We start from the raw sequence: 60,928 nt of genomic DNA on the forward strand, positions 1-60,928 counted from the left end.
GCCAAAGAGGTAGGACTGGGAACCTGGGTTGGGCCGTAGTGTCTGAGCATGAGGCCTGAGTGGAAAGTACGAGTGTGGCTGTCTTTCAAGGAGCCTGTATGGTGATCAGGAGTGTGAGACTGCGCATGTGCTTTTGGGCTTCTCTGCTCCCTGAGACAGTTCAGTGCCTGGGGCAGAGCCCACAGCCTGAGGAGCAGCGTGCTTGAGTGCTGGGAGGCAGCATGTGCACCAGGCCTGCATTACTCTTCTAGATCTTCTCCATGTTTCTCCCTCTGCTGTGTACATGTGATTTTTGTCTAGTTTTGCTGAAGTGTGCGTGAATTGGGGTGGTTGCTTGAGACTGAGTATGTGTTGGAAGCTTCAGGAAGGGATTTGTCAGTGGGACTGTGAGTCTGCGAGGCAATATCTCACATCCTCAGATGCACTTTTCAGAAAACAGAAAACGTTATTATAAGCTCATTTTTTACTTACATAAAAGGAGCAAACATAGGTCATAAAGTTTGCTTATAACCCAGAATCCCCTCTTCTCATGACTATTGTCATGATATAGTAATCATGATGTTACTTCTCATGTCGCTACTAACTATAGTAAAATGATCAGGAACAGGAGGGTAACATTGGAGATCTTATCGAAAATTCACCAGTTTTCATTATTGTCTTTTTTCTGATGCAGGTTTCACATTTATGTCTAGAATGATGGCTCCTCAGTTGCCTCCAGTCTTTAATATTTCCTCAATCTTGCCTTGTCTTTCATGACCATGATGCACTTTTCATTTTTCCGTCACTCTTAACAAGAAAATATTTTCCCCAACTAAACTATGAAAAAATTATTTGTTATGAAGGAAATAATTTTCCTTATACATTTATGTGTATACATATTATATATATTAACATATTTTTAAATTATTGGACAGAGTATCATTTAATCCTTTGCTTACATGCTTTCTGTATATAAAATAACGTTTTTGCTATAGCACAAAATCATACTGCTATATGATTTACATATAACGAAATGCTTCCATCACTACCCTTACTTTTTAATTCATGATGTCCAGTTGTTTCATCTGTATAATGACAGTTTTCATTTATATTCTTGAGTGATATCAGATTTTAGTTCGGCTGCTAGTTATTTCCTACAAACACTTTATCTTTTGGCTCCTACACTTTTAATTGAGGAGACTCCTCATTGCTCTTTTGAAAGACGCCCCTTTTTTTTCTCTGCAAGCTTCTACAGTTTTGTCTTTGGCCCTCATCCAGTTATCTCTTATGGTTCTGGTTCTCTTTTTGCTGTCCTTGAGTTTCTAAGGACTTATTTATTTGTTTGTTTATTTATTAAAGTGCTAAATGCTTCTTAAAAGCTGGGGTCATCTCATTTTGGAATCTCCAAATATTGCCTCTAAAACTGTCACCATCTCTCATCGTTCTAGGATCCCAATTCCACTTTATGTTAGATTTCATTACTGTATACCTTGTGCTGTATTTTTTCTTCACTATTTTCTATCACTTTTCTTCTCATACTTTATTCTGGACTTTGTGTCCTATACGAGGGGTCCTCAGAAAGTTCATTGAAAATGCATATTATGAGAAAACTATGCAAAGATTTTCAAAATTTTTTGCATCAAAATAACCTCATACTAACTTGTTATAACATGTCTGAACACGATCTAGTTTGAGGTGCGAAGAAGGATGAAACATCAATTTGAAAAAAAGCCCCTATCAGAGCAACATGAATTCTGCTAAAATTGAAGCAAGAACAAACATCAAGTTTATGGTGAAGTTTGTGAGGAAGAATGGTGAAATCATTAATGCTTTACAAAAAGTTTATGGGGACAATGCCACAAAGAAATCAGCAGTTTACAAACTTTTTTTAAGAAGGGACAAGGCCACCTCCACTTGGAAACAGGCAAGAGAGCATGCCTGTGTCCTAGGCAAGGAGCTGAGGGCAGTACCCCACGTCCAAAAGCAGGCAAGTGAGCATGCCAAAAATGACACTTCCTCGCAGACGGCCCACCACAGCCACTGCCACTGCCACGGCTGACAAAAAGGTGCTCAATGCCACAGCAGCAGCCATAGCCACCATGAAGGTGGCCCACCAGACACTCTGGTGCATTGACACAAGGAGAGTCACCAGCAGAGACCAGAAAAAGAAAGGTATGTTTCTCTACTCAAAGCCCACTCCAGAGTAATAGAAGAAGCAACTGCTCTACCAGATGACCAAACATCAACATAAAGATACTAGAAATAAGAAAACCCAAGAAGATATGACACCACCAAAAGAATACAGTGATTCTCAAATACCAGATCCTATAGAGCAGGAAACCCTTGAAATGACTAAAAAGGAATTCCAAGCAACAATCTTAAGGAAACTCACTGAGATACAAGAAGACTCAGACAACACAATGAAACAAGAAAAAAAAAAATCCAGGCTATAAAGGAAGAAATTTATGAAGAGATTAATACCTTTAAAAAGAGTGTAGCAGAACTCATGAAACTCAAAGATTCACTTAATAAAATAAAAAACACAACTGCGAGCTTAAGCAGCAGGCTAGAACAAGCAGAAGAAAGAATTCCCGATCTTGAAGATAGTCTTTTTGAAATAACCAGGAGGACAAACAAAAAAGGAAAAATGAATTTTAAAAAATGAAGAAAATCTAAGAGAAGTAGCAGACAACCTTAAGCACACAAACATTCAAATCATGGGTGTTCCAGAAGGGGAAGAGAAAGGAAAAGGCATGGAAAACCTATTCAACAATAATAACAGAGAACTTCCCAGGTATAGGGAGAGACGCAGACCATCAGATCCAGGAGGCTCAAAGATCCCCAAACAGATTCAACCCAAAAAGATCCTCTCCAAGACACATTATAGTCAAATGGCAAAGGTCGAAGACAGAGAATCTTAAAAGAAGCAAGAGAAAAGCATCAAGTCACCTATAAGGGAGCCCCTTTCAGACTAATAGCAGACTTCTGAACAGTAACACTACAGGCCAGAAGAAAATGGGATGATACACTCAAAATACTAAAAGAAACTGCCAGCCAAGAATACTGTACCCAGCAAGGTTATCCTTCCAAAATTAGGTAAAAATAGTGTATTTTCCAGACAAACGAAAACTGCAGGAGTTCACTACCACACAATCATCCCCAAAAGAAATCCTCAAGGAAGTCCTGCATCTGAAATCCATAAAAACAATAATCACTACCACAAATACATGAGAAAGAAAAAACCCACTGGTAGAACAAAAATGCAAACATGAAAAAGAAACTAAATATTACCATCACAAAAAAAAATAATGACAATGTAATAATGCCCCTGCTTTATTTCTGATTTCAGTAATTTTGGTTTTCTCTTTTTTTTCTTGGTCAACCAAGATAAAGGTTTGAAAAATTTTGTTGATCTTTTTAAAGAGTCAACTTTTGGTTTTACACCTCCAGTTTTTGTGAAAATTTGAAGCCCTACTTTCTACAGAGTGTTTTGTGATTCATCGGATATTCAGTTTATGTATTCGTTATTTGAACAATAAATATGCATATTCTTGTTTTTTTAAAAAAGTAACTTGTAAAAAAAAAAAGAAGGGATGAGATGATGTTGAAGATGAAGCCCACAGCAGACCATTCACATCAATTTGTGAGACAAAGTTAATCTTGTCTGTGCCCTAATTGAATTGAAGAGGACCAACGATTAACAGCAGAAACAATAGCTGACACCATAGACATCTCAATTGGTTCAGCTTACATAATTCTGACTGAAAAATTACAGTTGAGCAAACTTTTTGCTCTATGAGTAACAAAACTGTTGCACCCAGATTAGTTGAAGAGCAGAAATTTCAATGAAAATTTTAAACAAGTGGGATCAAGATCCTTAAGCACTTCTTCAAAGAATTGTTATAGGAGGTGAAACATGGCTTTACCAATACAGTCTAGAAGACAAAGCACAAACAAAGCCATGGCTACCAAGAGGTGGAAGTGGTCCAGTCAAAGCAAAAGCACACCAGTCAAGAGCAAAGGTCATGGCAACAGGTTTTTGACATGCTCAAGGCATTTTGTTGTTGATTCTCAGCAAGGCCAAAGAATGAAAATATTTGCTTATCATGAGAGTGTTTTGAGAAAGCCAAGGTTGTAACAGAAAACCGCTCAAGAAAGCTTTCCCAGAGAGTCCATCACCACAATGCTCCTGCTCATTTCTCTCATCAAACAGGGCAACTGTGTGAGACTTTAAATGGGGAATCATTGGGCATCCACTTTATAGTCCTGATTTGGCTCCTTCTGACTTCTTTTTGTCTCCTAACCTTAAAAAAAAATCTTTATAGGGCACCCATTTTTCTTAAGTTTAATAATGTCAAAAAGGGGCTGCCAGTTAGCTCAGTTGGTTAGAGCATGGTTTTTACAACGCCAAGGTCAAGGGTTCGGATCCTCATACCAGTCAGCCACCAAAAATAATAAATAATGTAAAAAAGATTGCATTGACATGATTAAATTCCCAGGAATTTAACCCTTAGTTCTTTAGGAGTTCATTACCACACACCACACTTAGGAATGGACTAAATGGCTGATATCATCGCTTACAAGAGTGTCTCGAACTTGATGGAGCTTATGCTGAGAAATAAAATTTATACTTTATCTTTTAATTTCATTTTTCTATAAAATTTTTGAAGTCCCTTCATATTCTAATTGGTTAACTTATTCTTCACCTGTGTCTAATATGTTCCAAAACATGTCTAATAAGTTCTTTCATTTACTTTAATTCATTGTGTATACTCTTTGTAGCTTTTTACTTTTATGAACTCCCATTCTCGTCTTCCAACATATGACTGTAGTTATTTCTGTACCCATCTTATATCTTTAAATTAACTTTATTGTGGTATATGTCAAATGAAATGCATCATTTTCATGTTCGAAGTTTGGTGTGTTTTGACAGCGGGACCTGGAAGTAGGCTGCGTTCACAACTGCAGCCTCAACTGTGGAAGCAGGCAGAACCTGGAAATCCTCTGAGAAAAAATGTTAGTGAAAACAAGAAGAGTCTGACAGAAACTGTGTCCTCTTTGTTATGTTAATTTATTTAATGACTAAAACCATTTGCTTATAATCACCATTACAAAGATGACAAAACTACAGCAACAGATAATTTAAACCAACAGTCTAAGCTCTCAAAGGTGGTAAATGTGTGAGGACTCTGGGGCTAGCTGGTGAGCCCAGTTGGTTAGAGCACAGCCTTACAACACCAGTGGGTTCTGATCACAGGTTTTTCAGGCCAGCCAAAAAAAAAAATGTGAGGACTCAGAGCCAGGTTGAATCAAACTTCAGAGTTCAGGCTCTTAAACACCAAGATATACTGTCTCCCATAATCCACCTGTGGGTTTATGAAAAACAAACTCATGCAGTCAGACCTTAAAATACAGTACTTACTACAACCTTTGAGTCATATCTTCTCTAAGTCAACTCCTGCCCCCTTGACCCAAACCCTCTGACTCCAACACAGTCAATTGCAGCGTGTTACCTTCTCTCAAAGCAATCTCCTTCTCACTTAATGACTGAAACAAACAGCTCCCGTCTTGCCTTGTTTTCAAAATCAGGTCTGTGGAGAAGATCAAATCTACCTGCTACCTGATAGTTTTCTACTGTATCCTCTGTACCTAAAACTATCTCTGCACAATAACTACTGGTTGAGTAAATAGCTGAGAGAAGACCCCCCTAGGAAGGCTATCTGGCTGGGCCAGCTGTGAGATCACAGAACATGGCCTCGGGCATAGGAACTGAGGTTGAGTGAGGAGGAATATTTGAGATCTGCTTGGGGAGCAACGTCAACACAATGTGCTGATGGGCTGCATGGGGATGGAGGAAGACGTTGGTATCAGGATGTCTTCCTGATCTCTGACTTGTACAACTGGATGGAATATGGCTCCAGTCATCCAGTGGGATCACCAAGAGATAATCAGGTTTGAAGGTAAGGCCATGATTTCAGTTTTGAACACTGGACACTGAATGGGAAGTATAATCTACATAAATACACAGAAGATGAACTTTCTGACTGTTCTAAGACCTTTGCGTCCAGAACACAGGGCATGAGAATTCACTGTTAGCAGATCAGTCGCACAGACAAATTATCCTCTGAACTTTGGCTGGCAGCCTCTCTACCCAATGTCAAGCAGCAGCTGCCCACAAAGGATGGGGACCGCTGACGACAGCCACTCTTCACACCCAGCAGAGCCTATTTCCTGAAGCCTGCTGTACTTAGGGTCTGCTGGCTACATGGGATGTGGGATTCTCCAAGAAGCCGATGCTGATGTGCCCTTCTGGCCATTGGCTGACCAGAAGATGCAATTATGTCCTTCAATAAAGTAAATGCTTTCTTTAAAAAAAAAAAAAAAATTAGGATCATCTAGGTCTCTGGGAACTATTTAGCTGAGGCCACAGAAGGACCTGAAGTATTGCAGTAGAGCAATTAATTATTTAACTTTCTATGCCTCAATTAACCCACTTTCACAGTGGGTGGCGCTAGTTCTTCCTTAAGGTGCTCTTCATGTACCCCCAGGTGTGGTCAAGAGCAAACAAGAGCCAAAGAGCCTCTTTGTTAAGGGCAACATCTTATGAGGCTCATAAAGTTCAAGGGGGCCGCAGTTATAAGGAGAATAAGAGGGAAATATAATTAATTTAGTCATCGAATTCCTAGGGAAGGATCATGTATGGCACAAGGGCTATGAGACTCAATTTTGGAGTAAGGAGTTCTTTAAAATTTAATATTTCAGAATAAGAACAAGATAAAAAATGATAGTTGCCAAGCATCTATCATTTACTGAAATATTTATTAAGCACCTAACATATTATATTAAGCAGTTTCCCTTATGGTGCTGACTGCTGCTGCCTGGATTCTGTATAAGCAGACAGTGGAGCAGCATACTCTATCTAGGAAGTACATTTTATTTGGGGGTCTACAGGATTACGGTGAACAGTTAAATTTCTAACGTCCTCAGGTTGAAGACCATTCCTGAAAATGTTACATAATAGAAAAATATTGTGTGGATTTTCAAAGGAAATAGTTACCATGATACTGTTTCATGGGGAAGAAATACTGATGACTTAAAACATCTGTCTTCTCCTCTCACAAGTTGAAGCATGGTTGGGTGGCCAAATTCTTATTCTACAAGTCAGTTATGAAAGTTCCTCAAGGTCTCAGACCTACCAAGTGACAATCTCCAAATCAAATTCAGATTTTCTTGATTAAAATTTATTGCTCCCTTAACCACACCATTTTCCCCCCCTTCTCAGGATGTTGTTTTAATTTTCCTCTTTCCATTCCCTTTATATATCATTTCTTTCTCCACAGAAAAGCACCAAGATGTCCACATAAGCCCCAAGCCCATGGAATCTAGCTGGGTTAATATTAATTTGTTATTTCATCATAACGACCTTCAGAATAGTGACTAATGAATCTTACTGAGCATTGGTTACTGCAGTCATGCTTGTTTTTTTCACTGACAATCTATCACCTTATCAATGGTGCTGATAAAATTAACTACTGATTTATTTCCAATTTTGAAGATTTGTACTGTTTTTTAAAAATAGAATGAGTGTAGAATTTTATCAAATGCCTTTTTGCAGATGTAGATAATTGATTTTTCTCGTTAGTACTGTGCTTTATATGACTAGATTTAAAAATACTGATCCATCATTTTCTGCTTCATATAACCATATTTGTTTTCTGATGCTAACATTTTTTAGTTTTGTTGCATCTATACATAATATATGTCTCGGTATTTTTTGTACTTATTATATTTGTCAGTTTTTGATAACATATTATGCTGACTTTAGAACAAGAACTTAAGAGATTTCTTTCCTTCCCTATGATGTGAATAGTTGTAAGTAACCTTAGCATAAATGATCAGTTCCCTAATGATTTAAAAGAATTCACTTGGGAAAATATCTAGTATTGAAGATTTTTTCTAATGGTGTGTGTGTGAGAATGAGGGAATAGTGTTTTGGAAAATTAATTTCTTATAATTGCTTAGATTTTCTTTCTTATCTGCTCTTTACTTTGAATAATTTATACTTATACTAACAAACCATTCCTAGCAAAGGTAATTGTACAAGAAAAGAAAAAGATATGAAACTCTGGATTAGATAAGGAAATTATTTTCTGTAGATGATATGATTATATATCTGGTAATCTGAAAGAAACCCTTGAAGAAAATAATATAAAAAATTGAACACTACTGTAAACTGGGTACAAAATATACAGAGAAATAAATACCCTCCCATGTGCAATCAACCAGTTAGAAACTGAAATGAAAAAAAAAAGATGTCCCTTTAAAAAAGGAAGAACAAATATAAAATACCCAGAAATTAATTAATAAATGTGTAAAATCTATGCAAAAAGATACAACATAGGGATGTAAATGCTTAAGTACATAGGAGTACTTTCACTGTACCCACGTATGAAAATTTCAATATAAAAGGGTGTTTAATCATTTCTAATTTTAGCCATTTCTGGTTTTCACTTGAAAGTAAAAAATACTCCAGCAGGAACTTTTTAGAAATCAAAAAGGCATTTTAAAATTTAATATGGAAAAGTAGATAAGCAAAAATAGCCAGGAACATTCTGCAAAATTAAGAGTAATGCAGGGGGGTGGAGCCTAGACTCACCATGTATCGAAACATTTTATAAAGCTATGATTTCAAAATAAATTTGATTATGATTAAGAAGAGATTGGCAGATCAACAGCACAAAAGAATAGTCAAGAAACACATCCAAATACATATTGGTACTTAGCCTATGATAAAAATCTTCATTTAAAATTGATAGAACAAAGATGGATTATTAAATATATGGTGCTGAGACAACTGGGTAGCCATCTATGAAAAATAACATTGTATTCCTGCCTAACTTGGTACAACATCCCAAAAGCCCAATTAATTATTTAAATTTTAAAACATAACCATAAAAGATGGAAGCATAGGGATTTAAAAATATATATTGGAGTGGAAAAGATGATTTACAAACATAACACCAAAACAGATGCTATATAGGCACAAATTGATAAGTTTACAACACAAAACCTCTAAATTGCTAAATGGCAAAAAACTAAGCAAAATAAGATAAATAACAAACCAAAATCTGGAGGAGAAAGTCACTTTCCATCATTTATAGAGGTCTTACAAGGCAATGAGAAAAATACTAATCACCCAACAGAAAAATGACATTAAAACACATTGTACAGAAAATTTAGTGTTTAAAAATAGGAAAACAAAAAAGAAAAACAAAAAAAGACAAAGAAAAAAAGGAAAACATGCTCAACTTTAAATTTAGTAGAAAAATGCAAATTAAAAGTATAATGACATTTTCTACTTTACATACTGGCAAAAGTCAAAGAATTTAAAAAACAGTTCTGGCAAAAGTATGGGAAGATGAGCACTCTACTACACTGCAGAAAAAAATGTAAATTGGTAAAACTAAACAAAGGAAGTTTAGCCTTATTAAAAATGCACATATGAATGGATCACAGACCTTTCTAAAAAGAAAAAATGCACATATGCACTGACCTAGCAAATCTACTTCAGGAATACAGCTTTGATATATATTTGTATACAGACAGTAAGTAATATATACAAGGATAGTCATATCATTTTTATTTCAAAGATAAAAAACATTTGTATACCTCAATAAGGAGCTGATTCAATTAACTGTGGTATATGTCCACAAGATAACACTACGCAGGCCGAACGAACACAAATGAGGAAGCTGTTTGTGTATTGACATAGAATGACATCCAAAATAGATGCTGATAAAAGTGTAGCTGTCAGGAAGAGGAACTGGGGTTGGAGAACAGGGATGTGATGGAGACTCACTTTTCATTGGGTACTCTTGCATGCTTTTACAAGATATGACCTTGAGCAATGTAACACATTACAGAAAAATTCTATAGAAAAATAAATTTAAAAATAGGGTAATATCTTTCAATCAATATTCCTTGATCACGTTCTGTACTGAAATGCCCTCATGGGAATCACACTTTTCAAGCATTTGTAAAATTTAATTACTTCTTAATAGTCAGATTACCCCTGTGTCTGTCAACTGTTAGTTTAACTAAAAGGTTTTGCAAAATTTTGGTTCCCACTTAATTTTTGCTTATAATCTATCATTTTCAATTTCATATTTTAAAATTTTTTCTATCATCTCGAGACAGATGATTTCATCATTGATTTCAGCTTCCTAGAAACATTTCCTACTAGTCTCTAGAAGTGCATTCCATAAATTATCAAAAGTGAAATTTTTCTATTTAAAAAATCCTGGGGCTGGTTAGTTAGCTCAGTTAGTTAGAGCATGACGTTATAACACCAAGGTCAACGGTTCAGATCTCCTTACTGGCCAGCCAAAAAAACAAAAAGAAAAAGAAACAAAAAGAAACACCCAACTCATTTCCATTGCGTTGTTTTCTTTAACCAATGGTTATTCAGAGGTGTTATTTTAAAGTATATTTCTATGCATGCATTGAAACAACACACTGTACCCCAAAAATAAGTACAATAAAATTTTTGAAAATAAAGTTTTTTAAAAAGTATATATTAAAAAAATTTTTTTTCCAAACATATAGAGACTTCTGCTATGGACTTCCATTTATATGTATGATATTTTGTATAATTTCAATCATTTGAAATTGGTCAGACTTGCTTTATGCTCCAAGATACAATAAATAATTTCTTAAATAAAAGAATGGTATTTTATAATTTCTGGGTAGTCTATAGACATCCACTACATGAGATTCTTAAACAGCATTCATTCAAATGTTCTATTCAGATTTTCTGCCTTATTGGGAGGTATGTTAAACTGTAGATTTATCTTTTTTCTTTGAAGTCCTATGAACCTCTGCATTTCATTTACGAAGGCTATGTTATTAGCTACATACAGATACGTTACTCATACTTACACCCTCCTAATGAAATGAATCTATTGACATTATGATGTTTCTACCTTTTTTAGTATATGTATTTTTTTCCTGTCTTTCAAATCTGTCCTTACTTGCCTTCTAATTTTAATTAATTACTGATCTTTTTTTAATACTTACCTTCACAAAAGGCATTAATATATCATGGACATTTTGGGATGCTATCATTGTCCATTCTTTTGAAAAAGGTAATTTAACTCTGTAGAAAGAATTGACAAATTATTTATGGTGATTATCTATTCCTTCTAAATTTCCTTGGTAAAGAGTGCCTCATGTTTTTTTAAGGTAGAAATTGACAAATTTTTCAATTTTTTTGAAGGGTATAATGGCTTTATTCAAACATTCTATAGCTTGATGAGTCAATTAGAAAAATTTACATATTCCTGTAAAATAAAGTTTACTCTATATATTTCTAATTTAATTGAAATAATACAGAACAAAATATTTAATAATATTAAAAATGTACTGCCTGTAAAATTTCCACTTTCCCACTTGCATTGTTGCATTTGTGTCATTTCTCCTTGATCACACCAGGCAAAATCAAGTCTATGTTACTGGTTGTTTCAAACAGATTTTAGATAAGTCCACTGTTTATCCATTTCATTAATTTCTCTAAGTAATTCATTCAAATTCATTGAATGAACGAATTAATTTACGTAATACATTTCTAGTGTTGGCTTTGGGTTTATTGCTTTTCTGCTTGAATATTTAAATATTTATAAAAAATGAGCCACATACCTCAGGTTTTATTATGTAAGACTCTCGTTATCTTTCAAATCTAAATAGCCTGTCACTTTAAATTGCATTTTTCTCTTAATCCAAGAATTATATATGGTGGTGTTTAGAAATTTCAGTTTTTGAAAATTCACCTTTTGTTAGTATCTTATTGCCTGAGTTATTGTCAGAGAACGTACACTGCTTTTCGAAATCTGCTACAAACATATCACTTCTTACATCACCTTTACTCTAAAAAAAATTTAATAAATCCATACAGTGTCTTTCCAGAGTGAATTCTCTGATTCACTTAAACAAGGTTAAATAAACATTTCCTCATACTCATTATATTCTAATAACTTTCGTTCCAGGATATATGTTACCACAGATTTACTGTGGGACAAGTTGAGATGGCAGATTCTATAAATATTAATAAAATTTTCATGGTTAAATCTTCTTATATGAATGTTCCAAGGGTAGTTATAAAGATGATAATGGTGATAGCCAATATTTGGTGAATAGTTTCTGTTTGCCAATAACTATTCCAAAGGTCTTTGCCTGAATTAATTCATTTAATTCTCACAATAACCATATCAGAAAGTTAAAAAACAGTAATTTGAAGTACACAGAGTTTAAATTACTTAGTAATGAAACACAGGTGGCACATGATGAAACTACAGTGATGCTGAAAAAGATTTATATTAAAGGTAAAAGATTTTCTACATTCAGAAAGTCAACATGGTTATATTCTATAGTTATGCTATAACCAAAATCTGTTTTAGTGGTAAAATTAATATTTTGTTTTTTACCAATTAATATTTTTATTAATTTTCCTGTATAAACTCTGATAATAAATTGTGAGATATGAGGCAAAATAAATTTACACAGTCACTGGATTTTCTTCTTACAAATTGTTTGCTGTTTCATAATGAATAATTGAAAACTCAAGGGTTTCCAGTATTAATCATATTATAAGTGATATCATGTTGAGTATAGTGTGAGAGTAGGTCTCTACAGATACCTGACTTTCAAAAGACTTCTTACCAGTACAAATTCTGATATGTAAATGGATACCCGAGGAACAGATAAAGTGTTTCCTACATTTCTTTTTTTTTTCGTGACTGGTAAGGGGATCGTAACCCTGGGCTTGGTGTTGCCTGCACCGTGCTCAGCCAGTGAGTGCACTGGCCATCCCTATATAAGATCCAAACCCACCACCTCGGTGCTCCCAGCACCGCACTCTACCCAGTGAGCCACAGGGTCGGCCCTCCCACATTTCTTATATTTATAAGAGTTCTCTCCAATCTGAATTTGGGGATTTGGGTAAAGACTGTTAAATACATGAAGGACAATATTCAAATACATAGGATTTCTCACCTCATGTGTATTCTCTGGTGCCTCTTTACCTGTGAAAGACAAGTAAAGACCTTCCCACATTCCTTACATTCATAGGGTCTCTCACCAGTATGAATTCTTTGATGTTGAGTAAGATGTGCCCTCTGCCTAAAGGCTTTCCTACACTCCTGACATTTAAAGGGTTTCTCGCCAGTGTGAATTCTCTCATGTTGAATAAGAGTTGAACAATCAATAAAGGACTTTCTACATTCTTTACACTCATAGGGTTTCTCACCAGTGTGAATTCTATGATGTATAAAAAAATACGATGCACTCTTAAAAGCCTTCCCACATTGCTTACATTCATATGGTTTCTCACCAGTATGAATTCTTTGATGTTGAATAAGATGTGCACTTTGCCTAAAAGCCTTTTTACATTCCTGACATTCATAAGGTTTCTCATTAGTATGAGTTCGCTGGTGTTGAGTAAGTGTTGAGCAATTATTAAATGCCTTGCCACATTCCTTACATTCAAAGGGCTTTTCACCAGTGTGAATTCTCTGATGTTGAACTAGAGTTGAGCGACTATTAAATGCCTTCCCACATTCTTTACATTCGTAAGGTCTCTCACCACTATGAATTTTCTGATGTCTATTAAAGTCAGAGACAGAAGCAAAGGCCTTCCAACATTGCTTACATTTATAGGGTTTCTCACCAGTATGAATTCTTTGATGTCGAGTAAGATGTGCACTCCGCCTAAAAGTCTTTCTACATTCCAGACATTCATAGGGTTTCTCATTAGTATGAGTTCTCTTGTGTTGAATCAATGTTGAACAACAGACAAAAGCTTTCCCACATTCTTTGCACTCATATGGTTTCTCACCAGTGTGAATTCGATTATGTTTAGTAAGGTGGGCATGCTTTCTAAAGGTCTTTCCACACGTCTGACATTCATACATTTTCTTATTAGTATGATTTATTTGATATTGAGTAAGTTGGGAGTCATAAGCAAAGTCTCTGCTATGTTCCTTAAATTCATCGCATTTCTTTCCAGGAAGACTTTGCTGATGTTTCATATGGTTTGTATAAAATATAAAGGCCTTCCCACACATTTCATCAAGTTTGTCACCGATATGAATTCTTACCTGTTGAGAAAGGTCTTCAAAGCTTTTACGTTCACAGAGTTTCTCTCCAGTATAAATTATTTTTTTTAGAATAAGGGAGGTAGGCTGGATGAATTCATTTGATATTTTTTCAAATGGGACTGTCACATGCCTGAAATATTCCTCTTTAGTTTCCTGTTGTCTCTTAAATAGTCCCTTGACTTTCCCGTCATTTCCAAAACAAGATTCTTCAAGGCAAGAACTTCTGACACTTTCCATAATTTTCCATTTTAATGATTCCTTTTCAAAAATGCCATTCGTTAGGGATAACTCCTTAGTCTCATACCTAGATAGAAAATCTGAAAGAAAATAAACATTATATTTTAATGTTTTAGAGGAAATGAAACTTCTATGTTAGAAGCAAACAGAAAATAATACTCTTAAGAGGTAAATGACTTAGATAACTTTCAAATACAGTCAGCTCTCCATATCCGTGGGTTCTGCATCCATGGATTCAACCAACCACAATCAAAAATTGTCCAAAAAAAGATTGTGTCTGTATTGAACATGTACACTTTTTTTCTAGTCATTATTCACTAAACAGACTTTTTTCCAGTCATTATTCACTAAACAATACAGTATAACAACAATTTACATAGTGTTTATTATATTAGATAATACAAGTAATCTAGAGATGATTTAAAGTATATGGGAGGATATGCACAGATTATATGCAAATACTCTGCCATCTTATATCAGTGACCTGAGTATCCATAGATTTTGGCATCTGAAGGAGGTCCTGGAATCAATCCCCCACAGATACTGAGGGCCTACGGCATTGGCATTCAATTTGGAAAAAAAAAAGGTTGAAATGGCTGTATTAATATCAGGTAAAACAGACTTCAAGGTAATCTATATTATTAAAGATAATTTTATCATAAAGATAAAACAGTCAATTCATCAGAAAGACTTAGCAATCAGAAATGTGTAGAGGCATACTACACAGCCTCAAAATAACATGAAGCAAAAATTGATAGAAATAAAGCAAGATATAGACAATTCTACTATCATAGTTGGAGATTTACAACCAGCTCTCAATAATTGACAGAACAACCAGAACTCCCCCCTCCAAAAAAAAAATCAGTAAAGAAATAGCAGATATGAATTAACAGTGTCTACTACCTTCAACTAGTTGGTATTTATAAAACACAGCATAAAAAACTGCAGGATACATTTTGTTCAAGTGAACTTAATGTTTAATGGCTGGGCTATTAAACAAGCCTTAGACACTAAACAAAAAAAACCCAGAATCATGCAGAATATGTTCTTTGACTGCAACAGAACTAAATTTGAAACCATTAAAATATCTAGAAAAACCTCCCAATATTAGGAAAGTAAACAATACAGGAAATTAGAAAATATTTAGAAAGGAACAATAATGAAAGTATACCTTATCAAAACGCATGTTACATAGCCAAGGTTGTAGTTAGAGGAAAACCTGTAGCTTTAAATGCTTATATTAGAAAAGAAAGGTTTAAAATAAACAACCTAAGGTTCCACTGCAAGACAGTAGAAAAAGAAGAGCAAAGTAAAACCACAATCAGTAGAAAGTAATTTGAAGAATAAGAGAAGAAATCAATGAATTAGGAAACTGATAAATAATAGAGAAAATTAACAGAGCCAAAAAAGCTGGTTCAATGAAAAGATCAACGTGCTTGATAAACATGTCAGCCAAACTGATAAATAAAAAAAAAAAGAAAAACACAACCATCAGGTACAAAAGAGAAGTTTTCTAATTACACATCCTATATAAATCAAATAATAAAAATAACAAATTAAATAAATAAGAAAATATTATGAACCATTTCATGCCAATAAGCACAAGTAAGATAAAATGGAAACATTCCTTGAAAGACACAAACTGTCAAAAGATTACTCAAGAAGAAACAGGTAATACAAATAGCTATATATCACAGAAATTGCAATTATAGTGAAAACATTGCCCCAAGGACATGGCCCAAATGGCTTTATTGGTAAATTCTACCAAACAATCAAGGAAGAAATAATGCCAATTCTACACAAAATCTTTTGGATTACAGAAATGGCTCCAATTCACTGCAGGAGCTCAACATTACCCTGCTACTAAAACCAGAAAAAAAGACATTAAAAAACTACAGATTTTCCTTATAAATACTAGTGCAAAAATACTTTAAAAGACTAGCAAATAGAAAACAATAATATGTATAAAATACAAGAGTACTTCAAAAAGTTTGTTGAAAAATTGAATTAAAGGATAATATAATCTTTCCATGAATTTTTTGAGGACCCCTCATATACAACACAACATGACTCAGAGGAGTTTATCCCATAAATACAAGTTGGTTTAATATTTGAATGTCAATTAACATAATTCAACATATTAAAAAATTTAAAAAGCAAAATGATATGATCATTTGGATAATGGCAGAAAATACTTCTGACCAAATTCAGCACAGAATGATCATAAAAATTCTTACCAAACTAGAATAGAAGGGAACTTACTTTCTCAAGTAAATGGCATCAGTAAAAATGTATAAGAAACATTGTATTCAATAATGAAATACTGAAGTCTTTCTCCCTCAGATCAGAAGCATTGGGAGTGATTAAAGTGCTTATTATCTTAATCATAGTGATGGTTTCACAATTATACACATATATCAAAACTTTATCAAATTGTACACTTTAAAACATACAGTTTCATTATATGTCCACAATGCCTCAACATATCTGCAAAAAAAAAATAAGGTCTTTGTAAAAAAATCTGACATTCTCCCCATTTCTCAAACTTTCTCCCAAGACCTTGGGCCTCTGAGGGAAGTTTTCCATACAATATCTCAAAGGAAAGACTCCACCACTCTGACCAGTTTGGGCTTCTCTGCATGCATTCCTAGTGCTCCACAACACTCTTACTCACCTGGGTACCATCCTGCTTTCCCAGCCATCCAAGGTTCTTTTCCCTGTTCCAATAGGGAAATCACTGACGGCTTCGAAATGGTAAGTCCTGCTCAAAGAAATAGGATGTTAAAAGTAAATATATAAACTAAAAAATATTTTGATTTAGTGCCAGTTTTACCTAAAGCAAATTCAGGTTCCTCAGAAGAATGAGGGAAACAGAAAATAACTATTTGGCAAACACCAGAGTAAATAATTATTAAACATAGGAATCATCAATGAAAACTAAAATATGTCGGGAAAGTGTCATGCAAAAGAGGATATTTGCAGAGTCTCAAAGTACTTCACTACAAGCTACTTACTGATTGCAAAGGTAAACACAGTGGCTTTACAATATAGAACCTTGGCAGATGCCTCATTAACCAACTGATTGAAGTTAGCATCACCAGTAACAAGAAATATGGACATTTATCTCCTGATGTGATGCACAGAAAAACACATAAATCACTTCTGTAGTATTCTCGCCAAAATATATAACCTTAATCTAATCATAAAAATACCAGACAAACCTGAATCCAGGAATATTGTATGTAACAACAGGCTAGCACAGTTCAAAAGTTTTAAGATTGGAGAGAACAACAGAGACATGACAACTAAATGCACTGTGTGATCCTGGATCAGTACAAGTACACGACCAGAATAATTAATGACATTTGAATATGGATACAAATAATTTAGTAATATTGTATTAAAGTTCATTTTCTGGTTTAGCTAATCATACTATGTAAATCATTAATAGGGAAAACTGGCAGAAGAGTATATGGACACTTAGCATGCTGTTTAGCTCTAACTCTTAAAATCATTTCAAACTAAAAAAGTTTTTAAATGGACCCTAGAAAAGCTTCTGAATAAAAGAATGATGAAGAGGTTGGATAGGAAGGTCTTTAAAACATTCATAGAAAGATGCATATTCTCTTTTAATTCCATATTTCCATGAACTTTTAAAATTACCATTGCATATTCCCATTAAGCTGACCTAAGGAACACAAGGAGGGAAAGGACAAATGAGGTGGGAAAGGTCTTATTAAATTTAAATATACATGGGTAAGAAAAACAAGAAGCTTCAAGACATAATCAATGTGAAATTCCTTCAACGTTAAATGTAAAATTCCTAGACTGTAACTTTCAAACATAAAAAAATGCCAGAGTATGTGTTTTTCTAAATTTTAAATCAACCATCATCTCCTAAATCCTAGAGGCTGTTCTGGAAACATCCTTCCACCATAATCTATCTCCTTAAAAATCAAGAAGGAAAGTTAATTACATAAAAAGGGTAAAGAGTGAAGGTTTATTACATAATAAAGGGAAAGTTTATTACATAAAAAGGGAAAGGTATGAAGGTCAGTGAAGAATAGGAAATATGAAGGTGCCTGAGAGAGAGACACTATTCCAAAAAAACAAAGCTCAAAACAAGTTTTTGGAACAGGGAACAGGAATTTAGACATTTAATGCATCCCTAGAATTCCTAGTGGAGAGAGCATGTTCTGAATTAGGGGGAACAGACAACCTTACCCAGTGATACAAAGCTGCCGTAGTTCTCCAGCATCACGTCTCTGTATAAGTCCCTCTGAGCAGGGCCCAGGCATTCCCATTCTTCCTTAGAGAAGTCTATGGCCACATCCACGAATGTCACCAACCCCTGAAAGGAAAATTCCATGTAACATTTGTAATACTAAAGAAAATAAATCTCAGGTGAATAAAGGTACAAAAATAGGTTTTCTTGGAAGGCATTCTATAGTAAGCAATAGGTTAGAACTGGAATCAAATAACACAGGAGAAGGCAATAAGGAAATTAATAAAATGCCGTGTTGAACATTCTTGTGCTGTGGGGTGGATACAACCTCTTGCTACTGTGGGAAACTTCTAGAACACGTTGGGAAGCAAACAATGTAAGGGGAACAATGTAAGTGACATAAATTAAAATGGAATAGCTCTATTAATATGCTAAACACCATGTGCCTCTGTGCAGTGAAAGGTTAACTAAGCAGGCTTGGAGCTTTGAGCTCAAACCCTGCACATTCCAAAGAAAGAATGGCCTTTGACTGATTCCTAGGAAATAATCTCTGAGCTCTTGAATATTTTGCCTGGTGAGAATGTTTCTGTATGCCCAAGATCTTGGGCTATATCAGTTTGACCTGTGGGGGACTGGAGACTGAGTAGCTTAGATCAACCATGTGAGCACTGCACATACCCCAATAAAAACCTTGGACACCAAGGCTTGGGTGAGTTTCCCTGGCTGGCAGTACTTCACATGTAACACATCATGGCTGGGGGATCAAGTGCATCCCCATGCCATCCCACTGGGATGGGACACTTGGAATCTTGCAACTGGTTTCTCCTGGACTTTGTTCCATGAACCTTTCCCTTTCCTGACTTGAATCTGCATCCTTTCAATGTAAAAAACCATGACTGAGTATAACAGTATAACAACTGTCAGTACTCTGAGTCCTGGGAGTCTAACCAGAGAATCACTTAGTCTGAGGATGGCCTTGGGAACACTCAACACAGTTCGCATCAGAAGTGGGATTTACTAGGAACATAGCAAAAGCATTGTTGGGAAAAAAGAAATATGAGGGAGTGGGGGTTGATGAACCTCTGATACCTGGATGGCTACGGAGTCACCGTTGGTATGAGACAGCAGCTATGCTGCAATCAGTTACTAGAGGTAAAAGGTAATTACCAATGGAACTTAGAAATGAAAAACCCAACCTCCAAGGAGTTGGTTCACTAGATGTAGGAAAATAATGTAAAATAATGAGAAACAAGGTAAAAATATAATCTCTTGGTTCTTATGTGCTATAGATAAAATTAAAGTAAAGGTATGTCTTGGGGAGGGTCCTGGTGCTGCACCAAGGTCAGATTTTGGTTGGCATGAGCTATGGCCACTAGCTTTAGAGTTGTTACCAAAGCGAAAAAGTGAGCTGAAACAAGACAGCACCTCTGTGACCTCTGTCACCAAAAAGGTATCCGAGGTGGTGGAGGCGAGGGTAAAACCAAGAAACTATTGAAGCCAGGGGATATAGCATGAAAGAGTGGTCTCATTTTATAGACTGATACCATCGGCTTCCTGAAGAACCTTTACTAAAATGGATTGAGAGAGTAGCTAACTTAGGAGCAATCTATTTGGTTTTGAATGCCGCAAAGGAAGAAGTATGTTTGGGTTGATGCAGAAACCCATGGCTAGAGGGCCAAGCCCGTGGCGTACTCGGGAGAGTGCCGCACTGGGAGCGCAGCGACGCTCCCGCCGCGGGTTCGGATCCTATATAGGACTGGCCGGTGCACTCACTGGCTGAGTGCTGGTCACGAAAAAGACAAAAAAAAAAAAAAAAAAAGAAACCCATGGCTAATTACTGAACAATCACAGATGCTGTATATGATTCAGATACAAAAGCAGATTGTTACAAGGGTAAAGTTAGCCTGGGGGACTAATCAAAAGCTGACATAAAGTCCATTTAACCTAAGATGGGGAATTGTCCTTCCCCTCCTTTAAATGCCAAGTGGAACTCCCCAGATGAAACAGCTGATATGCTACATATTCTAGATAAAATGAATTGACCTTACGATGTTATGACAAATACTATGATTAAGGAGACACCTTTTGCACGGGTACTTCATGTAACTTAACTGCTGCAAATTCAAGCAATTGTCTGAGAAACTACAGAGACATGTTGTCTCAGCTTCCCCTTGTGGGTCTTAAAGAAGCTAAGAAAATTAGAGTGGTTGACAAAATATGGGGAAAGACAAAGAGGATAGCCAAGGGACTCATCACAACAGTGTGTAAATCTTTAGTTACTAAGAAATGGGATGAACAAAGTGGACACTGATTGATAAGGTCAAAAGAAGGGTCTTAACAACACTATCAGATGTTGGGTGGACCAATGGGAATCCCTGCTGATCCCCTAACACTGAATGGCCTTAAACAAAGCTGTTCAATTTTCCTTTGTTTGAAGGAACTTAAAAGGCTGAAATGTAAAGATGACAGTAGCAAGCCCAACCTGGAATCACTGGGACAAATCAATCAGGATGAGGAACCAAGCTGAGAAAACAAGGCTATGTGCACATATGTGGGTAAAGGCCAGAGGGGAAAAGAAACTTTTCCAGGACTCCTTAGCATGGGATCCCAATGTGCTGTGAATCCATAACCTCTTGGTGATGCCTTAACAGGGGCTACAGTTAGATTGGGAAGACATGGGGATACAATGGTTGATAAGATTAAGGTGAAAGTCTGATGAAAATTGGAATGTTTGGATGGACTTTATGTGAAGTAATTGCATCTCCTTACCTGAATATATAATTGGGAAGGATATTACGTCCAACTGGAATACTTCCCCTGCTTACTACTGTAAAATTGAATGCATGTTTAGTTTGCCCTCCAGCCAATGTTAATTGGACATGCTAAACAGGAACCTATAGAATTTTCCAAGTCCACACAGGTTGTTAATTTGAAACAACATAGAATACCTTGTGGATACAAAAGACTGCCATTTTAATTAATAATGTTAAAAGCTGGAGGGCTGATATCAACAAATTTTCTGTTTAATAGCCTTTTGTGGCCTGTGAAGAAGGGATAGGTCACAGAGACTAACAATAGATTATCAAGGCTTGAATAAAGTAGCACTGTCTACAGCATCAGCAGTCCCTGACAAGGTTTCAACACTATAAATAATAAAGCAAGCTAAACGACACCAGTATCAGTGACTGTTCTCGCAAATGCTTTTTTCTTGATCTCAATCTTGGGAAAGAGCCAACCATAGCTTGCCTTCATGGAGGGAAGATCACAATTTACATCTATTGTATTGCCACAGGGATATTTGAATTTACCAGCTTGCTGTTATAATGTGGTCAGGAAAGACTGGACTTGATGCAGGTCCTGGGTGTAACAATAATTTGATGATACAATATCAGAAACTGAAGAACAAGTTAGGACTGACTCCTGGGGAGAAGTCCCCACACACAGATGTAGCATGGAGAGTACATCAGGTGGCTGGTAGTCCTGGGAGGCTATAAGTGGATCCTGACAGGAATAGACCCTTGCCCTGGACTGGACTTTTGCATACCTGGTGGTTGATGTAAATGTTCAAAATACTATGAAAGGACTTGAATAGAAGAGAATGTACCAATTTAGACTGCTGTGTTACATTTGTTCAGACCAAGGGACACACTTTACACCCTGCAGTGTCCAATAAGGTGCAAAGGGATCTCACGTAGAGTGGGCATTGATCATGCTGTACATTATCCTCAATGTAGTGGTTTGATAGAGAATTGGAACAGGAGAGTGAGACACCTTTGGACTAATGTGGGGGGAAATACAGCATGGAGGGCTGGCCTACATGCCTTCATGAGTGTGTGTGCTCACACTCAAGATGAGAAAAGCCAAGACAGAGTCCCCACTAGATAGAATCCCCAACTTTCCTGGGGTTTGGGGGAAGAGTGTGTGGGGGTGAATGCTGGTACAGCTGTGCAAATCGTCCTCACATCACCTGAACTTTCTTTTTTCCCTACATGGTGCAGTGGTCCTGGGACCAGGGCTGCGACTCCAAGTGACGTAACCAGGGGTGATCCCTAAACAAGAAACTGTAACTTTACCTTTAAACCTTTATGCAGCATTCCTAAGGTCCTGGTGAGATACATGGTCCCTGCACCCCATCTGGCAAAACTGGGGATGACAGTGAAAGCAGATCTGTTGCCTAGTGGTAGAGACAGCCCACTAGTTCTGTCCCTATGTAACCTGACCTTACAGGACTGGGAATGGAATGAAGGGGTAGGCACTTATCAGACAGATCTTACTGCCAGCAATGTGGACAAGTACAGTGGCTGAACCTAACTTCTAACGGTGGAAAAGCTTGGGTGAAAATCGATGACAGGGCCGACCCCGTGGCGCACTCGGGAGAGTGCCGCGCTGGGAGCGCAGCAGTGCTCCTGCGGCGGGTTCGGATCCTATATAAGGATGGCCGGTGCGGCTGGTCACTAAAAGACAAAAAAATAATAAAAGGGCGTATTAAAAAAAAAAAAGAAAGAAAGAAAATCGATGACAAATAGAGAAAAGGAGAAGTAAAAGCTGAGAGTAAAAGAATGAATAAGTGGGTTATATATGAGAGAAACCCAATATTACATTAGTGCCTTGAGAGAGGCTAAGAGCGAGAGAATGATATTATCTCTTAGCACAATTATGCCAGATGCCCAAAAGGATGAAGCCATATGTTTGCTGAGACCATCCCTGCTTTTGGAACCTGACACAGCCATCATCCTGGGAGACATTTCGGTCATACAATATGATGATGACCCAGACCAATCAATAATGACTGAGTGGACCTCTAATAATGTCACAGTATCTTTTGATTCTTATTTTTCAGGTAACATCTACTACAAAGGATATGATTTGGAAAGAAACTTGCAGAAATTAGTCCCTGCAGGGTAATCAACACAGCTCCCAGCAGACTGATTTACTCAGTAGCTACAAACCTGAATGATCCATTGCTTAGAAAGATGTCCAGTTATAATGGACAAAATAAAGCTGTGGCATGCTCAAACACATATTTCCTGTTTTTGTAAAGGAAAAGCATTTTTTCTTTTTTTTCTGGTAGCTGGCCGGTACAGAGATTGAGCTCTAGACATTAGTGTTATCAGCATCACGCTCTAACCAACTGAGCTAACTGGCCAGCCCAATCGAAAGCTATTAAATGGAATAGAAAAATCCAGTGAGTTTGTCATTGGAATAAAGCAGTGGGCATCACATAAATCGTCCAAATTCCCCCAAGGAATGGCCCCACCCTGAGATGAGGAAGACTATAGAAAGCCTTATGATCTATTCAAACTAAATTACATCTAGATGTGACTACCAGTCATCTAAACCTAGCATGGGGACCCCACCATTTTGGGGTACAAGATATGTATCTTAACTACACTCAGGCTATTAGTACACAAAGGCAACAGCACTCATGGTATATTAAACAACACTGGCCCATAAAACAGAAAAGGGCTTTGAGAGAGAGAAATCCAAGTCTAGGAATGGTAGGATGAGCTGAATTTGCTTCCCATGAGGGGCGGCATTCAAAGGAAAAATATTTATATTACAATAAGCAAATTAGAGAGAATTCCCTTTCAAGAGGAAGGCAAGGATGGAAGTCAGCCTGGAAAGATAATGAGGCTTTAGTGAAGAGGGTCAGTCAGAATCAACAAATAATGCTTGTTAATGCTAGGACCCCACACTCGCTTGTACCCTGATCTCACGGGATCTCTTGACTAGTTTAATTCAGATGGAGGCCCAAAGTAGTCATGGGGCATTGGCCCTCTATCCTAGAGGCTGAGGCTTAAGGGGTACACCTATGGGAATCTCATGGACCTCCAAACCTATGGAAGTTCTCTAGGGGCCCTTATAATTCACATTGTTGCACTATGACTGGCCTCACCCCAAAAGCAGATCAGAATAAGATGTATCCTATAGTACAGGTAGCAGGGGTAGAAAACTATTCTGAATAATACCTGTGTCCTCCTCACAGGAGGGACATGGGCCTTTTTACAATATGCCAAGCCATCTGAAGGAGCTGGCAATGGCTAAGGCTGCAAGAATTTGAGCAACAAAATAAAACAATACTAAATTATAATCAAAAGTATAAAATAAGGGGGCTGGCTGGTTAGCTCAGTTGGTTAGAACATAGTGCTGATAACACCAAGGTCCAGGGTTTGATTCCTGTACTGCCAGCACCAAGAAAAAAAAATATAAAATAAGTATCTATGAGTCCATACTGATATAAATAAATGATATGATAAATAAATAAATGGGAGAGAATAACCAAATCTCCCATGCAGAAAAATTCCAAATAATTTACCTTCACTCCTTAAGTGTTTGCTATGCATAGTGACTTCTTCCCCAAGAGTGCAGTAATGAAAATGAGGGGGGTTGTTGCAGGAGGGATATGATATTACAGTGAAGAAAACTGACAAACACGACCTCAGCCAGGTGCTCAACATTAACACCAACAGTGATTAAGTTTTCATAAGTTCCCTTGATACGATGTGCCGAGAGTGACACTTTACTACTGTCATCGTCCTCAACCAAAACCGTAGCTCCAGCCTAATCATGAGAAAAACACCAGACAGATCTTAAGAGACATTCTACAAAATACCTGACCAGTACTTTCAAGGTCATCAAAAACAAGGAAACTGAGAAACAGTCACAGCCAAGAGTTTAAGGATACATGATAAATGCGCTGTCCTGGATGAGATCCTGAAACAATTAAAGGTATTAGGTAAAAACTAAGAAATCTGAATAAAATATGGACGTTAGTTAATTATTATTGATATTGGCTAATTAATTGTGACCAATGTACTGTATTAACATAAGATATTAATAATAGAGTAAACTGGCTATGGAGTATACGGGATCTCTCACACTATCTTTGCAATATTTCTGTATATCTAAACTAAAAAGTTTATTTAAAAAATGCCTAACAGCCTAACATACATAAAATATATAGCTTGTATGCACTAAAGACAGTTCCAATTATGCTTCCTTTTTATGTCTTCATTAGATATGGATTTATTATGTTTTTTAACCAATCCTCTTCAATATGATACCCTCCATACAGCTGATTCGTCTCATCCTACTAGCCTCATTTGGCAAAAAACACATTCAAACAAAGACTACAGGGCATAAAGCTTATTACACAAAATCTCTTCATCTCCAGAGAGTTTCTATGAACTCGAGATGGTTTTTATCATAAAATGGCAGAGATTACAGTTATCAGAATGATGTGACCTTCGTGTGAACTCCCAAGGATGGTCATCTGTGTTTCTCTAGTGTCCTGTCAAACCTTAATCTATTTCTGTATAGATTATATCACCCTCACTAGATTGAGAGAAATTTAAGGATAGTAGTTAGGTCTTTCTAAGTACTGCATTTCCCCCAAATATTGGCACATTCTTTAATACTCTTGGCATTAATAAATGCTAGTATTTGACCTAAAAATTCTATACTTGGGAAGTTATTGATAAGGGAGACCTACAAAAGTGCAAAGATTTGTAAACATAAGAATATGTATCAGAGAACAGTTACATGAGAGAATACTGTACTACCATTAACAAATACGACCAAACGTTTTCACTGACAAGAAGAGATAGGCATGACAAATTCCTAAGTAAGAAAGCAAATTTTTTAAAAGATCATAATTTTAGGAGAGACTGTAATGTAAAAATTGAAAATTCTGTTCTGTTTATAGATGCCTGTGATGTGACTCTTGGCATATTCTGTGGATTTTTAGAAAATCACAAAATGAAGAAACAGAGAGCAGATTTGGGAAGAACTCAAGTGATGAAGCCAGACTGCCTGGGTTTGCATTCCAGACCTACTTTGTACCAGCTTGGGCAAGTGACTTACTATCACGTGACTGCAGGAGAATTCCTTAATTATTTCCATTCTGGGGGCTCCAATTTTGTCTAAACTCACACTATGGTTGTCCCAGGCATTATAGTCTTTGATTCTGCAAGAGTGAAACTAAATCTTTCTAGGCCATATGTGTACACCTTTGAAGTTACAACAAATTATATGCCTCCTCCACAGGAAAAATTTCACAAGGGATATGTAGACAGTAAATGAAGTAGATGAAATGCATATTAAAAACTCCTATATTACATGAGCATTTAGCTCTTTTTCATATTTGCAAATATCCATCACAGTTAATTTTATATTTTCATTTTTCCTAACAACACAAAATTCAATACATAATATAATCATAATAGCCGATTTTATGGGTCAGTATTTTTAAGGGCCTTACATGTGTCAATTTAGTCACTATAACAAGCCTACAGGTAAGTGCTTTTATTCCCTCCATTTTACAGATGAGGAAATTGAGGTGCAGAGAATTTAATTTCTCAAGTATATACAGACATTAAGATCCTCACATGGCCTAGGAGGTACTGGAATGAAAAAAGATAAGCATACTGCCTTTCACACTCCAAGCACATATATGGCCTAATACAAAATCATCCTAGCAAATCTCAAACCGGACTTGCTTACTGTTACAAAGTGGAAAGCACATTTTAGGAAACAAAAAACAAAAACAAGAAAGTAGTTAATAGAAGAAAGAAATTTCACCTCACCTTGAACATGGTTTTTAGATCCATAGTAGCCATGCTTCCCTGCTCCTCAGGACACTTCTGGAAAAACACAGAACTGGAGAAGGAGAATGGAATTAGGAAAAACCAGTTGTGTGCAACATAAACTGAGACCTGCTCTCCATGTCCTCAGCCTGTGCACACAGATGAAAGTCAAAGAAGAGAATAGCATCTTTCATCATCTTCGCATCAAAAAGAAAACTCAGGATGGGAGCTACCTGGGGCTACAACTTCTCAGAGGTCTCAGATCACTACTTGAAAGAGTCCAGGCCTGGCAGGGCTACTAGGAAGTGTAATCATCTCCACAGAGCTCCTAGAAGGATTCATCACCAAGGGAATGGGAATTCCTATTCCTGATGACTCTATCTCAGGTGTCTCCCCTTCATGACACGGGGTCTTCTTCAGCTCTAAAATTCTAGCCCAAGACCACAGCTGTAGCTCAGGGTTACTCACTATTAGCTGTTACTTTCATCCTATGGATCAATCTTCACAGATTCCCCTGCCTCACTTCACCACCCCCTACCATATTAATCTGTCTCCCAACCCTAACCTCATCCCACAAATCCATACCTCATCCCACACCTTCCACCCCTACAGAAACAGTAATCTCACCATGCCACTGTCTTCATGTCACCCCGAGAATTTTCTCTGTGGACTTGCCCACCTCATGCAAACACAGAGGAGAGGACCTTGATCTCCCTGCTATGGCCTCTGGAAATCATAAACTCAAACTGAGGGAAGTCTCAGAAACTTCAAAGAGTTTCAGCAAACACGGGTTGAGTGCAGGTATAGGGTCCTATCTTAGACCGCTCTGGCTGCTGTAACAGAATACAATAAATTGCGTGGCTCATAAATAGCACAAATTTATTTCTCACAGTTCTGGAGGCTGCGAAGTCCAACATCGAGGTGCTGATAGATTTGATGTCTGGTGAGGACCTGTTTCCCGGTTCATAGACAGCACCTTCTCACTATGTCCTCACATGGTAGAAGGAGAAAGGCAGCTTCCTGGGCCTCTTTCATATGGGCACTGATCCCATTCATGAGAGCTCTGCCCCCATTATCTAATTACCTCCAAAAGTCCCACCTCCTAAAACCATCACACTGGGGATTAGGTTTTCAACTATGAATTTGGTGGGGGGACGCAAATGGTTCTGGAGGGGCTTGCTGCTCTTGGTGTGAGGCTCCTGGACTCAAAGGCAGCCCAGGAATTTAACACTTGTGTCCCCAGGCTTTACAGAATTCTAGCCCCTGCTTGGAATGCACATGTGCGTTCTGTGGCAGTTGTTCCCTGGCTACGCTTCAGAGTCTGGCAGGTGTTAGGCCCTGGCCCTGGTGTATGACTTGAGGTTCAGCATTACTCTACATGACCTTGTGCTTGGGTATGCTTGCTTTCTCTGTGTGATCCTTTTTTGTTTTGTCAAACTGGGAGTGAGAAGGTTTGGATTTGAGACTGTGCACATACTGGAAGCTTCCAAGTGTAGTTTGTGGGCTTGGTTTGGAGAGGCAAGAAAAACCATCATTAGATCAGATCTAAGATTCCATTCATGATTTAATAAACCAATTTTTTATGCATAGATTAGTAAGAAAATTAAAAAGTGATGTAATGTGTTCTTATTAATTAGCTCCTTTTTTCTTCTTGGCATTTGTAAAACTGTAAACATATTCTTAAAAGCTTTATTCAAGTAAAATATGCATACCATAAAATTCACCTGTTATAAGCATGCACTTCAATAACTTCAGTAAATTCATAGTTGTGCAACCATCATTTACAATCCAGTTATGAAACATTTCCATCAGCACAAAAAGCTCTCTCCTGCCCATTTGCAGTTAATCTCCACTACAACACTCAGCCCTGATTTGCTCCCTGCCTCAATAAATTTATCTTTTCTAAACATTTCATGTGAGAACTGCAGAACTCACAGCACCTAACAACTGTCCAAACCATTGCACTATGAGACAATGAAACTCTAGCATGACTTCTAGAAGTTTAAGACCATATCCCTAGGATGACCCCAGACCCCCTTAAAATGCCTGCCTGAGAGAGCTCAGTGCTTGCTGCCTGAAGAGTTCACTGTTTGTTCTAGCCAAAACCTGGTGATAGGCAGATAGGCTCCTAAACCCCTCTTAGAGCAGTTACTTTAGAAAACTTGCAATTGTAAATCCTTTCTCTGCCCTTTGAGATGTAAATCCACCACCTACCACTCAGAACTACTTCTTCAAAAACCAGAGAGTTTGATATGCAAACATTCAGGAAGACAACTCTTACTCCTTTGGAAGAATAAGAGCCTAACCTTGGTGGGTTCTGTGCTCCAACTTGCACCACTGCCTCCTGTCATAAAGATCTGAAAATTTTGTTTCTTCTCCATATATTTGCCAACTAGCAAACCAGTTACATGGACCAAACCCACTTTTCACCCTTCAATGCCCTTCCCCTAGCACACCCCAGTCTTTAAGAAGTCTTCTGCTTTTTGTTTAAGGGAAGATGAATTCAGTTCATGAAGGACTACTCCCTTCCCTATTGCAATGGTTATTACTGAATAAAATCTGTCCTTACTGCTTTAACTAGTGTCTAGCTTTGTTTATCTTTGACACATATAAATAGAATTATATAATATGTAGTCTTTTGCATCTAGCTTCTTTCACTTATAATTTCTAAGGTTCACCCATGTTGTAGCATGTGTGATTGCTAACTTGTATTCTTTTATATGAATATACTACATTTTGCTTATCCATTCACCAGTTGATGGACATTTCAATGGTTTCTAGTTTGAAGATTTTATGAGTAATGCAGCTATGAATACTCCTTTCTGTGGACCTGTTTTCATTTTTCTTCAGTAGATCCTTAGGAGAACTGCTGGGTCATACAGTAAGTTTGTTTTCAACTTTTTAAGACATTACCAATTTTTTTCCAAACTGGCAGTACCATTTTAACATTCTCAGCGCAATGAATAGGGATTCCAGTCTGCATAGAAATGCAAATACTTAGAATAGCCAAACCAATTTGAAAAAAGAAGGTCAATGCTGAAGGATTTAGCCTACCTGATTTCAAATCTCACTATAAATCTAAAGTAATCAAGTCAGTGTGGTTTTGACATAATGATAAACATATAAATCAAAGATACAGAGTGGAGATTCTAGAAGTAGACCCTCACATACAATTAATTATTTTGACAAACTTACCAGGGTAATTCATTTGGAGGACAGTCTTTTCAAAAAATGGATATGCAAATAGAATGAGCCTCAACCCTTACCTCAATCCATATACAAAATTTAACTCACATCATTGACCAAGTTGAGAAAGTTCTATTCTATTTCTAGTATGTTGAGAGTTTTTATCATTTAATAAGTGCTGAATTTTGTCAAATCCTCTCTCTGTGTTTATCGAACAGGTCATGAGGTTTTTGTCCTTTATTCTATTAAAATGGTGTACTAATGCTATGGTTTGAATGTGTCCCCCTCCAAATTCAGGTTTTGCCAATGTGATGGTATTAACAGGTGGGGACTTTAAGAGGTAATTATGTCACAAGGGCTCCTCCCCTAGAAAATGGGATTAAGTGCCTTTATAAAGGAGCTTAATGGAGGGAGTAGGTTCCCTCTTTCCCTTCTACTTTCCACCACAGGACACAGCATTCCTTCCCTCTGGAGAACACAGCAAGAAGGGCCCTCATCAGACACCAAATGCCAGTGACTTGATCTTACACTTCCAGCCTCCAGAACTTTGAGAAATAAATTTCTGTTCTTTATCAATTACCCAGTCTGTGGTATTCTGTTATAGCAGTAGAAAATGGACTAAGACAATTACACTAATTGATTTTCTTCTGTTGGACCAAACTTGCATTCCTGGGATCAATCCCAACTGATTGTGTATAATCTAGGTGTATGTGGCTGGATTTAGATACCTTCCATTTCATCAAGGATTTTTGCATCCATTTTATTCATCTGTGTTATTAGCTCTAGTTTTCTGTCATCTATAGTTTTCTTTTCTTGTGATGTTATTGTCTGGTTTTTTATCAGGGTATCTATTTTATCAGGGTATCTATCTACTTGTTTAAAACAATTATTGACAGTGGGGTACTGAAATCTCCAGTTATAATTGTTAAATTGTCTATTCTTTAAATTCTGTCAGTTTTGCTTCATGTATTTTGGGGTTATTTTGTTAAGGACAATATACTTTTTAAAAAAATAACCTTTTTATTTTAGAATACTTTTAGATTTACAGAAAAGTTACAAGAATGTTACAGAGAGTTCTTGCATATCCTGCACTCAGATTCTCCTATTGTTAACATTATTATGGGATATTTATCCCCATTAACAAATCAGTTAATGAATCAACATTGACTACATTATTAATACATATTATTAACTAAAGTCCATACTTGCTTTAGATTTCCCTAATTTTTATCTAATGTCCTTTTTCTGTTCCTGGATACCACCCAGGACAGAACTTTACATTTAGTAGTCAAGTCTCTCCTTAGGCTCCTCTATACTGTGTCAGATTCTCAGAATGCCCTTTTATTGATTACCTTGACAGTTGTGAAGAATACTGGTCAGGTGTTTTATAGACTTTCTTTCAGCTTGAGTTAGTCTGATGATTTTTCTCAAGATAGACAAAGGTTAGAGGTTTTTAGGTCAAAGATCACAGAAGTGCAGTGCCATTCTCATCACATCATATCAAAGGTACATGCTATTCACATAACTTATTGCTGTTAATGCTAATCTTGATTAGCTAGCTGAGACAGTATTTGTCAGCTTTCTTGACTGTAAATTTACTGTTTTCCCCCTTTCCATATTGTACTCTTCAGAAGAAAGTCATTATGTACATCACACACTTAAAGATGAAGAGTTATGCTGCACCACTTACCGGAGCAATGTATCTATGTAAGTTACTTCGAATTCTTCCTTATATATAGCTATTCTCCCACAATTATTAAGTCACTTATTTGTATCAGTATGAACAAGTGGCTATTTATTTTACACTTTTTGATTTTATTTTATAGTTTTGTAGTTAGCATACCTATCATCTAAAACATTTAACATTTCTTTCTGTTGGGAAAATCCAAAAGCCTCTCTTCCAGCTATTTGAAAGTATACAATACATTATTGTTAACTATAGTCACCCTGCAGTGCTACAGAGCACTAAAACTTACTGTTCCTATCTAGCTGTAATTTTGTATCTATTAGCCAACCTCTCTCCATCCTCCCCCCCACCAACCCTTCCAAGCCTCTAGTAACCACAATTCTATTTTCTACCTCTATGAGATTAACTTTTTTAGCTTCCACATAGGAGTGAGAATATGGTTATTTATCTTTCTGTGCCTGGCTTATTTCACTTAATATAATGTCCTCCAGACTCATCCATGATGACAGGAAGGACAGTATTTCATTCTTTTTTATGGCTGAATAGTCTCCCAGTGTGCGTGTGTATCATATTTACTTTACCCATTCACCTACTGACCAACTTAGGTTGATTCCACATCTTGGCTGTTGTGAATACTGATGCAATAAATATGGGTGTGCAGGATTTTGCTTTTTTATCCAGTCTGACAATCTCGGCCTTTTGATTGGGGTGTTTAGACCACACACATTTAGTGAAGTCATTGATATGATTGGATTTGCATTTTACATTTTGCTACTTGTTTTCTATATGTCTCTTTTATTCTTTGTTCTTGTTCCTCTGTGACTGCATTTTTTGTCTTATGTATTTTTTAGTGTACCACTTTGGTTGTTCTATTAGTTTATCCATTATATTTTTAACAGTTATTTCCTTATTGCCTCTCTAGGGCAGAATTTAAGAAACTATGGCTCATGAGCCAAATTTGGCCTGCTGCCTATTCAGTATGGCTCACAAGCTAAAAATGGTTTTTACATTTTGAAAACCATTTCAAACTGGAGGAAAAGAGTAAAATAAGACAATATTACATGACACATGAAAATTACGTGAAATTCAAATTCCAGGTTTTATGAATAAAGTTGTTTTGGAACATAGCCATGCTAATTCATTTATGTAATGTCTATGAATGCTTTTCTCTGTAACATCAAAGTTGAGTAACTGTGACAGAGACCTTATGGCCCACAAATCCTAAATATTTACTATTTTGTTCTTTACTGAAAAAGTTTGCTAACCTCTGCTTTAAACACTAAAGCAATTACTCAAATAACACAACAAAGAAGTAATAAAATCAGTAAGGGATATAGCATGTAATCAAAAAATTATTTAGTTAATACAAAAAAAGAGGAAAAAGGGAACAGATGGGACAAAGAGAAAACAAATTGATGGTAGATTTACAAAGATTGTAGATATAAACCTAACCTTATGAGTAATTTCACTAAGGAATGATCTAAACATCTAAAGTATATTAGGTGTGAGAAATGCCATCACCTGTCCAAGGCCAAAGGATGGACACAGAGACACAAGGTACAGCGAATCGAGACTTTAATTACAGCCTTGCAAGGTTCAGGTGTCTGATGGGCAGGCACATGGAAAAGGGCTGTAGCAAGCAATTTATTCCCTAGTGCACAAGTCCCTGCCCCAAACTCCTCATTGGCTGAGTACTACAGGGTGCACAATCTTCCTGGGTGACGTCTAAGATTACCCTGATTTACTACCCCCTTGTAAAAAATTTCTTTGTCTGAGGGCTCAGGACAAGCCCGTGAGAAAGAGCCCACTGAAACCCTATGAAAGGAGAAACATTAGGGAATAAAAAGAACAATAAAGGGCTAGTAACTCATTACCATCTCAAGGACAACTTTATCCATTTGAAGTAAACATTAAGGGCTCGTAACTCATTATCATCTCAAGGAGAACTTTATCTATTCAGTGACACCCCAGGAATGGGCTGGACCAGTCAGGCAACTTTCTTAGATTATTTTCTTACTTTAGGCTGAATAATGGCCCCCCAAGATATTAAATCCTAACCCTTGGAACCTATAAATATTACCTTACATGGCAACAGAGACTTTGCAGATATGGTTAAGAATCTTGAGATGATGAGATTTTACTGGAAAATCTTGCAGGCCCTATCTACAATCATAAATGTCCTTATAAAAGGGAGGCAGAGGAAGATGTGAGATAAATATACAGTAGAGAAGGCCATATGAAGACTGAGCAAGAGAGATTTAAGGATGCTGGCCTTGAAGACTGGAGTGATGCAGCCACAAACCAGGGAATCTTCATCCACTACAATTTGGAAGAGGCATAAAGCAGATTCTCTCCTAAATCCTCCAGAGGTAGGACAGTCCTGTTGACACCCTGAATGGGCCCAGTGAAACAAATTTTGGACTACTGGCCTCCAGAACTGTGAGAGAATAAATTTCCACTGTTTCCAACCACAATGTTTGTGGTAATATGTTACAGCAGCCATAGGAAACTAACACACCGAAAAAAAGGCAGAGATTGTCAGATTAGATTTTTTAAAAAACAAGACCCAACTATGTGCTGCCTACAGAAAGACACCTAAACATGAAGATACAAGTAGAATAAAAGTAAAAGTAAAGAACATAAGAGGACTAATCAAAAAGTTCATGAAACTTTCAATTTTATTTTTCCAAGAACTTTTTGAAGTACCCTAGTACCTTGCTAATGCTAATCAAAACATTGTTGCCAAATTCATGAAACAAAAACCGATAACACTGCAAAGACAAATCCATTGTTAGAATCAGAGATTTTAACACTCCTTTCTCAATAATTGTTAAAAACAAGTAGGCAGAAAATAAGTAAGGATATTGGACATCTGAACAGCACTATCAATCAACTTGTCCAAATTGGTGTTTATAGAACACTCCACCTAAAAACAGAATACACATCTTTTCAACTACACACAGAAAAATTACCTAGATAGAGCATGTTCTGGGTCATAAACAAATTTCATTAAATTTAAAAGGATTCCAAGTCATACAAGTATGTTCTCTGACCACAAAGGAATTAAATTAGAAATCAGTAATACAGAGATATCCAAAACATCTCCTATATATTTGGAAACTACATTATACACTTCTAACTAGCCCACAGCTTAAAAAATAAAAATTAAAAAAAGATATTTGAGTATTTCGAATTAAAAAAATAAAAACACAACATATCAAAATCTGTAGCTAAAGTAATACTTAGAGGGAAATAAGTAGTTCTAAATACTTAACATTAGAAAAAAAGAAAGGCTCAAATCAATGACCTCAGTTTTCACCATAAGAAACTAGAAAAAAAGGGCAAATAAACCCAGAGTAATCAGAAGAAAAGAAATAAAAAAACCTGAGCAGAAATAAATAAAATAGGGGAAAAAATTAATTTAAAAAAATCCAAAACTTGTTTTTTAAAAAAGATCAGTGAAATTAATAAATCTGTACCAGACAGGAAAATGAGAAGACTCAAATTACCATCAGAAATAAGAAAGGTGGGCTGGCAGGTTAGCTCAGTTGGTTACAGCATGGTGTTGATAATACCAAGGTCCAGTGTTCAATCCCTGCTACTCTCCTGTTACTGGATAGCCACCAAAAATAAAAAGTTTTTTAAAAAATAAAGTAAAATAAAAAAGAAAGGTGACATTGCTACTAATTGTAATTCTACTGAAAGGAGAAAAATAATTATTTAGAACATGTTTATGCCGATAAATTTAAAAATTAGATAAAATGTACAAATTCCTCTAAAGACGCAAATTACTGAAGCTTTCTTAAGAAGAAAATGATAATCTGTGTAGCCCTGTGTCTATTAAATTGAATTTGTAGTTTAAAATTTTCCGATTAAGAAAACGCCAGGCACAGGTGACTTCACTGAGAAATTTTACCAACATTTAAAGAAGAAATAACACCAATTATAAAACAAACTATCCCAGAATGGAAATATTTCATAAGTCATTCTATAAGTCAGCATTATCCTGATACTAAAATCAGACAAGGACATTACAAGGAAACACTAATTTCTCTTAAGAACATAGTTTTTTAAATTCTAAAAATATTAAATTAAAAAATATATTAAGAATATAATAAATCAAGATCAAGTAGGATTTTATCCCAGAAATGCAAGTTTGGATAATATTCAAAAATCAGTAAAATTCTTCTTGTTGACAGAAAAAAAAATTCAATATATTAATTAAAAACCAAATGATCACCTCAAGAAATGCAGAAAGAGCACCTGAAAAAAAATCTAGCATACGTTCCTGATAAAAACTCTGAACAATAAGATGAAAAATACTCTGGGATTTCCACAATCTGATAAAGAACTGTGGACTTGAACCCCTTCCCCCACCCTTGAATATTAACTGACTAGCTTTTCTGCTTCTGTAATTAGCTTGCGCAAGGTTTTACAAGTTCCTGCAGGTGGGACTTTCCCAAACCGCCCAAAGTTCACCCAGTTCCAGGAAGGGCCTAACTACACAAGGGGTGGGCTATTGGGCAATTCCCCAGTTCCTCGTCTGTATACCACCCCACTGAAAGCCACCAATGCATTTAAAAGTCACCTCAGGTGACCAATAAGCTGTATACAACTCATCCTGTTGCCACAGTCTGCCTACCAAACTGTATAAAAGGTGCTCGTGTTAAGAGCTCGGGGCCGTTTCTGTCCTGAAGACAGAGCGACCCCAGCATGCTGGAAATAAAAAACCTCTTGCTTGATTGCAGCGATCTCTGTCTCCTGGTCTTTGCGAGATGAGCCTTCCCAACAAGTAATATTCGCGCTTTCGGGCCAGTCTTACAGAACATCTACAAAAACCCTACAGCTAACATCATTCCTAATGGTGAGTGACTGAACACTTTCTCCCTAAGATGAGGAACAAGGCAAAGGATGTCCACTCTTGCCACTTCTGTTCAACACTGTACTGTAGAAACTAACTCATGCAATAAGGCAAGAGTACAAGAAAAAAAAGCAATGAGAATGATAAGGAAGAATTAAACTGTCTGTTTTCCTAGATGACAAAATCTTCTGCACAGAAGATACTACTGATTACACAAAAGTTACTAGAACTAATAAGTGAGTTTAGCAGTCAATTGTATATATTTTTTAATCAACCGTATTCCTTAATACTAACAACTGGAAATTAAAATTAAAGACATAAAAGCAAAAAAACAAAACACTCACAATAGCATCAAACATATGAAATACTTAGTGTATAGACCTGACCAAAAATGTACACTAAAAATTACAAAACACTGGTGACAGAAATTAAAGAAAACCTAGATAAATAGAGATATATACTTCATATTCACAGATCAGAAGACACAATGTTATTAAGAAGTAAATTCTGCCCAAATTGATCTATACTGTTAACACAATCCCAATCAAAATCCTAGCAGCCTCTGTTGCAGAAATTTGTAAGGTGACTCTAAAGTTCATACAGAACCACGAAAGACTTAATACAGTCAAAACAACTTTGAAAATAAACAAAGTTGGAGGACTTATATTTGCTGACTTCAAAGTTTAAGCTACAGCAATCAAGACAGTATTGGCTTTAAAATACATAAATAGATCAATGGAACAAAATACAGAGTCCAGAAACAGGGCTACCCATATACAGCCAACTGAACTTTTACAAAGGTACAAAGCCAAGTCATTAGAGAAAGAACAGTCAACAAATGGTATTGGAACTGCATATCCACAGTCAAAATCACTATCTTCAATCTATACCTTTGACCCATGTGATGTTTATTCTAGAATGAATATGGACCCAACTTTCTTCCCTCCATCATCTTTTCTTCCTTCCCCTCCTCTATTTCAACAATGGATACCCAAGATAATGCCCCATAATAATGAAATTGCTAATCTACTTGAAATGTCACATTCAATGTACACAAAATTTCCTTATGTTTTTGGATCTGTTTCTAGATTATATATCCTGTCCATTCTGTTCAATTGGTCTGTTTAAGCATCAGTATTACATTCTTTTAATTGGGGCTAGTACCACCTCATCGATTTTTTTCCAGAATTCACTGTTTATTCGTACATGTTTATTTTCCTATATGAACTTAAAAATCATTTTACCTAATTAAAACAAAATCTCCTGGTATTTTTATTAGAATCTCATTAAATTAATAAAAATAACAGGGAGAATTGCTATCTTCATTAAATGAATTTTCCTTTCCAAGATTACGGAATGTTCTTTCCTTTTATTGAATTCTTTTATGTCCCATACTAGTAATATCTTCATAAAGGTGGTGCACATTTCTTGAGTCTATTTCAAGGTATTTTATCTTACTTGTTGTTACTGTAAATATTTTCTTTCATTACATCCTGTAGTTGGTTGTTTTTTATATAAATGAAGCCTACAGATTTCCCCATCTTAATTCTGTAGCCAATTTCTTAATAATTTTATCATTTAAATATATGTGCAAGGTCAATGTTTCAAAATACTCGGAGGAAGAATCTTTGAGAGAAGCAGTATGCTTTATTACATCCCCAATACATTGTGGCTTGGAGAAACCTGAACAAATTAGCAGACTGAATATGCTCCCCTAGGCTCACTGAGGAATGTGCAGCCTTCAACAGTCTCCAGGACTTCTCTGAGCCAACGTTTTCTCTTCAGAAACTGGAATCTCGTCTAGAATCTTGAACCCCAAATTCTGATCTCTCTACGGTATTCAACGTTGTTTCATAAATTATTCCTTAATCCAGAACTTCTCAAATCTGTTCTTTGTACCCTAAACAACACAGTAAAAGCCCACTCTGAGAGTCTGACACAAAAGCAGCAGTCCCACAATAATAAATTCCTTTAAAATATTTCTTCCTGTCTACATTTAAAAATCGCACTGATTCAGTATTCTATACAATAATAAATTTATCCTTTATAAAGAAATACTTCTTTACGTTATCAGATCGATTTTTTAGCGTTTTCTTTTCCATATTTTCGAGTAAACCGACGTCCACGGAGAAGCACCTTTATTTTCACTATTTTATAGGTGAAGTAGGGAGGATCAGAAGCAGTCACCCACATTCAGATGATGATGTCCCACGCGCACCCACTCTCACTTACAATCACATCCATCTTCCACGCAGCTTTTCACTCACACTAGCAGCCGGAATCCCCCCAGATGTTTTCTCTGCACTCCTCCAGCCCCATCCCAGAATCCGGGTGCGACCCTTACAGCCACCAGGCAGGCCGGGGTCCAAGACGCCAAGGCCTTAACTCCCCACTCCAAACTACCTGGAACCAGTGGCCAGACTCACCCCCACACAAAAGCCTCGAGTGCGACCCGAGGCGTCTGCGCACTCCAAGGGCGAGCGAACGCTTGCGTCTCCGCGCAGAGGCTGGGCGAGAACTTGTAAGGTCCGGCAGGGCGCTGAGATGACACCAAACATCTTCCCTCGGGCCACTTCCGCCATGTTTCTGGGTCCGTAGGCTGGACTACATTTCCCAGAAGGCCCTGCTGCTCTAACTAACTCCCGCGAGAACTTCAACGTCCAAGGGAGCGTGCTTTTCTGACAGAGAGCTGGCAATCTTGGCAGGTGAGCGTAGGTGTGATCCGTTGTCTGGAATAGAGACTTCTAACAGAAGCGAGGCAGGGCCCCCCTGAAACTTCCGAGGTGTTTCAGTTCGGGCCTCGGGCGAGTTCTTTGGTCCGGGCTTAGGCGTGTGCAACGAGGGCCTCAACAACCCAGCCCCGGTTGTCTCCTTACTCTTCGAGCGCTGGACTACGTTTCCCGGAGGCCTTTGCGGCCCGTGTGCTTCGCGGCAAACTCAGCCGCCTCCTGACCGGAGGGCGGGACAGTGGCGCTATGGAGGCGCTGTGCTCAGCTCTCAGTAGCTCTGGGCCGTCCGAGGTGTGGAGCCCAGAGCTGGGCAGTCCGGAGCTGAGTCCTGTGTGGATGGGAGCGACTGAATAGGGCGATGGGAAGACCGTGTGTATGCGCGGCTTTGAAACATACCCGGAACGACTCTTAACTGGAGCATTTAATCTGTTTACATTTAATGTAGCTACTGATTAAGACTTAAATATGCCATTTTATTTTTTACTTTGTGTTGCATGTTGCCTTTTTCTGTTTTTTCTTTGTGGTGGATTAATTTGTTGTTATTATTCCAATTTTTCCCTCACTAGTTTGTAGATTTTTCTAGTTATTACTCCGGGAATTTCAACAGTCATACTTAAGTCCAAATTTATCAATACTCTTATTCTCTTCTCAAAGAATGAATTCAATTTAATTTACACCCTTAGATTTAAAATAGATTATAGCAATTACATATTTGCTTTATTTAAAATTTCCCTGATGTTATCTTACTCTTTTGTCAGTGTTCGTTTACATTTACTCAGAACATTGACATAATGGCATCCAAAAAAATAGAATGGTTGGGTCTTGTCAAAGAGAAACAAAGCGGGACGCTAGTAAAAGCTGGAAAAGACAGATTTTATTCAGTAATAACTACTGCAGTAGGGAGGAGAATTCGGTATAAACTGAGCTCAGTTTGGGGAAACAAAAGGCAAGAAACTTTTTGGGTTTTTGGTAGCTGGCTGGAATGGGGGACCCAACTCTTGATCTTGATATTTTAAGGTGGCGCTCTCATCAACTGAGCTAACTGGACAGTCCCAGGAAACTTTTTAAATGCTGGGGTTTACTAAGGAAAGATACTGAAAAGTGTTCAGGGAAGTTTGGTCCATGTACCTAAGCCATCTGGGTTTTTTACTGTTTGTCACTTACCCAGGGGAGAAACAAACTTCTCCTATCTTTATAACTGAGGTAGTTGTGTAAGTTGGAGCAAGACACCCACCAAAGTTAGGCCTTTACCCTCCCACGGGAACTGGGAGGCTAGAGTTAAGAGCTATCTCCTTGAATGTTTGCATTTCAGAGAGATGAGACCCAAGTCCTTAAAAAGACAGTTCTGGATGGTAGATTTACGTCTCAAAGGGACAGAGGAATGATTTATAATTGCAGGCTTTCTAAAGTAACTGCTTTAAGAGGGGACTCAAGGACCTATCAGCCTGTCTTCAGGTTTGGGCGGGAATAAACAGTAAATTCCCTTAGCAAGGTTGAGCTTTCTCAAGCAGGCATTTAGGGGGCGCTAGGATCATCCTAAGGACACAGCCTTAAGCTACTAAAAACTGTGCTAGGTATTAGTTAAATCTCCTAGTACATGCTTTTGGACAGTCATTTGTGCCGAGAGTTCTGCCATTGTCTTTCCATCACAAGAGGAAATAATTAGCAAAGCAATTTGTCTTCATAAGGCAAAATGTATATGGCACTAGCTAACATAATGTTTCGCAGTAAGAACCATTTTTAGAGAGGCAATTCTTTGTTGTGTAGAAATGTCCTGGCATTACAGGATGTTTAGCATCCCTGGCTCTTAGACAATAAATTCTATTAGTACACTTCTGTCTTTGTAACTACCCAAAACTGGTTACCACACATTTCCAAATCCACCCTGGATGAGGACATAGTCATCCACTGAGAATCATTTACTCAGTGATAAATATGAGTTCATCTGATCAGAAGAATTTATACAGAGATATGATGTTAGAGAAATAATAACTTATTCTTTTTGAGTAAGGGTATCTACCTACAAATAATTTAGAATTTTACCTCTGAAATCATTGTCTCCTCCTATATACAGTTCAGATGGTTTAATTTCTACTCCTTGTTGATGAGGGAGCAGTTTGTTCTTTGTCTTTCCTGTCCTTCAGAGTGTCACACTGTTTGTGCTTCCTATATAATTGCTTTCCTGGTAAAGAACTGGATCTGAATTCTAGAATACCTTCAGCATGATCATTTCTTTCCTCATATGCAGACCTTTCCATCTCTAAGCCAGACATAATCTCCTCTTTGGGGCAAGGGAAGGAGCCATCAGAAATTGTGAGGGGTCAGACAAAAGGAAATCTCTCAGTTTAGTGAATGGTAATCACAGGAATGGAAGCCATTTAGGTCAGTGTGAACAGTCAGTACCTTTGAAACATCTGAAATCTCCCATCAAGTCCTAAGAAAAGACGTGAGTCAGAAGGAAAAATGGCTGGGCTCCTAAGGGAACTTTACCATGTTGTCCATCTACACTCTCTGTGCTTTTCTCCACTTGTAATTTCTCACATTTCAAAAGGATATACTTCTTCCCGAATAATTATCCTCTCACCTGTGTTTGTCCTTAGTTTTCAATAGTGTGATTATGGTGAGCCTAGGCATGGTTTTCTTTGTATTTATTCTATTTAGGTTTCTTGGAGATACTTAAATTTATAAATTTTTGTCTTTTACCAAATTTGTAAAATTTCACCTATTATTACTTAAATTTGGGCAGAGGGGCTATATTATCTCTCTCCTCTCTTTCTGGGATTCCTAAATACCCATATGTTAGACTTCTTGATATTATCCCATAGGTCATCAAGCAGAATCTGTTAATTTATTAAAAATCATTTTTCTGCTGTTCTTCAGTTTGACCTATAAGTTCACTGACTCTTCTGTCATTCCCAATCTGTTGTCAAGTTCAACCAGTGAAATTTTTTTAATCTCAGAGATGCTTTTTTTAATTCTCAAAGATGCTTTTTTTAGTTCTCAGCAGAGAAAGAGAATGAACTTTCTCTTTGCAGAGATTTCTTATGCTCATTCATTGTAAGCATATTTTATATACTTTAACATAATTGTAAATGTTTTTAAAAGTCTTGTTTGCTAATTCTAATTCTGGGTCCTCTTTGAGTTGGTCTCCACCAATTGCCTTTTTTTTTAAGTATGAACAACATTTTCCTTTTTCTTCCTCTCTTTATCTAGTAATTTTGGATTATATCCTTGACATTATAAATGGCATGTTGTAAAGACTCTGGATTTTGTTATATTTCTCTGAAGGATGTTGGGACTTTTAATGTGTGGTTTGTTTTAAGAATTTTGTTGTACTTGAACTTGAAACTGTCTCCTTGTTTTCAGAAGCTAAAACCTCTGTTCAATTTTTTTAGCCTTAGCTGGGCTAAAAAATAAAATCTTCCTCACATATGCATAGTTCAGGAGTCAGTCAGAGATTTGGATAGTTTATACAAATAATCTGCCTTCAATCCTTGGCTCTTTCCTTTGTGAAATTCTCCTTCTGCCACTCCCTACTCCCCCAATTTTCCTGCTTCTGTAGTCCCTTTCAGGAAAGACAGCCTGTGGTTCTTCAAAGGAGTTATGACTGATGATTTTTTGCTTTTCTATGTGGCACTGGGCCTGCCCTCAGGCAAAAAAATTTGCTTTTTTAATTTTGGAAGATTATCAAGCAGTCAAGTCTGATGTTACTTCACACATTCTCAATGGGGTGATAACAGCCCTAAAAAATTGGTTCTTGGGGTACACATAACAGGGATACAATACAGAAATATACCTGTAGTATTAACATTTCATAGAGGTAGGAGTGTAAATTAAGATGGAAATATCTAAAATAGCTTCTAGGAGAATAATGAAAAAATATTGAGGAAAAAATGAATTAATTGATAAAATTTATCTACAGATTAGATAAATTTAGATAAATTATAAATTAGATAAATATGTTCCAATCTTTATCAAGTCTTTGAGGACCTTGTATAAGATTTCTTCATTGTTTGTTTCTTTAAATGTTTAGTAGAATACAACCAAGAAGCCATCTGAGCCTGAATTGTGTAATTGGAAAAGGTTTGTAAAAATGGATTTAATTTCTTTACTAGGTATAGAACTCTTCAGATTGTCTGTTACTACCCATGGCAGAGTTGATTTGTTTTATGTTTCTAGGAGTTTGGGTGTTTCATTTAAATTTTCAAATTTAGTGGTGTAAATTGTATAGGAAATCCTTTTTGTTATCTTTTTAGAGTCTGCAGGATTCATAGTGATTCAATTTTCATTCCTGACTTTCTCTCTCTCTCTCTCTCTGTCTCTCTCTCATTCACTCACTCATTGGGTGAAGAGTCAGTCTTAGCAGGGGGATATTGGTATTTCACAGAATTAAGTTTTTCTTTTGTAGGTGCTACCATATGTTTTCTATAACTCATAAGCCATATAATTTACCCATTAAAGTGTATGAGTCAACAGCACTTAATATGTTCATAGAGTTGTACAACTAACACCACGGTCACTTTTACATTTTCATTATGAAAAAAAACAAAACAAAATACTCTACTCATTGGCATTCATTCTCATTTCTTCTTAACCTCCTCAGCCTTCAGCTACCAGTAAACTACCTTCTGTCTCTGTATCTTTTCCTATTCTGGGATTTTCATATAAATAGAATTATACTACATATGATCTTTTCATGGCTTATTTCATCTAGCATGTTTTTAAAGTTAATTAATGTTGTATCATGTATCAGTACTTCATTCTAGTCTATGGCTGATGAATATCCCATTTTCTTTAGCTGTTCATCAGTTGATGGACATTTGGGTTGTGTCCACTTTTTGACCATGATGAACAATGCTGTTGTGAATACAAGTTCTTGTGTGGACATATGTTTTCATTTCTCTTGGATATATACCTAAGACTGGAATTTCTAGGTCATATGGTAACCGTGTCCTTTTGAGGAACTAGCAGACTGTTTTCCAAAGCAGCTGCATCATTTTACATTCCCACCACCAGCATAAGAGGGTTCAAATTTCTCCACAGTCTCACCAACACTTGTTATTGTCTCTCTTTTCTATTATAGCCACCCTCGTGTGTATGAAGTGGTATCACATTGTAATCTTGGTTTGCATTTATCTGCAGGCTAATGATATTGGTCATCTTTTCATGTGCTTATTAGCCATTTGTATATCTTCTCTGGAGAACTAGTCAGATCCCTTTCCAGTGTGTAAATGAGGTTATATTATTATTATTATTATTATTATTATTGAATTTTAAGAATTCTTCATATATTCTGGATACAATTTCCGTATCAGATATATAACCTACAAATGTTTTTTCGCATCCTGTGAGTTTTATTTTTTCACTGTTTTCATGGTGTCCTTTGGAGAACAAAAATTTTTAATTTTGATGCTGTCCAGTTTGTATATTCTTTCTTTTCTTTCTTGTGATTTAGGGCCATATCTAAGAAAACTTTGCTACTTCAAAGTAATAAAGATTTATGCCTATGTTTTCTTCTAACAGTTTTATAGTTTTAGTTCTTAAATTTAGGTCTTTCACTCATATTGAGTTAATTTTGGATATGGTGTGAGATGGGAGTCTAACTTTATTATGAGTGTATTTCCCTGTATCTCTACACCTGGTAAAAAATTATTTTGCATTTTTTCTTGTGGTAAAATATATGTAATAAAAATAGCCATTTTAACCATTTCAAGTGTATAGTTCCGTGGCCATTTATAGTCACAATATTGTGAAATCCCATCACCACTATTTCCATAACTTAGTCATCATCCCCAATAGAAATTCTGTATCAATTAAGCAATAACTCTCCATTGTTCCCTGTCCCCAGCCCCTGGTAACCTCTCATCTACTTTCTGTAACTGACAAAATGGCAATCTAAATCACTTATCCACAAAATTTTCAAATAACCATTATACACACAGGTCACCATTACTAATCACCCAGCGCCCAATCCACTAAAAAGGTCCCACTAGCCAGCCCCTACAAGCTACAATTATTGTTCCTGGTCTTCTGAAAAATAACTTCCATGGATCTTCTACCACTGACACCCAATCGGACCTCCAGAAAACAAGCCATCAGAAGTCTCCAATAGTTGATCCAATAGTTTCACTCTGAGTCCTTTCCACAAATGGGTCTCCAGAAGTTACCAATAACTTAGACTACCAATGACAGCTTGACACCTTAAGAACCCAGTCAGTAAAACCAACAGCTTTCTTCTCCCCAAAAATCACTTCTCCCCATTTTCACTTCACTGAGCTATACACAGTTCTCTAAACAATAAACTGAACCCATCATGAACTGTCACAAAACTCACCCATGAATGCCCAAATTCCCAATACATCATGTCTGTAGGTCCCCCTTAGAGACACAAATATTTATTTACTCCCAGTCAGCTTCTAGGCTGACACCCCCCCCACACACACAAATAACTCATAACCCCAATATGGTAAAAACAAGAAGAAATGAATACTAGGGGGGAAATGAGAAATTTGGAATTCACTGAAATCTAGTCATAATAGCGTGCAACACGAAACTACCCAGATGTCCATTAATGATAGAAATGGAAAAATAAATGTGGCATATTTATAACAGGAAATATAATACAGAAATGCATAATGAATAATCTAGAACTATATGCAACATGAGTGAATCACACAAAAAATGTTGACCAAGAGAAGCCAGACACAAAATAGTATATACTGTATGATTTCATTAATATGAAATAAAAAGAGTGCCATGCTGTATTAGTCTGTTTTTGTTGCTTATAACAAAATACATGGAAATGGGTGATTTATAAAGAAAAACGACATTTATTGCTTACAGTTTCTGAGGCTGGGAAGTCCAATGTCCATCTCGTGGTGGTGACAGCGACCCAGGGGGTCTCACACTACAAGATGGTGGAAGCAGAGATCAAGAGAGAGAGAGAGAAACAGACTCTGCTCTTCTTTTAAAGCCCTCAGAAGCACACCCCTGGCCACCATTTTTAATCCATTCACCACTGCATGGTCCTACAATCCAATCACCTCTTTAAGGCTCCACCTTTCAATTACTGTAATAGGATTTCCCACCGTCTTAACAGTCAAAGTGGGGGCTAAGCTTCTAATACACAAAACTTGGGGGACACAATTCAAACTTCAGGGAGTTTTAGGGGGACATAATTCAATCCACTACACAAGCCAATCTTTGCTGTTAGAAATTTGGATAGTGATTGTCCTTGGTGAGTGAGGAAGAGGATGGAGGGAGAATGAAGATGAAATTTGGGACACTACTAATGCCCTGTTTCTTGATCTGAGTACTAGTTAAATAAATAGGTGTGTTCAGTCTGTGAAAATTCATCCAGCAGTGAACTTGGGCTATGTGTGTGCTTTTCGGTGTGCATAAGCCAAGAAAGTTACTTTTTAAAAATAACGAGGGCTTTGCTTCCTGCTCTGACATGTAAAGACCTTGGAAGTTGTCACTCCCATTCACACAGCAAGAAAAAAAGCTGCACAAACTGAAGATTAACTCTTCTTAGATTCATTAGAGAATTGAGGTCACAAGACAAATTGACAATTTGAAAACTGTAGAGTCAGTCAAATAAAGTGAGTCACAGAGTACCTAGAGTAGAAGCTGCTGGAGCCAGGAACTGCTGGAAGCTGAGTATAGAATAGCTTGAGGGCCAAATATTCCTGAGCCTCCCCACACGTTTACGAGTTTTAGCTCCAGGAGTCCCACCAAGTTTGCAGATTAAAGATCAGAGAAAATTCCCTTATACTTCTAGTGAGGGGAGGGCAAAAGTAACCATGCTGAAATATTCTCAAACTACTCTGTTGTCCATCTGACCTCAGGGAAACTAATCGACCAGGGGCTAACCCATGTGAAAGAAAGGAAATACCCAACCCCTCTAACCCTTCTGTCTCATCTAGAGTGTGTGTGTGTAAATTGATGGTGGCAGAGGGAAAGCAGGGAGAGAAACCGAGAAGAACTTGTACAGGTCACAGCCCAGGGCCACAGGCAAACTAAAAAACTGAGACCTAACCATAGTAGTATAAAATGCTTTCCCACCCCCACACTATCCACCACATCAACAGGCCTCCTGCGTAATTACAGAGGATTACAGCTGAAAGAACTACAAGGCTCAGATTCTATGTAGGATTGAGTTGCAGGGAATCCCAAAGACAGCAGTACACACAAAAACAATGATACTGGAGGAAACTGAAGCCTCAGATACCTACAGCTACAGCAAATAGTGAGCACAGCATAATTCCTAACCAGGTAAGCATAAACCCTCACACTACAGGCCAACTTACCTTACTTAATATTATTCAATACATCACATATAGCTTTCAACATAAAATGAAAAGGCATCCTAAAAGACAAGAAAAAACAATCTGAAGAGACAAAACAAGCAAAAGAACCAGACTCAGATATGGCAAAGATTTTGAAATTATCAAACAGAAAAAGAAAATTATAATTAACATGCTGCTAAGGGCTCTAATGGAAAAAAGTGGATAAAATGTGATAACAGATAGGTAATGTAAGCAGGGAGACTGAAACTCTAAGGAAGAATGAAAAGTGATGTAGAAATAAAAAACACTGTAAGAGAAATGGAGAATGCCTTTCACAGGCTCACCAGTAGACATGATATGGCTGAGGAGAGAATTGCTGATCTTGAGGCTATGTCCCTAGAAACTTCCAAACTGAAATGTAGAGAGAACAAAGAATGAAGAAAAAAGAGGGGTGGGGGGAGGCAGAATATCTAAGAACTGTGAGACGATTACAAAAGATATAAATGTGATAGGGAAAACAAAAGAAGAAAGAGAGAAAGGAGCATAAGAAATACTTGAAGTAATAGTGAATAATAAATTTCTAAAATTAATGACAGACACCAAACCACAGGAAGCTCATTGAAGACCAATAAGAATAAACACCAAAAAATCTACACCTAGGCATATCTTATTCAAACTGCAGAAAACCAAAGATGAAACAGGCCAGAGGAAAATGAAAATTACCTAAAGAAGAAGAAAGGAAGGAGGAGGTGGCAGAAGCAGAAAAAGGAGGAGGAGGAAGACAAGGAAAAGGAGAATGACATCTGAATTCTCTTCACAAACCATGCACACGATTGAGCAGTATTAAAGTGTTGTTGAAAGAAAAAACTACCAACTTAAAATTACGTATCCAGCAAAATTATTCTTAGAAAGTAAAAGGAGAAATAGACTTTCTCAGACAAATAATAACTAAGGAAATTTGTTGCCTGTAAACCAGCCTTGTTAAAACAAAGTTCTTCAAAGACAAGGGAAAGTATACAGGGCAGAAACTGAGAATTACATAAAGGAAGAGCATTAGAGAAGGAATAAATAAAAAGTAAAACAAAATCCTTTATTTTTCTTATTAACTATAGATAACTGTTTGAAATAATAATAGCCATGATTATTAATAGGCAACTGTATTCAAAATAATACAGTAGACCCACCTTTATCAATGGAGAATATGTTCCAAGACCCCCAGTGGATGCCTGAAACTGTTGATAATACTTAATGAACCATATTCTATAGTTTTTCCTATACATACCTATGATAGAGTTTAATCTATGAATTAGGTACAGTAAGAGATTAACAACTGACTAATAATAAAATAGAACAATTATAACAATATACCATCATAAAAGTTTTATGAATGTGGTCTCTCTCTCTCTGTCAAAATACTGTGATATTTTCAGAACATGGTTTACCATGGATAACTGAAACCATGAAAAGAGAAACTGTGTATAAGGGGGACTACTGTAGCCACAATTGATGGTATATTATGGATAAGTGAAATGAATGACAGCAATGTTATAAGGGACAGGAGGGAGGAATTGGGAAAACTTTGTTATAAAGTACCTGCACTACCTGTAAAGCAGTATATTATTACTGGAAAGTGAACTTGGATTAGCTGTAATGTATACTGCAGAACCTAGGGCATCCACTAAAAAAACCTCAAGTACAATTGATATAATCAGAGATGAGAGAAATTAGAATCATATAATAGCAAACTTAAAAATCAGAGAGGGCACAAGAAGAGGGGAAGATTTGAAAAAGAAAAAAATTCAACAATTAAAACAGTTACAAATATGGTAGATATTAATCCCACTATATCAATAATCACTTTAATGTGAATGCACTAAATACACCAGTTAAAATACAGAGACAGATAGGATTTATTTTTAAAAGACCCAACTAGATGTGGTGTATAGCAAAGCCACAAACCCACTTTAAATATGAAGACACACACAGAGAGATGAAGAAAGATATACCCTGCTAACATAAATCAAAAGAAAGCTGAAGTAGCTATATTAATTTCAGACAAAGTATATTTCAGGATAAGGAAAACTATCAGGGATTAAAAAGGGGCATTCATTACATAAAGGGGTCAATTCTCCAAGAGGACATGACAATCTTTAAGATGTATATGTCATTTAATGGATCAAATTATGGGAGGTGAAAACTGAGAGAACTTCAGGGAGAAATAGACAAATCCACTATTACAGTTGGATATTGCAAAACACTATCAATAATTGATGGATCCAGCAGGAAAAAAAATCAAGTATATAGTTGAACTGAACAGCACCAAAAATCAACTGGATGTAATTGACATTTGTAGAGTATTTTATCCAACAATACCAGAATACACATTTTTCTCAAGTTTGCATGGACATTCACCAAGGCATAACACATTCTGGGCCATAAAATACAATGCACAAATTTTTTAAAATAGAAATCATACAAAGTATCCTTTCAGTATGCAATGGAATTAAACTAGAAACCAACAACATAAAGATAGATGAAAACTCACAACATATTTGGAGATTAAACATTACACTATTAAATAGCACATAGGTCAAAGAATAAGTCTCATGAGAAATTATAAAACATTTTGAACTAAATGAAAATACATTAAAATTTGTGAGATGCACAAAGCAGGGCTTAGAGGGAAATTTATACTACTTAACATACATTAGGGAAAAAATTGAAAGTCAATAATCTAGCTCCCACCATGGAAAACTAAAGAAATAAGAGCAATATAAACCTATAGCAAGCAGAAGAGAATAAATAATAAAAATTATAGCATTAATCTTCATTCACAACTTCTCAGGAAAGAAAAGAGCACAAATCAATGGAATCAAAAACAAAGAAATAATTTTTAAAAATCAACAAAACCAAAATGTGGTTAAAAATGACAAACCTCTAGCAAGTCTAACCAACAAAAAAAAAGAGAAGATGCAAATTAGTAACATCAGAAATGGAAGAGGGCCCAGTACTACTGATCCCATGAATACTAAGAGGATAAGGAAGTAATATTATGAACAACTCCATGTCCACAAATTTGATAGCTTAGATGAAATGGACTATTCCTTGAAAGACACATCTATAAAAACTCACACAAGGAGAAATAGTCTCTTAAAGAAGCCTATTAAAGAAGGCTCATATCTATTAAAGAAATTGAATCAATAATTAATAACCTTTCCAAAACAGAAAACACCAAACACAGATAAGTACACTGATGAATACTACCTGATGGAGTTTGGATGTGTTGTCCCTTCCAAAACTCATGTGGAAATTTGGTCCTCAATGTCTCAGTGTTGGAAACTGATTGAGTCATGGGGGCAGATCCCTCATGAATGGATTAATGCTCTCCCTGGGGGAGGGGGATTAATGAGTGAGTTCTCACTCTATTAGTTCCCATGAGAGCTTGTTGCTTAAAAAGACCGTGGCACCTTCTCTCTCTCTCTCTTGCTTCCTCTCTCTCTTGCTTCCTCTCGCCATGTGATCTCCTTGTATCCACCAGCTGCCTGCCACTTTCCACCATGAGTAGAAGCAGTCTGAGGCCCATGCCAGATGCAGCTGTCCCAAAATCGTAAGCCAAATAAACCTCTCTTCTTTATAAATTACCCAGTTTCAGGTATTCTGTTTTAGCAACACAAAACGGACTAAAACACTACCAAAACACTTAAAGAAGATATTACTCATTCTCTACAATCTCTTCCAGAAAATGGAAGCAAAAGCAGAGGGAACACTTCCTAACTTATGTGAGGCCAGCATCACTTTAATACCAAAGTCAAATAAAAACATTACAACAAAGGGAAACTACATACCAATATGAATCATAAACATAGATGAAAAATATGCAACAAAATATTTAGAAATATAATTCCAATTGATGTATAAAAAGAATTGTATAGCATGACCAAGTGGGATTTATTCCTGATATGTAAGGCTGGTCTACCATATGAACATCAGTTACTGTAATTCATCACATTAACAGGCTAAAGAGAAAAAATAATATGATTATATGAATAGATATAGAAAAAAAATCTCACAAGATCCAACACCCATTTATGATAATAATAATAATAATAAAGCAAACTAGTAATATAGGGGAACTTCAACCTGATAGAGAACATCTACAAAAAACCTACAGCTAACACTATCCTTAATGGTGAGAAATTGACATGTTTCCCTTAACATCAGGAACAAGGTAAGGATGCACCCTCTCAACACTCCTATTCAACATTGTATTGTAAGTCCGAGCTAATAAGATAAAAAGGGAAAGAAAAGTTATACATATTGAGAAGAAAATAATAAAAGGGTCCTTGTTTGCAGATGTTATGATCGTCTATGTAAAAAACCCCAAAGAATGGGCAAAATAAATAAATAAATAAATAAAAATCCTGGAACTAAAAAATGGTTATAGCAAGGTTTCAGAATAAAAAGGTAATCAAACCTAGATTGCTTTTCAATATGCTAGAAGTGAAAAATTGAATTTTGAAATTAAAAACAATACCTGCAGCAAAAGCAGTGCTGAGAGAAATTTATAGCTATAAATGCTTACATTAAAAAGGAAGAAAGATTTGAAATAAACAACTTAACTTTGTACCTTAAGAAATTAGCAAACGAAGAACAAACAAAACTCTAAGCTAGCAAAGGGAGGAAACAATAAACATCAGAGCAGAGATAAACAAAGTAGAGAAAAGTAAAACATAAAGAACATCAATGAACCAAGAGTTGCTCTTTGAAAAGATCAACACTGTGAGTACTAACAAATCTTTAGACAGATTGACTAAGAAAAAATGAGTGACAACTCCAATAATTAAAATCAGAAATGAAAAGAGAAGACTCATTCTGTGAGGCCAGCCATATCTTGATACCAAAGCCAAAGACATTTCAAGAGAAGAAAACAAGACAGCAAAATCCCTTATGAACATTGATGCAAAAATCTTCAAAACAATACTAGAAAACTGAATTCAACTGCATTCTAAATGTACTGTAAACCATTATCAACTGGGATTTACTCTTAGCATGCAAGGATGGTTCAACATATAAAAATTAATCAATATAATATACCACCTTAACAGAATGAAGGAAAAAAGACATGATCGTCATCAGTGACGCAGACAAATCATTTGATAAAATTCACCATCCTTTCATAATAAAAATATTACACAAAATCTCAGCAAGTCATTTTGTGGATACTGAAAAATTGATACTAAAGTTCATACAGAGAAGCAAAAGGCCCAGAATAAACAACACAACTTTCAAGAAGAACAAAGGTGATTGACACTATTATACTGTAACACTTTCTATAAAGCTACAGTAATCAAGACAGTGTGATACTGGCAAAATAATAGACAAATAGGTCAATGGAACAGAATACACAGTCCATAAACAGACCCACACAAATATACTCAACTGACTTTTGACAATGGAGCAAAGGCAATACAATGAAGAAAACACAGACTTTTCAACAAACTGAGCTGGAACTACTGGACATGCAAGAAAATTGAATGTAAGAGCAACCTCACAATCTTCACCAAAATTAACTTAAAATATATCATAGACCTAAATGTAAAGTGCAAAACTATAAAACTCCTATAACATAACATAGGAGAGAACCTAGATGACTTGGGGTATGGCAATGACTTTTTAGATAGAACACTGAAGGCATGATCCATGAAAGAAATAATTAATATGCTAATTTGATTAGAATTTAAAATTTCCACTCCGTGAATGTCACTGCCAAGAGAATAAGAAAATAACCATAGGCTGTGAGAAAATATTTGCAAAAGACATACCTGATAAAGAATTGTTATCCAAAATATACAAAGAACTTTTAAAATTTAACAATAAGAAAACAAATAACCTGATTAGAAAAAGACCTGAACAGAGAGCTCACCAAAAAATACATACAGATGGCAAATAAGCGTATGATAGATGCTCCACATCATATGTTATCAGGGAACTGCAAATTGAAAAAACAATGAGGGCTGGCCAGTTAGTTAGTTAGAGTGCAGAGTTACAACACTGTCAAGGGTTCAGATCCCCACACCAACCCACTGCCAAAACACATGCACGCACACATACACACACACAATGATGTACCACTACATGACTATTAGAATGGCCAAAGTCCAAAACACCGACAACACCAAATGCTGGCAAGGATGTAGAGCAATAGGAACCTTCATCATTCCTGGTCAAATGCAAAATGGTACGACTACTGCTGTAGATTGAATTTCCTCCCCAAACTTAATCCCTACTGTGTCAGTATTAAGAGGGTGGGAAATCCTGCTATGGTAATTAAAAGGTGGGGCCTTGAAGAGGTGATTAGATTGTGAGAACCATGCCCAAGTACATGGATTAATCTATTGATGGTTTAATGGTGGTCATGGGCATGGTTCTGAGAGCTTTAAAAGGAGGAGTGAGGACTTAGCTCTCTCTCTGCTTCCACCATCTGCCAAGTGACACCCTGTTTTGCTATGAAGAGTCACCACCAACAAGGCTCTCATCAAATGTGCTCCCTGGACTTTGGACTTGCCAACCTTGGAAACTGTAAGCAATAAATATTGTCTCTTTATAAATTATTCAGTTTTAGGTATTCTGTTATAAACAACAGAAATGGACTATTGCAGAAAATTGGTACCACATAAGTTTGATGTTGCTTATAACAAATACTTGAAAATGCAGAAGTGGCTTTGGAACTCAGTATTGGGCGGAGGCTGGAAGAATTTGGAGGAACAGGCTAGGAAAAGCCTAGATGCTGAGAGGAAAGTTTAGAATGTCTTAGAGACTGGTTAAATGTTGGTGACCAGAATGCTGATAGAAATATGAACTGTAAGGACCATTTTAAGGAAGTTTGAGGCAAAAATAAGACAGAATTTATTGGAAACTGGGGCAAAGATCACCATTGCTATGAACTTACAAGAAATTTGGCTGCATTCTATTCATGACCAAAAGGTTTTTTTCTTTTTTTTAGATCATCAGAGGGTTTGTCAAAGATGCCCAAAAGTTTTAAGGAATGTGGAACTAAAGGCGCTGAACTAGGGTATTTTGTGGAAGAAATTTCTAAGCAGCAAAGCATTCAGAAAGTTGCATGGCTACTTGCAACAGCCTATGCTGAGTTATAGCAGACAAGGCATGATGTTAAGCAGGAATTTATAATTAAAAGGCAAGCAGAGTGTAAAGATTTGGAAACTTTGCAGCCAGGCCCTGTGGTAAAGGAAAGAATATTTTTAGAAGAAAAGTTCAAGGGAGCAGTGGAATGACTGGTTGCTAAAGACATTAGCATGGCTATGAGGCAGCCAGGTGCTAATAGCCAAGACAATGGGAAAAAGGCCCTGAAGCCATTTCAGAAGTCATCCAGGCCACCTCTCCCATCACAGGCCCAGAGGCCTAGTGAGAGAGAATGTTGTGAGAAACAGGCACAGGTTGCCCTCCACAGGCTCACTGCCCAGGGCCAACTTGGGAAGCTGCTTCCAGCACCAGCATCCTGGCTCTTCTCCAGTGGCTAAACTGGACCCAGGTGTGGCTGGACCCAAAGCTTTGGAAGATACAAGCTGAAAGCCTTGGTAGCTTCCATGTTGTGTAAGTCTGCAGGCTTGCAGAATGTCAGAGCTGTGAATGCTTGGGAGCCTAAGCCCCCCTTTTAAAGAATGTTTGAAAAAAGCTGGGGGTCCAGAAAGAGATCTCTCACGGGGGTGGATTCACCACAGACAAGTCTTTGCTAGAGCAATGCCAAGAGGAAATGTGGGGCTGGAGTTGCAGTAGAGAAACCCCACCAACACCATTTCTAGTGGAGCCATGAGAGTGGGACCCCCATGGAGATCCCAGAATTGTGGAGCTGTCAACATGCAATGCCAGCCTGTGAGAGCTAAAGCATGGCCGAGAACAGGAAAGCCACAGGAGCAGAGTTGACTGAGGACTTGGAGCCCCAACCCCCACACCAGCAGGTACAGGATGTTGAACATGGAGTCAAGGTACATGATTCGTCAGCTTTAAGATTTGATGCCTACCTGGCTATGTTTTGGTCTTGCTTAGGACCTGTTACTCCTTTCTTTTGGCCTAGTTGAGTCTCCCTCTATGAATGGGAATATGTACCCTATGTTTGTTCCACCATTGTATCTTGGAAGTAGATAACTTGTTTCGATTTCACAGATGGGACTTTGGACTTTGGAGCTGGCACAAGTTAAGACTTTGGGGTTATGGGGATGAAATTAATGTATTTGTATGTGAAAAGGACATGAGTTTGAGGGGCCAAGGGTGGAATGCTGTGGATTGAATGTTCCCCCAAAACTTAATCCCCACTGTGGCAGTTAAGAGGGTAAGAAATCCTATTATGGTAATTGAAAGGTGGGACCTTGAAGAGGTGATTAGATTGTGAGGACCATGCCCAAGTAAATGCATTAAACCATTGATGGTTTAATGGTGGTCGTGGGCATGGTTCTGAGGGCTTTAAAGGGAGGAATGAGGATCTAGCTCTATCTCTGCTTCCACCATCTGCCATGTGACACCCTGCTTTGCTGTGAAGAGTCACTACCTACCAACAAGGCTCTCATCAGATATGTTTCCCTGGACTTTGGACTTCCCAGCTTCTGAAACTGTAAGCAACAAATACTGTTTCTTTATAAATTACTCAGTTTCAGGTATTCTGTTATAGGCAACAGAAATGAACTAATACAGCTACTTTGGAAGGCAATTTCTCAGTTTCTTACAAGACTAAATGTACTCTTACCATACAATCCAGCAATTTCATTCCTTGATATTTACTCAAATGAGACGAAAACTTATGTCCACACAAAAACCTTCACATGAATGTTTATAGCGGCTATATTCATAATAACCAAAACTTTAAGACAACTAATATGTCCTTCAACAGGTGAATGGATAACCTATGGTACATCCAGTCAGCGTTATAATATATACTTCTAAAAAAAAAAGAGCAATCAAGCCATTAAAATACATGGAGGAAACTTATATGCATATTACTAAGTGAAAGAAGCTAATTTTAAAAGGGTACATACTGTGATTCCATCCATATGACATTCTGGAAAAGGCAAAGTAGGGGAACAGGAAGAATATCAGGGATTGGGGGAAAGATAGGGATAAACAGGCAGCACAGAGGATTTGGGGGGCAATGTAACTACTCTGTATAATACTATAATGGTGTTTACTTGTCCTTGTACATTTGTCGAGATGCATAGAACGTACAACTCCAAGAGTAAACCCTAATGTAAACTATGGACTTTGAGAGATAATGACATTTTTTGGTTTTGGGGTTTTTTTATGGTGGTGGTGTTTTTTTGTTTGGTTCGCTTTGGGTTTTTTGGTGGCTGCCCAGTATGGGGATTAGAATCCATGACCTTGGTGTTATAAGGCTGTGCTCTAATTAATGATGTGTTAATAATGTAGGTTCACCCATTATAAAAAATTTACCACTGTGGTCCTAGATGACATTGGTAGTGCAGGAAGCTGTATGTGAGACAGGATGAATATGGGAACTTTCTGTACTTTCCATTCAATTTTGCTGTGTATCTAATACTGCTGGAAAAAAATAATGTCCATTAAAAACAAAAACAAAAAATCAACATCACAGATGTTATGCCCCAGGTGTGCTGGGTTTCCTGCTGTCACCTGAAGATTGAGAGATCTCACTATATCACAAAACATCACTTCTGAATGCATATTACATCTTCTGTTTACTGCTATTGAAGGGAGATCTCCAAGTCAACACCACTAAGCTGACCCGTGCACTGATGGACCAGGGCTCAGTACATGCCTTAGATTTCATGGCCTCAGGATACATGGGACAGAAGAATCTTCTATCTCTACTTGTCAAAATTTGAATATCCTCTAAGATTACAGAGTTTATGCAGTAAGTTACATGCCTATACATTAGAGTATCTACAAGGTTTTTGTTTCCAACTTTTGACATTGCAGGAAAAGAGTGGACAGCTTTGGGGATCAGTCAGAGCCATAGGAGATACCAAGAGGTTATTCACAATGTATAAAATAATATCTCAGGAGTTCCAGTCAAGATGGCAGAGCAGTCAGTTCCTGGTGATGCTCTCTCCCACAGAGCGACCAATTTGCAGGTATTGAGGAGCAGCAATGGAGGACCCGAGATCTGTGCTGGAGTGGATGGGAGCCATACACTGTGAGACCCCAGTTCAGGTTGCTCCCCATCCTGTAGAGAGACTTTAGAGCTTCTGGGCCCACACACCCCAAGACTGCCAGGCCAGAGAAGGCAGGTGGGGCAGGACTTCCAGCCCAGGCCAGTCCCGCTGCCAGGAGAGACCTAACAGCTTTGGGGCGTCCACACCCTGAACCAGCTGAGCTGGAGAAGGCAGGCAGGGTGAGACTTCAAGCCCAGGTGGGTCCCCACCTACAAGAGTGACATAAGAGTGTCCGAGCCCCCACACTCCAAGCTGGCTGAGCTGAAGAAGGCAGGCATGGCAGGACTTCCAGCCCAGGCAGGTCCCCACCTCCGAGAATGACTTAACAGGCTCTGAGCCCCCACACCCTGAGCCAGCCGAGCCAGAGAAGGCAGGTGGGGTGGGACTTCTGGCCCAGGCTGGTCCCACTGCCGGGAGAGACTTAGCCTTGGGGCTCCCAAACCCTGAGCCAGCCGAGCTGGAGAAGACAGGGAGGGTGGGTCTTCTGGCCCAGGCTGGTCCCCACCTCTGGGAGTGACCTAAGAAGCTCAGAGTCCCCACACCATGAGCCAGCCAAGCTGGAGAAGGCAAGCATGGTGGGACTTCCGGCCCAGGCTAGTTTCTGCTGCCCAGAAGCAGCAGTCCCTTCAGGATCCAAGCCAGACATCAGGGTGAAACAAGTGGACAGTAATACCCCGAGCCACAATGACAAAACTCCAAAGGAAAGATAACAGAAATATGAAAAATCAAGAAAGTACATCGCCACCAAAGGAAATTAATAACTCTCAAGCACTAGATCCTATAGAACAGGAAGTCTGTGAAACGACAGATAAGGAATTTAGAGTGACTATTCTAAGGAAACTAAATGAGATACAAGAAAACTCAGACAACACAATGAAATGAGAAAAAATATAATGGATCTGAAAGAAGAAATGTACAAAGAAATCAATGCCTTGAAAAGGAATGTAACTGAGCTTGTGGAGCTAAAGGATTCATTCAACAAAATAGAACCACAGCAGAGTTTAACCAGCAGACTTGAACAAGCAGAAGAGAGAATTTCTGACCTTGAAGACAGGCTGTTTGAATTAACACAGGCAGAGCAGAAAAAAGAAAAAAGAATCAAAAAAATTGAAGAAAATCTAAGAGAGACAACTGACAACCTTGAGCACTCAAATATCCAAATCATGGGTATTCCAGAAGGGGAGGAAAAAAGAAATGATGTTGAAAACATATTCAATGAAATAATAGCAGAAAACTTCGCAGGTATAGGGAAAGTCAAAGATCTCCAGATTCAGGAAGCCCAAAGATCACCAAATACACTCAACCCAAAAAGGTCCTCTCCAAGACATGTGATAATCAAACTGACAAAACTCAAAGACAAAGAGAGAATCTTAAAAGCTGCAAGAGAAAAGCAGCAAGGCACCGATAAGGGAGCCCAGATCAGAATAACAGACTTTTCATCAGAAGCCCTAAAAGCCAGAAAAGAATGGGATGATATATTCAAAACACTAAAGGGCAAAAATGGCCAGCCCCAAATACTTTACCCAGCAAGGATATCCTTCTGAAATGAAGGATAAATAGTATATTTCTCAAACAAAAACTCCAGGAGTTCACTACCACACGACCAGCCCTACAAGAAATTCTCAAGGAAGTACTGGGTTTGATACCACAAAAACAACCATCACTGCCATGAATATGCAAGAAAGAAAAATACCTACCAGCAAAACAAAAATGCTAACAAAAGAGAAAAAAATAGTTTATCATCCCAAGAAACCAACAAATACAGAAGACAAACAGAAAATCAGAAAGAAAGTAACAAAAGATACTTAAGACATCTAAACAAAAATCAGTAAAATGCTAGGAGTAAATCAATGCCTTTCAGTAATAACTCTAAAAGTAAAGGCATTAAATTCCCCATTCAAAAGACACAGACTGACTGACTGGATGAAAAAGATGGACCCAACAATAGGCTGTCTTCAAGAGATTCACTTGACCTGTAAAGACACACACAGCCTAAGAGTGAGAGGATGGAAAAAGATTTATCATGCAAACAGAAATGAAAATGAGTGGGAGTAGCTATTCTTATATCAGATAAAATAGACTTTAAACTAAAAACCATAAAAAGAGATAAAGAAGGCCACTATATAATGATAAAAGGATCTATCCATCAAGAAGACATAACAATCATAAATATATACACACCTAATGTCGGAGCAGCCAGATTTACAAAGCAAACACTATTAGACCTAAAGAACGGGAAAGACACTAATATCTGTACTCCAGTGTTTATTGTAGCTCTATTTACAATAGCCAAGAGCTTGAACTACCCAAATGTCCATCATCTGATGAATGGATAAGGAAACTGTGGTGCATCTACACAATGGAATACTACTCTGCTATAAAAAAGAACAAAATACTACCATTCGCAATAACATAGATGGACTTAGGGAAAATTATATTAAGTGAAACAAGTCAGGCACAGAAAGAAAAATGTTCTCACTTATTTGTGGGAGCTAAAAATAAATGAATAAACATACAAACAAACAAAGGGTGAGTGGGGGGAAGAAGACAAAATAACCACAAAAATTCCTGTAACTAAGTCAAGTGAACAGATATGAGGTTGGGGGGTGGGAGGGGCAGGGGTGGAGAGGAACGGGTAAAGGGGCATGAAAATCAACTACAATGTATTTTGAGAAGTAAAATAAAAAAATAAAGAAAAAAATTAATCTTCTTTTCCCTTGTTTAGTTTGCTTAGCAAGTTCTCTCCCATTTTCTGACACTCAGACATTCCTGTATAAATTCATTATAATAATTTAGTCTCCT

General features: G+C 37.1%; 1 protein-coding gene across 1 annotated transcript; it reads right to left on the bottom strand.

Annotated features, from left to right (window-relative positions):
- Positions 1–12,987: 12,987 nt before the first annotated feature.
- Positions 12,988–39,487, bottom strand: LOC134388651 (zinc finger protein 420-like). The gene is made up of 5 exons (XM_063111870.1): positions 39,337–39,487; positions 27,177–27,249; positions 18,591–18,717; positions 17,041–17,127; positions 12,988–14,446 (listed from the first exon to the last, which is right to left on the bottom strand). Exons 2-5 carry the CDS (start codon positions 27,207–27,209, stop codon positions 13,023–13,025), a joined length of 1,671 nt encoding a protein of 556 aa, XP_062967940.1. The 5' UTR covers positions 27,210–27,249; positions 39,337–39,487; the 3' UTR covers positions 12,988–13,022.
- Positions 39,488–60,928: the final 21,441 nt, after the last annotated feature.

The sequence above is a fragment of the Cynocephalus volans genome, chromosome 10, assembly GCF_027409185.1.
Source record: "Cynocephalus volans isolate mCynVol1 chromosome 10, mCynVol1.pri, whole genome shotgun sequence".
Lineage (NCBI taxonomy): Eukaryota > Metazoa > Chordata > Mammalia > Dermoptera > Cynocephalidae > Cynocephalus > Cynocephalus volans.

What these genes read in the sequence shown, in the direction of transcription:
- LOC134388651 (XM_063111870.1), bottom strand. Translation starts at nt 27,209, where the DNA reads ATGGCTACTATGGATCTAAAAACCATGTTCAAG. An exon ending in CGGCAGCTTTGTATCACTGG is followed by an intron (nt 17,128 to 18,590) that starts GTAAGGTTGTCT and finishes TTCTTTGAGCAG; the next exon opens with GACTTACCATTTCGAAGCCG. An exon ending in GAAAGCAGGATGGTACCCAG is followed by an intron (nt 14,447 to 17,040) that starts GTGAGTAAGAGT and finishes ATTTTCTTTCAG; the next exon opens with ATTTTCTATCTAGGTATGAG.